Consider the following 72,089-nt stretch of genomic DNA (forward strand, 5'->3'; position numbering starts at 1 on the left):
AAAAAATGAGTATTACATATACATATCTGTGAATTCTGAACACAAACTGCACTGAGTAAAAGTCAATAGTAAAATACTGAATAACTTAGTGAATAGAAAATTATTTTATTCAATACAAGTGTAATCATAAGGATGATATAACTAATAAAAGTAGTATGATACATAGAAAAAGTTTGCATTATTAGAACAGAACATTTTATAAATCATTTTTAATGTCAACAATTTGCAACATTTTACTATAATTCAAAGTGCTTGTACACTTAGTTATTTGCAGTAAATTTGTATTTTCAAAATCTTTAATTCTCTAAGAAGCAATCTTGACCACATATTGTTACAGGTCTTTTAATTAGTCTTTGATCGAATGAAGAATAAAACAGACTAGTTATGCTGTACACAATATAGAAAATATTCCCAACCTTTGCATAACAAATAGAAAATATAAGACAGAAAACCCTCTAACTCAATTTATTTGGCAAGTTAATACGCAGATTAAAACTCCAATGTGAATTAAATCAAAATTCAGTATCAATTTTCATTTATTTAGAATCAGATTGTACAATGAATTTTATTTGTTTTGTTCTGTTTTAGGGTCACAAACGGAATGCTCAAAGCTTATTCTTGGCTGTTATTTCATGTAAATCTCCTGACAGTGCTGGAGGAGCAATTTGCTGTGTTAGAGCTCTAAGTGGGGTCAGCATGGTAAGTGCCCCATTCCCTTATTTTGAACATTAAACATTCTAATCCAGTTTTCAAAAATTAGTCAATAATAATTCAAGGACAATTTACTTATGAAAAACGTTTTGATAAAAAAAAAAGCCAGAATGATAGCAAAGTAGATAGCGCTTATATTTGGTGAAACTTGGTTCCATCTCTGGCTTCCCATAGGGTTTTCCAAACAACATTAGTTCTAATCCCTGAGCACAGAGACGGGGTGACCATGGAGCATCGTCATATATGACCCAATCCACCCCTCCAAAAAACGTAAACTGTTATTAGGGGCATGCTTTATTCACATTTCAATATCAAATTGATATAAATTTAACTGGGACTACTACAATTTAATGTGAATAAGCTAAATATTAAATATTATAATGTAAAGCATATTAATAGAGAGAGTGTGCATATACTTTGATAGCTTTCCCTTGGTTGCTGTTGAGGATGGCTCTTATGACATCAATGGGTACGTTTGATAGAATTTCAGGAAAACTAGAGTCAGGGTGATAGAGAGGAGTCTGTGAGGTCGTTTACTTGACTAGAAGACTGTGTAAGGTTTTGTGATGGTTGTTTTTGTGGTTTTTCGGGTTCGTCCGGTAGGAATTAGGTTGTGTTCTGGGCTTACAAAGGCCGATATGCAAATTTCCTCATTAACGCATACCCTTATGTTTTTAACATTTTGTATGTTATTCTTCTTACAAGTGACATTGGTAAAACAGGTGCAATCAAATTTGTCAGAAAACTGCTTTAGGTCTTCAAATGAGGGCTCCCCATATATTGTGAACTTGTTACAATACGCAAACTCAATAAAAAAGTTCCTTGGGTTCAGGTGAAGATAGTCATTCGAATTCCAGTTTTTCCGGGTACAGAGTCCTTGATCTTGGCAGAGTGCTTGGTGACACATTTTAGCTGCTAGAGTGACATTGATGATGTAACGACTCAGTGTCTGCGTCTGAAAAGCTTTTAGATTCTTACAAGCAATCTGTAAATTTTTTAAAAAATCAGGATATTGATAGCAAGTTAGTTTATATGTAAATCAATTTATCATTATAAGCAGTGTAAAAAAGCAAAAATGAGAAAATAATATTTAATAAAGATAGTAAATTATTCTTCCCCTTGACATATTTGATATGCCAAAAACAGTAAAATGTCTCACAAGGTAGACGTTACTGGTGCCCGCTTGAGAAAATCGATGAAAAACAGGAGGACAGTGCTACAATGCTACTGAAGAAGAAATAGTACTTTAAATATAGTATTTTAATTTTTTAAAACATTTCTAAGTGAGTTTCACATGCTATTTTAGGCCATGCAATAATTTGTTGAAGCTTAACTTACCATACCATGGTCTTCCTTAATATTTGATAAATTTATGGGCATTCTTGAAGATTAGTGTGCCAGTTTGAGCAAGGGTTCTGTTGAGATGTAGCTCTTATTCCACTGACTATCAAATTCAAGTTAGGAATCTTTCATACTTTTTCTGAGAGAAAATATTCTTGGGTTGTGCTCAGGTGTGTTCCAAGGACTGCTCATAATTTTTTGCTAACCAGGCTACTAGTTCAGTGAAAGCGCTGTTCACATGCCTCAAACTTCAGCCACTGCCAGGGGCTCACTGGGCAGTGCTCTGTGAGAACTGTATGTAAAGCCATTTGCCTTAATCCTTCTACCATCTCCTCATTCTATTCACATTTTTAAGTCTTCAGTTATTAGCCAGATGACTTTGGCTAAATAAATTGAAAAGATTATGCTTGTGTTGTACTATACCTGAAGGATAAATATAGTACTGCCTCATACAATGAAAATGTACTAGGTGCATAAAAGTATTAAGACCAGGCTTGCATATCATGCATTGGCCATTAAGAAATAATAAAATAACTATAAGCATCAAATTTTACTCAAGTTCAAACAGTCTTAAAACATATGACTTGGAGTGATAGCACAGCAGTAGGGCGTTTGCCTTGCACGCAGCCAACATGAACAACCCGAGTTCGATTCCTCCTCCCCCCTTGGAGATCCGGGCAAGCTACCGAGAGTATCTTGCCCGCACGGCAGAGTTTGGCAAACTCCCCCATGAAGTATTCGATATGCCAAACACGGTAACAACAAAGTCTCCAATGGAGACGTTACTGGGCCCGCTCGAGCAAATTGATGGTCAACGGGAGGGCCTTTATTTTTTACTTACTAAAATTACAATATGAAACAATTGGTTAAAGTGAAAATACTTAATATTAAAAACAATATATAATTAAAGTTATTTATAAAGTTTATACCTAATTTAGAACTATTCTTTGTGCAGAATGTGAGTTATGAACAACTAAAATTTTTCAAACTGAAAACAGGACATTATAGATATGGAACAAAAACTTAGAATTTAACTTTTATTTTCTTTTTTATTCAGGGGCAGCTTTTGAACACAGCTGGAAGTGGTCAGGTCTTTCTCCTGGATCTCCACCCAATGATCACCGCTGGCAGTATTCAGGGAACCTTAGGGGATACCAGTATGAAACCCAGATGAGGTACGTACAAGGCAAGTGCTCTATTCATTGTACTAGAGTTGTGACCCAAGATTGTTACTTTTATTTTGGATGATTAATGAACAGCCTCATGAAGCAAGCTAACAAGTTTCATCCATCAGACAACTAAAGTATGTGGTAGAGGGCAGCCCATAGATAAGTCAGGTTACGTCTTATCTGATTCTTTACAACCTATTCTTCTTGCACTCACTGATACGATTTCACAAATGATAATCAAATAATAGCTTTATGAAACTATTCCTAACATGTTTCTTTGGAACCCGTGATTATGGTAGCTTATCTATATGAATAATAGTAAAGACAGTGAGGTCATATCATGTGGCTTCAGATTAATCACGAGTGAAAAAGATGTAGAAACATTTTGACCTCGAAAATATAAATGAGATGCATTAGGGATAAATAAATTCTGAGTTCAAAGGTATTGACTCAAAAATTGCTGGCTTTGAGAACAGAGGAAGTCTCATTTTGAAAAATGTAGGATTGTGTAAGTTACAGAAGCCAGTGAAATATCCGAGTCTTTATTTTTATTACCAGAATAAAGTAATTGAGTGAGTTGGATTCTCTGTAGAAAAAATAAAACCTTGATGATTTTTTGAGTTTCAGACCTTGAAATTAATCTTTAACTTCTTGCCTACAGAACTATAAGATATAATGATTTTTGGTTGCCTAAATCACTAAATTTGTTTAAAAAATTTATGGACAGATGAGAAAACGCCTTACTAATCCTTTAATAGCTTTGAATTATGGTTTGAGTAATATTGAACATCTCATCTCTAGTATACAACCCAATGTAGTTTATATGTTCTCTTATATAACTGTGTCTCATCATTATACATACTAATCGTTTCTTAGCACGGCATTGCCATTACTAGAAGCACTTACTGTTCCCTCAGAATAGAATACTTTGTCCTCTAAAAAACTAGACACTACATTGTCATTCATAGTCAACCTTCATAAGAAAAACTTTCTTAGATATACTATTGTTATATCTCACGTATCTCCTAATGCTCTGCATAGAACTTACAAATTGAGCATTTTCTTACATTAATATTCTTTCTACTACATTAACATAAGTATAAATTTTATGAGTATAATATTATTTTACACTGAATTCCCCATACATATGATATATGAGAATTAATATCCAGCAGAGGTGGCATTATAATTTTTCATAGAGATTAGGAAAATAGAGAAAAAAGTGAGAATTGTTTGAGAAACAATTAACCTACACAGGATGGAGTGTTTGGAAAGATCTAAATTTGGATCTTGAGGGCTAGAGAGATAGTACAGTTCATCAAGTGCATGTTTTGTGTGTAGCTGATCCAGTTTTGAATGCCAGCATCCAATATGGTCATGAGCTCCCTTGAGAAAATTTCTGAGCATGGATTTGGAAGAACCCCTGATATTCTTGGAGAATGAGTATAATTCCATTACATGCGATAATAGAATGGTTGTGGAGTGGTACATATATTTTCACTTATATAGACAAAATACTTGCAAATACCCTCAAGAATATGAATCACAATAAACTGAAGTAAATAAGTTATGCAATTTTGATTTCAATTATTATTATTATTATTAGTCTTCATAATTTAAGAGTTAATGATGCAGAGTTTAAAACCAGGTCACAAAATTTCTGAATATTTAATAATCAAGTTTCTTGAGCCTGAAAAAAAATAGAAAGTCAATGACTGGATGTTCTAATAGATCTGCCCATTATTTGACCTATTAAAATTAAAGGAAGTGGCTATAGAGAAACAGAGATTAAAGAATATTCTTTGCATATGACCAATTTGGTTAGATCCTATGTACCGCATGATCCCTTAAACATCACTGGGTGCAAACCTCGAGACCCCCAGCATCACTCAGTGTAAAATCTTAGCACGCTGCAGGTTGTGTGTACACAGGCTCTCTGGATGGCTCAGTCTCACCGCCCGTGTTCGGTGCCCTTGAGCCGCTGTGTGTGTCCTGGATCAGGACGACTGTTCTCTCTCTCAAGCTCGAGCCCCTCTCGCTCTGACTCTGGATCTCCGGAGCCCGAGCTCTCTCACTTCTGACTCTGCTCTCCAAGCTTACAGTCCTACTTTATATAGCAATCATGTAAGGCGGTGACATAAAGGTGGGTTGAATATTTACAAATCAACAATGAGAGGAAAGACCACTCCTCCGGGAGATTAACTCAAGGATAAAATCTCATCTAAAGAGATTATTCCAGATTACTAGATCTGCTCAAGGGTAGGATCCCAACAAGGGTGTGTTTTTTTCCTCAGCTAGTAATCTACTTAAATAGTTGTAGTAAATCTACTTTTAATATTTCTAGCAATGTCATTCTGTATGAGCACAGTAAGAGATATAAATTTACAGTTTGGTTCTTTCTGAGGACGTCTCACTATATGTTCTGCAATACTCAGGCCAGGTGGCCAGGTTAGTCTTCCTAGTCCTAGCAGGGTCCTAGCCTCGTTGTTACTTTTGGATCATGACAGTATTTGTCCATAATCATGTCCTCAACTTATAGTTGAGTATTGTGGCACTTTGGCCTGGCCCATTTTGATGTCAGGGTATCTCACAGCTTGCCCTGGGTCCATTTAGTTCCTCACCGGGATCCTGCTTTCGGGGTGCTAGGAACTAAAGGCAACCAAGTCAAGAAAGCAGATGACAGGAATAAATATTTGGAGTCAATCAACTCCCATGTTACAAAGCATACAAAATATTAACTGTCTCCCTGTGCCCTACAGAAAGGGCATTGCTTTAAGGTAAACTATTCTAAAGACGTAAGGAGAGGAGAAAGGCAATATTAACTTATAATATGAGTTCAGCGCCCTGGGATGGGTGTGACCCAATAAACGTAAGCTACCTAAGGAAGGACAAAACAATGTTATCCTACAACTCAGCGTGGTGGGTAATGATCCTAAACTCTGCTGCAGTCACCCAGGGCTCTAAGGCACCTCTATAATCTCTGTCACCATAAAGCATGGCAGCATTGCCTCCTCTGGCCTAGCACTGAACCGCTGTTCTGGTTGATTAGAATCACTGGGAGAGGCCCCTACGCCTTCTGAGGCCCACTTGGTAGGTCCAGAAATCTAACAGAACAAAATAAAATGGAAATAGGAGATTTACTTATGTTTTATAACCATTACTTAAAGTCATTTCCAGTTATTGCAATTATTTGCTTTCTTCAAATGAATCAGAGGAGACATGACAAAGTAAGTCTCAATTAAAGACAAAGGGCAAAAGAGGTAATTTTTCAATGATACAATTAGCATTCAAGTGAAAATAAATTTGTAAATGTAGGTTGAATACATATAATGGAACACAAAGGTGACACTACTGAGACAGTGTCATTGGTAGAAAACAGTCATGTTAATATAGAAGAATGGGCAAAACACTCAAAGCCTCTTTTGCAGACCACAACACCCAAAAGGAGAGAGAGAACACAAGGGATTGCCCTGCCACAGAAGCAGGGTGGGATGGGAGGGATGGGGGTGGGAGGTATATTATCCATGGTGGTGGAAAATGGGGCACTGGTGGAGGGATGGGTATTTGATGATTGTATAATCGAAACTCAAGCACAAAAAATTATAAATCTAAAAAAAAGAAGAAAAATAAAAGAATTAAAGGAGAAAAAAAATAAATAAAAATTAACTTAAAAAAAAGAAGAATGGACAAAGAAAGAGTACAGTGAATAGGGCACTTGCCTTACATGTAGTCCACCTGAATTTTATCTTTGACATCTTACATAATGCCTCAAACCCCACCAGGAGTAATATCTGAGCACAAGGTTAGGAGTATTTCCTGAACACAAGTGAGTGTGGCCCAAAACAAACAAAAAATTGGAGGACTATTTTCCTTGAATAATCCTGAGATTATCTGACTATTATGATAGAATAATAGGAAGTTAGGGTTGAGTAACATTTTTAAAGGTGAAAAATTAAATTCTTTATCACATGATACTATTTGTTATTTGATGGACAAACCGGAGAGATTAGAAGAATTCCAAATAGAAACTATGAGTAATTATTATAAATGAATTTTAAAAGCTACTGTTATTTAAGTATTTTTTAAAATAAAGTAAAACCATGACTATTCTATTTGATGGACAATAGAACAAAGTTCTATGTATAGGTCTTAGAGAACAGTCTTTTCTCTACAGTTGCTATAGAAAGACCACTGGTCATGTCATCATTTGATATTTTCCATAGTGCATGGTATACTATTGTTTTCACAATCTTCTGGGGAGAAAAATTTTAGCTCCAAATCAACAGTTAACCAGGTGAAAGCTTTATTTTTTATTTGAATCACTATTTTCATAAGGTGGAACCTACAGAACTGATTTAGAATATTACACACAAATGAAAAGGTAAAGGTAAAAAAGGTAAAGGCCCTCCCAATGATCATCGATTTACTCAAGCGGGCCCAGTAACGTCTCCATTGGAGACTTTGTTGTTACTGTGTCTGGCTTATCGAATACGTCAGGGGTAGCTTGCCAGGCTCTGCCGTGCGGGCGAGATACTCTCGGTAGCTTGCCGGGCTCTCCGAGAGGGGCAGAGGAATCGAACTCCGGTCGGCCATGTTGGCCGCCTATAAGGCCGAACGCCCTACCGCTGTGCTATCGCTATTTGCTGAGTTGAAGAAAGTACATTAGGGAAAATGAATAAAATCAGTATTATATAAAACAAGTCAGACATATATCAGTGGAACAAGGTGCATTAAAATTCTATTGAAAATGATTACTATTCAATCTTTGATATGCTACAAAAATCCAGAAATTGAGCTTTCATATGACCCAGTAATTCTACACCTTGGAATATAACCCAAGGTTCTAAAAGCAATCACTGTATCACTGTCATCCTGTTCAACGATTGCCTTGAGCAGGCCCCAGTAACTTCTTCATCGTCCTAGCCCTGAGATTTTAAAAAGTGCCACATTCGAGGCTCTTTTAGGGTTAGGAGAATGAGACCCATCTTTGTTACTGGTTTTTGGCATATTGAAGATGCCACGGGCAGTTTGCCAGACTCTGCCGTGTTGGCAGGATACTTTTGGTAGCCTGACAGGTTCTCCAGAGTAAGAACTAGATAATAATAATAATAATAACAATGTATTATTATTATTATTATCTAAAAGCAAATGAAAAAATGATCACTACAAAATGTAACCTTCAAAAATAAAAGAAGAGCATCACCATCTTTTTTCTGAGGGATGTTCGAAAATACTTGATATTGTTTTCAAAAACTAACTTCTGATTGCCTACATAGCACCTCTCCTCAAATCCATTTGCATGCCTTTATTTCCCTGACCAACCTGTTTCTCCTGAATACACAACTTTCTTTTTCTTTTTTAAAAAAAATTTATTAGTGAGACACCATGAGGTACAGTTGTAGACTTACAATTTTTTGTGCATGGGTTTCAATTATACAATGATCAAATACCCATCCCTCCACCAGTGCCCATTTCCCACCACCACGGATCTCAGTATCCCTCCCAGTCCCCATCCCCCTATCCCACTCTGCCTCTGTAGCAGGGCATTCCCTTTTGTTCTCTCTATCCCATTGGGTGTTGTGGTTTGCAAAAGAGGCATTGAATGGCAATCATGTTTGGTCTATAGTCTACTTTCAGCATGCTTCTCCCATCCTGGGAGGATCCTCCCAACACCCTTTATTTGGTGCTCCCGACTCTATCTCAGCTCCCTTTTCCCCTAGCATGTGTGCTGGCCTCCAAGCCATGGAGCAAAATTCCTGGTATTAATCTCGGCCATTCTTGGGTGTCAGTCTTCTATTTTCTTACTTTATGTTTCCCAGACGAATCCAATCTCTCTGTCTATCCCTCTCTTTCTGACTAATTTTGCTTAACATGATACTTTCCATGTAGTACCACTTGTATATAAATTTCATGACTTCGTCTTTTCTAACAGCTACATAGTACTCCATTGTGTAAATGTACCAAACTTTCTTTGACCAGTCATCTGTTCTTGGGCACACAGGTTTTTTTTCCAGATTCTGTCTATTGTAAAGAGTGCTGCAATGAACAGACAAGTGCAGATGTCACTTCAACTATACTTTTTTGCCTCTCTGGGATATATTCCCAGGAGTGGTATTGCTGGGTCAAATGGGAGTTTGATTTCTAATTTTTTGAGAATCATCCATACTGATTTCCAAAAGAGCAGAATATACATCTTTTAATTTCAGAAGCATCACTTTTCATTGAAAGGCATGAGAACAATGTTTACCACATTATTGTTCAACCCAATAATTCAATACACTAAGTTCTACTGTGGGGTTAATTTAATATCCAAACAGCTACTAGCAACAACTAACTCATCATTAGTGTCCCTTCCATACTTCCACTTTTACACCTCCAATGTTTGGTCTCAATTATATTGAGCAATTCTTCTTAATGTCCACCAGAACTCAGCCTATGTGCTAAATGAATCGTGGTCCATAAAGTTCTCCATTTGGTCTTCTGTTTTCTCAGTGACCACATTCTTTACCATTTTGTTCCTTGCACCTGTACTCCAATTACACTGACACTTTTCCCTCTTTCCGGAAAGCCACATTTTAAATTCAAATGCCACCTCTGGTATCCTGAGACTTGGTCACTAATTTCCATTAAGTTTCTGTTCCCATTTCACCTCATCAAATTGACCTGCTATGATCACCTCACCTAGGAATATCTAACCCATACCTTTTCATACTACCTGTCCTATTTCATTGCTTTGTGACATGTACCATTCTTGAACAGAATATGCATGTACAGCATGAAAATCAGGTATCTGGTAAGGGATTTTGCTCTGTTCACAGGTATATTTCCAGCCTCTAATGCAATTTTCTGTCATCTAATCTTAATTGCTCTTTAATAAATCAAGTGTTCTCATTCTTTATCTATTAAAGACCTGAGGCTAAATACTTTAGGTTTATAATTATATAGTTCTTGGCACCAAACTACTTAGCAATGAAATATAAATGCATATAAACGTAGAGATCTAAACAAACAAGCGTGGCTATGTTTTCCTCCCAAAAAACTTTAAAACTAGAATAACAGACATAGAAATTTTAATGTACATTGTAAAATATTTTATGAAATATATTTTTGATCTTTTAATATTAAAAAGACCTAAGACATGATTAGATTTAAATAAAATCTGTACAAAGAAAAAAGGTCAGCCAGATTTGACCCAGGGTCAATGTTTCTTTATCTCTAAAATATGTTATTGTTATTCAGTAATAAAATAACTGGTTTCCAAATAATATTACTGAATAAAAAATAAGCAAATGCATAATAAATAATAATAGTTCTTTAAAGAGTAATATACAATGTCGCAGAAAAATAATCCTATATGCTGTCAATTAATTGAGAGGGTAATTTTACTTCTGCTTCTTCAAAACTAGAAAATTTCAATTTCATTTTTCTATTTCTATTTAGTGTCATTAATTTATCTAATCACTGATTTTTTGCTGATTTAAACAAATAGAATATTTGTCTCTTGTTAAATAAATTCACAAAAAAGGATGCTTGATTCATTAAACATATATACTATGTGCCAAAGCATAACACTTATTTCATTATTCAATATCACAATCTCAATGCATTATATAAGAAAAAGTTCTCATCTGTTTACTGTCAATTCAACTTACCATAGAGTGGGATATCTTGAAGCTTCCCCATATTACAATTCCAGAGGCTCCAAGAGCATAAGTTTCACCTATTGTATTCACAAGGTCAATCTGGCAAATGAGATAGAAAGAGTTGACAGAAGTCATATGAGAATGTCGTTCGTAGGAAAGTAACACCATAACTAAGCATGCTGAGCAAACAGTAATGTAACTACCTTCCCATCACTTATTATCCTTCGACACAGTTAACTGCTTCTAGTGTCAAGAAGGCAGCACTTAATAGTAAAATAAACTGTTATTACATCTTCTATATAACTTTATACCCCAGATCTCAGACATAGCACTGCACTGTCCTCCCATTGTTCATCAATTTGCTCCAGTGGGCCCAGTAACAGTGGGCCCATTGTGAGACTTGTTGTCACTGTGTTTGGCATATTGAATACGTCACGAGGAGCTTGCCAGACTTTGCAGTGAGGGTGAAATACTCTTGGTAGCTTGCTGGGCTCTCCAAGAGGGGCGGAGGAATCGAACCCTGCTCTGCCAGGCAGGCGACTTGCAAGGCAAACACCCTATAGCTGTGCTGTCACTCCAGCCCTGTGCTATCGTTCCAGCCCTCCAGATCTCAGACAGATCTCAGACGTGAGTAAATTAAAAAAAAAAACAGAGTGTTATTTTGTACATGTGTACAGATACAAAATTATGTAAGCTTGTTCCCCAAAGCTATCAAAGGTGACATATATGATCCAAAACATTGTATATTGTGTAAGGCTCTTGCCTTGCAGCAGTCCTACCCAGGTTCAGTCCTTGATTCCCATATATTCCCCAAAATTGCCTAGACTGAAACTTCAGTGTGGAGCCAGAATAATCTCTGAGCACTGGCAGATATGGCACAAAGAACAATAACAATAACATAAGTTTTAAGTCTGGAAAGATAGTACACAGAGTAGGCTCTGGGGATGTGACCAAATAAAAAAAAGAGAACGAATAACTTAAAAAATAAAGATCAATTTTGCTCCCTGAAAAATGCAGTCAAAATCCACTAAATAGCATTGTGAAAAGTTTTTGTAGTTATCTTTCTTGATTTACTTACCTCAGAAAGATATTCTGTGATTTTATCAATAAAAACAGGACGCACATATACAAAAACTGGAAGTGGATTGCTACTATTGGATACTTTAGAAATCCTTATGGCTTCATTAACACGATTACGGGAAAACAGTGCAGCCTTTGGATTTTCTTTTAAATCTGTAGTCAAGTAAAGGTCTGGATAAAGTGCAGTGCTTTCGTTCCACAACCAGATGAGATCATTATTTCTTTGCTTATCTATTTCAGGGCAACTTCCAGTGTAGTTTTTATTGTTATGATAATTATGATTGTAGCAATCAGGAAAATGGAAAAATCCCCAAAAATTATTTGGTCGAAGTCTCCGTCCTAATTGCAAAGTTCTTACCATGAATTCCCTTGCTGCCTGTTCAAATTCTTCTTTGGCAACAGCCTCAGCTTCTGTATCTCCAAGTTGTGGATTTTTTTGTTTAACCAATTGAATTGATTTGACCCTGTAAACATAATTGTTTAATATATTCCTTATCCAGAGAGGATTCCAGGTTTCCCATGAAATTATAGCCAGGCCTAACGCATCTCTCGGTAAGTAATGGACAATGTCTTTCTGAGCCTTTTCCAAATGCGTATTTATATTTCCCAATTGAGGAATTGCCCCAAATTTTTCGCGTTTCGAATCTGCTTCTACGTGAGGATAGCGGCCGAATTTGTCAATATTAAAAAAGGTGATCTTTTGACTTGTGGCACGAATTTCAGGGTTTCCTGTTAATGAATAGATGCTCACATCCACATAAATTTTATAGCGTCGTATACAATTCTCACTTGGGACATTCCATGCTGGGAAAACAGTTGAATTTGAGAGGATAGGAGGTGCTATGTATTCCGCAGTCAAGAAAATTGGAAACAGAAAGCAAATGAACATTGCTTTGGATACTCCACTGGACACAACAAAGCTCCTAGAGAAGACATAATTGACCAATAGCACTTCCATGGTATAAGTAATGACTATTTAATGTTACTTCTTCCTACGCAGTTTTTTTTCAAAAATTAATGCAAGAAATAAGCATTGGATGATAATTTATACTTAAAAATTATTCTTCATGTGTCTTGTTTCAGCTGTTCTGAAAGTTTCTCTTCTACACTGAAAACAAAAATATAAAATACATAGTTACACTGCATTTCTGTAACAGAGATAGTAAATTTTTCCATTCTCATTCTTACGCGCCTAGAGTTTGACATAATTTTTGAATAAAGAATACTTAATCCGGGGCTGGAGCAATAGCACAGCGGGTAGGGCGCTTGCTTGCACGTGGCCAACCAGGGTTCGATTCCCAGCATCCCATATGGGCCCCTGAGTACCGTCAGGGGTAATTCCTGAGCGCAGAGCCAGGAGTAACCCCTGTGCATTGCCGGGTGTGACCCAAAAAGAAAAAAAAAGGAATACTTAATCCTGGTACAAATACTCATGCATTTGAATCAAAAATTTATTTTCTAATACCAGTTCTATAGTAAAATTCATTTAGTCTCATCTCAAATAATTACTGAGCTTACAGAGATGTCTATATAGAAATTTGTATTTTAAACATCCAAGCTCTGAAGATTGGTTTACCAAGTAATTCCATAGAAAAATCCTTTTGAATTATAAAAAAAGTTGTTGATACACCTATTCTGATTGTCATTTATTGAAGACCACTTTAAAGCTATCTGTTATATCCTTAAATTGACTTCTCAGTATTGTGAAATTTTGAAGAATTGGGGGCACATAGAGGAGAACACAAAACCTTTCACAGATATAAAGTCAAAAGTTTACTCAATTTTTGAATCAATCAAAATTTCCCCTTGACAGAATCCTCTAAGTTCTCTTAAGAATATTGCTCCATCATATGAATGCTCTCATGTTTCAAGTTAGCAAAATATTTTACTTGTTTCTATCTTCTACTGAAAGAATGGATTCTGTCCTAGCTTCATTATATAATATATAATTTTGGTCTCATAATCTTTGTAAAGCAAGGTTCAGTGTCACTCTGATTATCAGCATGTAAAGTAATTATTGGAGATAATAGTCTAAGGATAAAATATTAAACGATCTATTATTTAATCTTTGGTGTCTGCAAAAACTACTTATAAGAAGACATATTAAAATGTTCTATGATTCTAGGAGAAACCAAAACCTATTAAGCTACTAGCATATAGCAATTTGAAGATATGATAATTTCACATTTCCCAAGGATCAAGTGTACTTACCTTGGAAACATCCACTCATTCCTAGTATTAAAAGATACTATTCAAGAGATGCCTCCAGAACCCATACAATGCTGAGTTTCATCTGGGGCATCTTGGAAAGGGAGTAGGGAAGCCGAACAGCACCCCAAACAGAGCCCAGCAGCTGAAAACCTCCAGAACCCAATCACCGCTATGCCTTTGGTCAATCTCCACAGTCTTGGGAGGATCTTATTCATGGGTGAATCTGTTGAATAACTCAGATATGTGGATTTTATGACTGACAATCCCAAGCTCTCATGGGTTGTTATAGGTGAGCTTTCCCCATCTGCCTGTTCTTCCAGAAGCCTGGCAGTCATGCCCACAAATTACATATGGCACCATATAAGCTCATTAACAGCCATGATCCAGAGACTCACAATACTATGCTTCACCGGTATACCAGGAATACCACAGCACATTTGATGGTGTGTAAAGTAGAAGGCAACTGATCTCAAACAAACATTATATATATATATATATATATATATATATATATACATATACAAATATATATATCTATATATATATATAGCAGGCAAGGCTCAGCATATTAGTAATTTCTTACACAGGGGCTTTATAACTCCAGAGTAAGATACAACAAACTTCATACTCTTTCTTTTAAGGAAACATTTTGATCACTTTGGACAGATTATTCCTAACGAGCAATACAAGATAAATTTTTTAGGGTCAGAACTCGAGGCTGCTTCTCCCAAAAGGGAGCATAAAGTGAGGTCATCATAATCATGCCACCAGACTCAGCACCAGGCTGTTTTCACTTGGGGCGCCCCAGAGGGGTGTGGGTGAGACCTCTCCCTACCCTAAGGGACCCAGTCCTGGAAGCTGACCTTAACAACCCAACCACCACCACACTCTAGGCCACTTTCCACATGCTTGGTTGAACCTCATGCATGAGCAAACATATTTCTGAACCGCACGGCTGCTCTGGTGTCCTTGGGACACAACAGAAGACATTCCCTACCCATTTTACATATTTACCACATCATCTTTGATGAGTTTCAGACAGTAGGCAACAAATCATTGAGGGAAATATATATATATATATGCATATATACATATTTTCAGATATATATATAACAAAGCTCATATCACTCAAACCATAATAACATGTTAGTGATATCTTATAGAATGTCTTAATGGCTCCTGCCAAAATAGAACAATCTTCACACTGTTTTCTGTATGACCATATATATATTTTTTGAAATAAAACAGATTTTATTTGGAGGATTTTTGAAGGGAAGGAGGAAAAGAAAGTGGGAGAGAACGGAGAGTAAGAGAGACAAAATAATGCACTCTAGGGAGAATGTGGGCTTCTCTAAGGGTGGAGAGAGCCCCTACACATATTCCAGTGTTAGATCGGAAAGCATGAAATACACATCTCAAGAGGGGAGATATGGGTGACACATGTGCTCAGGCACCACATGTGCTTAGCCACGTGGGCACAAGCAGCACATGGGCTCGGGCAGCATATGCACCTATATGAACACATTTTTATAAGTATTTTTAGAAGTTTTTATAACAGAAAATACAAAATATATTCTTTCTTTTTTGTTTTGGAACAGGGCTTGGGGCTTGGGATGAAAACATCTCAAATTTGGTGGTGGGAAGATGTAACAGTGGTTGGATTGGTGTCTGAATATTGAATGTATTCAAATATTGTGAAGTAACCTAAAAAATAAAAAAAAAAGATTAAAAAATGATTTAGGGTCTACCATTGGGGCAGTATTGTTTGGTGGTTGAGAAAATTTGAAACAATGATGGTGGGAAGGTGAAATGTTGATGGTATTAATGTTTAAATATGCAATCAATTATTGGAAACAACTTTATAAAAATAAATTGAATTTCAAAAAAATAAGATACTACTCAAAATAAGAACCATTGACAGAATGGAATGAGATCATCAGTTCTATTGTAGTCTCTTGTTTTAGATGATCATGGATTATTTTTCCTAATATTTTAGTTTTCTAAAACTATATTTTATTATAATACCTTGTGGTTTAGATATATAGTTTTCAGATTCAAAAGCAAAGTTACATGGACCATTCTCAGCACCTGGGTGCAATATTAGGATTTGCCTTCACAAACCACATACTTGCCTAAGGGCTCTTCATGATCTTAGATAATATTTTTCTGTTATCTGAGTCAGTTTTAACTTCAAGAAATGCATTGGTAAACTATATGTATGATAATGTCAGTCTTTTTTTTTTCAAAGTGAACTGAAACCATAAAACTAGAGTTAGACCAAGACATAGAAAATATGGAGAGATAATAAAGAGGGTAAGATGCATGTTTACACGTCTTATAGATGCTGGTTCAGCTTTAGACATCCATAGTTGCCTTATCACTGCTGGATGGAATCAAAAGGACCTTGCGTACTGCCAGATGTCACCGTGTATGTCCTCAAGCACTGCAGGGGCAGCCCAGGCATTCTGTGACACTTCAGGGCAAGAGCAGCACTGCGTTCTTGGACTTTGACCTTAAATCACTTAGGACCAAGGGACCCTGAGTACAACTTTTGCTCCCTCCTTCAAAAAATAAAACCTTGAGTAATCAAAGAGATACAGAAGGGATAAAGACACTTGTCTTGCACATGGATGACCACACTTTATTATCAGCACCACATATATTGCTGAGCCAGATCCCAGGTGTGCCCTAAGTTTATATAGGTATAATAATACAAAAATAAAAATTAAATACTAAAAATTAAGATCTTGATCACAATAAAATTTATCTTTAAAAAACAAGATTTAGAATCTTCACCTCCCCTGCTCACTTCATGAAATAAAAGCTATTTGAAATTTTCAGAGGGTTTGTTTGTGGTCTCTAAAATACCTTTGCTTGTTTTATCATTAATCAAAGTTTACTATGTACACTTCAATCAAGGGATCACAAATAAAAGTCTCCATCCACCCTCACCCTTCTATTTGTGTATGTGGTCTAATGTTCAAATCCAGGACCTTACAAATGAAAGTCAAAATTTTTATGGAAATTTTCTAAAGGTGGAAATATCAAAATCCAAATATGGGAGTATTTCTATGCATTTAAATGCAGCAATATTTAAACATTGTGAGAAGGGGAAAAATTACAAAAAGTGTCTGTCATAAGAGTTTATAAATTGGAAGGTGTCATATAAGTGACATGTATCAGAAAGATAAAGATTAATACTCGATGATCTCACTTGTGTGCAATAAATGAAACAAAGTGAGTGGTTATATAATTTCTAATTGAGTATGTCTGAGATAAGGTCAATAGAACTGTGACTGATTCAAGGGTCTGGGTAGAGTCCCAGGCTTGGGATTGTGGGAATGGAGAAAGTTAAGTCATTCCGTTGGTGGGCCTGGTATAGAATGACTGCACACATAAAACAAAAGTATTTATTCTACTGTTAAAAAAAATTCAAAAGTAATAAAAATGTGCAACAAATACCAATATTACTATTATTTGTACCAGTACTAGATATAGCACTGTAGCACTGTCCTCCCATTGTTCATCGATTTGCTCGAGGGGCACCAGTAACATCTACATTGTGAGATTTGTTGTTACTGTTTTTGGCACACCAAATACGCAAAGAAAATTATAATTACTTATAATTATAATTATAAGGGGGAGCTTGCCAGGCACTGCTGTGTGGGCAGTGGTACCTTGCCAGCTCTCCGAGAGGGATGGAAGAATCAAACGTAGACCGGCCGTGTACGAGGCAAAAATCCTACCACTGTGCTTTCGCTCTAGCCCATTATGTTATGATGTTTAGTAAAATGATATCTAAAAACACCTTCACACAAAGCCTGTGGAGGGGTTTTGAATTTGGTAGGAATCTCAGATCAGCCTCTTTAGTATATTGGTTGAGTTGAAGGTATTTGAACACCAACAAATGCAGAAAGAACTCTTTGTGCTTCCTTTCCTGTCTATGATGGGGGAGATTTCCCATATAAAAGGTGCACTCACCCTGCCAGGAAAGGAAGACCATATAATTACCAGAGATTAGGAAGTGATGGCAGAGTGGATCAGAACAAGGCAAATACCTACTTGCTGTACTATCATTCCAGCCCCTCCAATAGTTTTCTTACTGTTTCTGATCCATTTTGTTCGATATATTATCCCCAGAAGTTTCAGCTTTGCTTTGTAACACTACTATAGTAGTGTTTCTTTAAGATATATATATGTATATAAATATAAATTCATAATTTAGACTGATTCTTTGTGTCTTGTTTTTTTTGTTTCCTGAAGCTTCATTCATATGTGTGTGTAAAACATATTTATGCATATATGCACACATGTGTATATATGTATGTATATATATGTGGGGGGAGGGAATTTCATCTTCTATGAATTCCTTGTCCTCAGCATATCAAGGAGCGAGGGAAGATTCTTTTTTCTTATTCTTCAAACATGATAAGTACCAAGCATAAAAAAGGAAGGAAAACCTAAAATCATTTAAATAATATTTAGTATTTGATAGAAAATGTTTTTCATCTTTATGAACTATTAAATAATTATTTTAGTGGAAATTAAGTACTAGTCAATTCAAATCTCAGGTGAGTTGATTATGAAGCTGGAACTATGTTGTTGTGATACATTCATCCCTACACAGGTAACTCTGAGAGGAAATCTACCTAAGACAGTCTTCTTGAATCGTGACTGTATCTGCAGAACAGACAGACTCAAGCCTAAGTGGGCCCTCCATTCACTGAATTTCCCACTGATTTTTCTGAAGTAGTATACTAAGAAAAGAACTATTCAAGAGCTTTCTACAAACTGTCCTCTCGTAGCCTAGTTTAACCAAAATTGTGCTTACTCACCAAATTTACTTAGTTGAAATATGAATCATTTGATTCAGATAAATGGGATAAATGGACAGGATACAAAAATAGGGCTTTTCAAGAACAGATGGCACAAATGGAATACTATGCAGCTGTTAGAAAAGATGAAGTCATAAAATTTGCATTTAAGTAGATCAAATGTAAAGTATCATGTTAAGTGAAGTGAGTCAGAAAGAGAAGGACAGACAAAGATTGAACTCATTTTTGGAATATAAAGTAATAGAATGGGAGACTAACACCCAAGGGTAGTAGAGATAAGTACCAGGAAGTTTGTTCCACAGCTTGTAAGCTGGCCTCACATGCTGGGGGAAAAGACAGATCAGATAGAAGGGTCCACCAAGTAAAGGGTGATTAGAGAGCCTGCTCTGGATGGAAGATGCATGCCAAAAGTAGATTATAGACTGAACATGATGGTCATGTGATACTTGAAATGCAGAAAACAACACCCTAAAGGAGAGAGAGAGTAAAATGGGATGTTCCAGTCACAGAGACAGAGGGGCTAAGGGCAGGGGCAAACAGAGGATGGATGGGAGGGATACTGGGAGCAGTGGTAGTGGAGAACGGATACTGATGGAGGGATGGGCACTCGATCATTGTATAACTGAAATGGAAGCACAAAAATTTGTATGTCTGTAACTATATTCCACGGTAAACCATTAAAAAAATAAAATGAAAAAAAATGCATATTACCCAAAAATTTAAAAAAAGAGAAAAAATGGGTTGTTAATGGAAATAAATTAATATATAAGCCATATATATTATTTTTAAATTTTAAAGTAGCTTTAACCAATGAGTCTGTTTTGCTTTTATTTCACAGAAGCATAGTTTTCACTAAAAATCAAAAAACCTTTGATAGTTTTTCACAGAAGAAAAGTGCTTACTAAAAATCAAATTTATCAAGAGGATTTCTTGGTACCAAATTCAAACCAACTGACTTTCGCTACTACTAGTATGCTTGTTATACCTACAAGATAGGAGTAATAACTAATAGTCATTATAAGATTGTTATAAAAATAAACTGTAACACCGTACCACTGTAGCACTGTCCTCCAATTATTCATTGATTTCCTCGATCCGGCACCAGTAATGTCTCCATTGTGAGACTTTTTGTTACTATTTTTGACATATTGAATACCTCACGAGGACCTTTCCAGGCTCTGCCATGCGGGCAGGATACTGTCGGTAGCATGCTGGGCTCTACGAGAGATTTAACTACGCAGTGTCTATATAACATATGACAAAATATGTGACTGATGTCAACCTAAAGAAAAATTAATTCATAGCATGAACTTCTTAATAACATCAGAAAGAATTATTAGTAATTATAATTTTCTTTGCCCCTGTATACATTAATAAAGACCAGAACACATTTACCCTTGTAGATGAGAAGAGCAGACCGTTTCTTCATCCCCTCACAAAGAACAGAAGAAATCAATAGTGCCCTACAATGATTGCCTGAAAGAAGAGCAACAGGAAGTCAGTGTTTGGGTGAAAGCCAAAGAATCTGGTCAGGTGATGACAAAATAGAAATGTTTCTGAGACTCACCCACTGGGAAAACACACAACAAATCAAGGTACTCCCAGGAATATTTAAGATGAAAAGTTTGTTCTATCTCACCTAACTTTTAATGTACTTAGAGAATATTTATATGAGTTTCAGAATGAAGCAATATAAGTTTGGGAGATTTGGTGATCATCTGGTTGAAGTTTGCTCTTTTTAAAATCAAATTTTAAAGCTTTGAAATAAAATAATTTTAAGAAACATGCTCAGTGGTCAGCATAATTGTGTAACAATGCGTCTCAAATTTTGCATGGAGTTACCAAGCTCTTTAAGGAAAATTTTGGAATATACTACCCATATCCAAATAATGATGATATTCAATTCCTTATAATTTCTTTGCTCTTATATTTTAGAAGGCAAAACAAAAGTTTTATTTTTGAGAAGAAGAAAGAGATGCATTCTAAATAGGATTCTGCACTGAAGCTATAGTCAAAACTACTTTGTCCAGTGATGTTTAAACTCAAAGACTCACAAATATTTTCTCTTAATTGAGCCTCTTTCCTGGTCCAACAATAACAGTCTCAAACATCTTAGTTCCAGGCAACATATATTGATTGCTCAAAATTATTTAATCAAAGGTGAAACTTTTGTTTAATTTTAAATGATAATAAGTATGAGAAGTCTTATATTTTATTAACTATGTGTGTACAAGCATAAGAGCAGAGCAAAACTTTCCCTTAAACCAGTAGTTACTGCTCTAGATAGTTCTTCTCTGGATAATCAAACAATTTTATATCACACAGAACAGTAGGTGCCAAAGAATAAATTGTATTGCTTATACATGTAGAATATAAATGCCATAATTTATGGAGGAAATTACATGGATCAGGGAGGTGTATTATTGGATTAACAAATGGAGAAGTATGTGTAAAAAGTGAGAGAGGTGATTTAACTTACAAGGAGAAGGTAATTCATAAGGTTTTAATGCTCTGCAACTAGATTGATAACTTACCATAAAATATATATTTTTCACCTGGAATTTATTTCTATAGATAACAGGAAATTATATCACCAATCTTTACTCTTTGAGCTAGTTAAAAGGGTCTTTCAGAGTTTCTAACAGCAAATGATTTTATTTCAACATGCTACAATTGAACTTGCTAATAAAATGCTTGATATGGATATCTTGAAAATGCTAGTTAGAAGCCAATCACCTCAGAAAAATCAACTAAAAAGTAACTGTTCGGGACGTCATCTTAGTATGTTTTAGTATAATGAAAATCCAAATCATGACATTAAATTGGCATAGAAAAACTCTGGAGTAATGATTATTATCCTCACCTTCTAGTTGTGAAAATATACTTTAGAAAATCAAAAAGGACTTTCTACTGACCCTAAGCTTGAGTATTCTATTAGAGTTAATTCTGATGTATTCACTTTATAGAATGCGGTCTCGCAAAGGGTCCCTATAGTTCAGGTGAAAATAAGAATGGAATAGGGGACATTTTGTAAGAAGAAAAAATGGAAGCTTTACTTTTATTATAAAATATAGGCATTGGATTTATTTTTATTTGTATTAGTAATTTCATGCAATTTATTTAGGATCAAGATCCCTGAGGTGGAACGCAAGATCAGTCTAAATATCATAGAAAGTCTGATGGTTTCAAAATTTCTGGAAAAATAATTTTTTAAATGATTATTCAACATATTTCAACAAGTTTTCAACCAAGTAGTAACCCCAAATGAACATTTTGGAAGACTTATCAAACGAGGTAATGAGCTGAAAAGAGGACATTTTGTTTTGGTCAAGGAGCATAAAATTCAGTCTTGTGCTATTACTAATATAGAATACTTAATGCTATATTTCTGTAGCACTGCACTGTCCTCCCTTTGTTCATCGATTTGCTCAAGTGGGCACCAGTAACATCTCACAACAAATTGTGAGACTTGTGGTTACTGTTTTTGGCATATTGAATATGTCACGGGTAGCTTGCCAGGCTTTGCGTGCGGGTTAGATATTCTCGGTAGCTTGCTGTGTTCTCTGAGAGTGGCGGAGAAATCAAACCCGGATGTCAATTTCATTAGCAATTCAGGCTATTTCTGTAGACAACTAAGCTTAACTAGGGAAATGGACTTAATCCACTTGTGAAGTAAGATGTACCAGATATATAAAGCACTTCTCATACTATTAATCAAGGATTTCTTTAGTTTTTTTCTAGTTATCCTAACACCTTAAGTGAAAAAATAAATGAATTCTTACCTATCTTAAAGAAAACTCATGAGGGAAAGGGGAAATGATGGAACAATAGTGGAAGGTCATAAACTCTAGGCATAGGATAAAAATGAAGCATGCAGGTACCAAACAATAATATGTGAGCTATTGTGAAATATTTTATCCCAATACAAATAGGAAAATAAAGATTTCTACCACTAGAATTTATATTCTGAAATGAGTACATCTACTCAATAGAACACTATCCTCTGTTAGGAGAGATGAAGTCATAAAATTTGCTTTTGAATGGATAGACACGGAGAGTATCATGCTAAGGAAAATGAGTCAGAAAGAGAGGGACAGACATAGAAGGACTGAAGTAATTTGTGAAGTATAAAAATCATAGCATGAGGCTAACATGTAAGGATAGTACGTACGTGGTACAGGAAGACTGCTCCAGAACTGGAAGCCTGCCTAATTAGCAAAGGGAAGAAGGCAGCTGAAGTAAAGAAGGGATCACTAAGAAAATGATGGCTTGAGGAACCAGTCGGGATAGGAGATGTGTGCTGAAGGTAGATAAAGGACCAAACATGATAATTTTTCAGTGTCTGTACTGCAAACCATAAAGCCCAAAAGTAGAGAGAGATTATGGGGAATATTGTCTGCCATAGAGACAGGAGGAGGGTGGGAATGGGGGAGGGTATACCGGGGATATTGGTGGTGGGGAACGTTTTCTGGTGGAGGGATGGGCGTTTGATCATTGTGTGATTGTAACCCAAACATGAAAGCTTGTAACTCTCTCATGGTAATTTAATAAAATTTAAAAAAAACTAAAAAGATATAAGTGATATATGAACTGAAAATGGAATTGCTACTTATCAAACCAACTGATAACAGCAAAAGCAGCGGAAAGAGGATATTTGTAGCAACACACTCTCTCTTAGGAAATCAGAAGAATCACACATAAAAGTTACAACTAAATTATGTAGAGTCAGTTTGAAGCATTAATCAATAGAAGAAAATTTAAATAACAGCAAAATTAATTAGATATGGGCGAGTCTCTGTGGTGTGAAATGATATCTCATTGTTGTTTTGATCTGCATCTCTCTGATGATTCGTGATGTAGAGCATTTTCTCATGTGCCTTTTTGCCATTCGGATTTCTTCTTTGTGAAAGTTTCTGTTCATTTCCTCGCCCCATTTTTTGATGGGGTTGGGTGATTTCTTCTTGTGGAGTTCAACCAGTACCTTGTATATCCTTGATATCAACCCCTTGTCAGATGTGTATTTGGTAAATATCCTTTCCCATTCTGTAGACTGTCTTTGTATTTTGGTCACTGTTTCTTTTGAGGTGCAGAAGCTTCTTAGTTTAATATAGTCCCATTTGTCTATCTCTGTTTTCACTTGCTTGGCCAGTGGCGTGACATCTTTGAAGATACCATTAGCTTCAATATCATGGAGAGTTTTGCTAACTTTTTCTTCAATAAACATTATGGATTCCGGTCTGATGTTGAGGTCATAAATCCATTTCGATCTTACTTTTGTGCATGGCGTTAGGCAGAGATCTGAGCCCCCTTTTTTGCATGTAGCCATCCAGTTTTGCCAGCACAATTTATTAAAGAGGCTTTAAATTTGTTAAAGAGACTGGCCCACATACACAAGAACAAAAGCAACCGGTGCTGGCAAGGATGTGGCGAGAAAGGGACCCTCTTTCACTGCTGGTGGGAATGCCGGCTGGTCCAACCCTTTTGGAAAACAGTATGGACGATTCTCAAAAAATTAGAATTTGATCTCCCATTTGACCCTGCTATAGCACTCCTGGGAATATATCCCAGAGAGGCAAAAAGGTATAGTTGAAGTGACATCTGCAATTGTTCGTTCATTGCAGCACTCTTTACAATAGCCAGAATCTGGAAAAAACCTGAGTGCCCGAGAACAGATGAGTGGTTAAAGAAACTTTGGTACATTTACACATTGGAGTACTATGTAGCTGTTAGAAAATATGAAGTTATGAAATTTACATACAAGTGGTATTACATGGAAAGTATCATGTTAAGTGAAATGAGTCAGAAAGAGCAGGATAGACACAGAAATATTGCATTCATCTGGGGAACATAAAGTAAAAAATAGGAGACTAACACCCAGGAATGGCTGAGATTAAGTAAAGTAAAAGTAAAGTAAAGGGCCTCCCGTTGATCGTCGATTTGCTCGAGCGGGCCCAGTAACGTCTCCATTGGAGACTTTGTTGTTACTGTGTCTGGCATATCGAATACTATCGGTAGCTTGCCGGGCTCTCCAAGAGGGGCGGAGGAATCGAACTCACTCGGCCATGTTGGCTGCGTGCAACGCAGACGCCCTACCCGCTGTGCTATTGCTCCAGCTGAGATTAGTACCAGGAATTTTGCTCCATGACTTGAAGGTCAGCCACATGTGCTAGGTGAAAAAGAAGCTCAGATAAAGAAGAGAGCACCAAATAAAGGTTGTTGTGAGGACCCTCCCAGGGCGGGAGAAGCGTGCTGAAAGTAGACTATAGACCAAACATGATTGCCACTCAATGCCTCTCTTGCAAAACACAGTACCCAAAAGAAGAGAGAGAGAACAAGGGGGAATGCCCTGCCACAGAGGCAGGTTGGGAAGGGGGGACGGGGGTTGGGAGGGATGCTGGGACCCGTGGTGGTGGAGGATGGGCACTGGTGGAGGGATGGGTAATTGATCATCGTATAACTGAAACCCAAGCACAAAATTTGTAAGTCTAAAACTGTATTTCATGGTGTTTCACTAATAAAATGTTTTTTAAAATGTGTGTTTGATATCTAATTAATTTTTTTTCAGTTGTACTCGGTTTAGCTTATTTATTTATTAATTTTTAATTTTATTTTTTTTAAATTTTTTTATTAGTGAAACACCATGAGATAGAGTTGTAGACTTACAAATTTTTGTGCTTGGGTTTCAGTTATACAATGATCCAGTACCCATCCATCCACCACTGCCCATTCTCCATGGATGGGAGGTGGGAGGGATACTGCGACCCGTGGTAGTGCAAAAACACAGTTTTGCAAAATTTAACCATATTAAGAATTGGTTCTTTGCAAAGATTGTAAGTTTGAGAAATTTTATACCAAACTTGCAAAGAAGAAAGAAAATACAAAAACAAAATTAAAGTAAATCAGATTAAAATAAATCATATTATAATGAATAAAAGAAGTTATAAAAGATATGATATAACACATATATAATAATAAAGTGTTACAAAAATTATATGCCAACAAATTGGAGAGTCAATGAGAAATAAATCTTAGAGACATACATTCTACGACTAAATGGGAGAAATATAAAATCTGAGCAGTCTCTACTGAGTAATGAAAATAATACAATAATGAAAAAGGTAAGCCTTCACACAAATATAAGGAAAAGAACACATAATGGGTCCACCAGTGATGTCTATACAACTTTCAATAAAGAAGTTAACCATATCATTATCAAACTGTTTTTAAAATTGTATCACATGTATCACTTGTATCACTTGTCATCTCGTTGATCATCGAGCAAGCACCAGTAATGCTTGAGCAAGCACCAGTAATGTCTCCATTCATCCCTGTTGAGTGCTAGTGTAGCCCAGTGGTGTCTGCTCATTCTAGGAACTTGAAAAGCCTCAAACTATTTGTTCAGGGTCATGATGAAGAAGTCTGAACATCTTGTAGGAGGGCAGCCACACGATCTTTTGATGTTCTGTGGAATCCAGTCAGTAACAGCTCTAGTCCAGCAGTCAACTCTAAATCTCATTACATGTCCAGTCCATCGGATTTTTAATCCTTGGCAAATGAGACAGCATTCCTGATTCTTGATCATCGACGGAGGTTGGAACTCAGGATTCCTTCTCTCACTTGAGTGAAACGTCATATTCACTATTATTGTTAACTGGGATTCTGCAATAAAAATTCATTACAAAAGAAAAGAATAAAACCATACAAATAACTTCATATAGGAAAAGTAGATCAAAACAGTTTAAAAAAATTTTAACATTTTATGTAAACCAGAAACTGTATGACACATAGAATAAGTGCAGGTTATATGCAGGTGAGACACCCTCTTATAATAGATACTCTAATAAGTAGAGGATGCTCAGCCCTGATCTGAGCAGGTTTGGAGATCTCAGCCTGGGACCCGCATGCCTTTGTTCCTCTGCCAGTACCTTCATGCGTGTGGAGAGTAGTCTCAGCATGGTTGTGGCTGGTTCTGGAGTCCTTCGGCTGCCTGGGCTCTGCTCGGGGCAGGGAGGGAAACTCAACCCGCCCCCATCCAAGGGGCCCTGGCGAGGACAGGAAGGCGCGGGGGCAGGAGAATCTGCCAGATCCTCCATCTTTCAGTAGGCAGGGGTCACACTCACCAACTGCCACCCGGCGCTGTGTAATCCCATCAACGGCCAAGACCCAGAGACGATAAAACCCAGCTCCCGGAAGAGAATAGCGCAGTCTCCTGCCCCTGTGCCTGCCTGTCCTGGCGGGCCCCTTGGAGGGGGGCGGGTTGAGTTTCCCTCCCCACCCTGAGCAGAGCCCTGGCAGCCGAAGACCTCCAGAACCAGCCACAACCATGCTGAGACTACTCTTCACATACATGAAGGTACCGGCAGAGGAACAAAGGCATGCGGGTCCCAGAGCTGAGATCCCCAAGCCTGCTCTGATCGGGGCTGAGCACCCCCCCACCCAGATTCTCCATCTTCCAGTAGGCAGGGATCATACTCAACCACTTCTCCCCAGCGCCGTGTAATCCCATCAACGGCCAAGACCCAGAGACTATAAAATCCAGCTCCCGGAAGTGCGCAGCCACATTTGTGGCTGAGCAACATCTTATCATCTTATTCTTACTTTGAACAACCTGGCAGGCTACTGAATGTAACCTGCCCACACGGCAGAGTGTGTCAAACTGCCCATGGTGTACCAGTATGCCAAATACCAGTAATAATGATGGTTCTCATTCTCCTAACCCTGAAAGAGCCTTGAATATAGCACTTTTTAAAATCTCAGGGCTAGGCCGAAGGAGAAGTTACTGGTGCCTGCTCCAGGCAATTGATGAAGAACAGGATGATTGTGATCATGTTCACGAATAACTAGAGAAGTTTTTTTCTTGCTTTGGTCCCTGAGTTCTTGAAAGAATTCATGTTACGGGATGTTTCTACATTCAGTGAGCATAGAGACAATCAAAAACCCGGAAAAGGGATTCTACAGCTCTAACCCCCTGTCTCCAGCAACTCAGCAGTCACACAGTCATTGGTCACCATCCAGATAATGTGTTCTTCTCTCGGAAAGGGAGTATAAATATAATGACACTCGCCATAACCATGCCACCGGACCCCACGCCAGGCTGTTTCACTTGGTGTGCCCTGGAAGGGAGTGGGTGAGAGCCCTTCCTGCCATAAGACCCATTCCCTGCAGTTAAAGACCCTCAGAATTCAACTACCACCATTCTTAAAGCCACCCTCTACACACTCTGACTGAGACTCATCCATGAGTAAACCTATTCCTGGACTGGGCGAACGCAATACTTTATACCCCACATCACCCATGCTCCAAGAGTACTGCACCACATGTGATGAAGTTCAAAGTAGGAAGCAATAAATCTTAGAGGGAAATATTTCTTTTTTACAGATATATAAAGTAAATTTACAGATATATAAAGTAATTTTTTTAGGATTTTTGGTGAAGATTTAAAAAATCCTTAATAAAAAACGTAATGAAGGGACCACATAGTTAGATCAAGTAGTAGAGTATCGAAGTAGAATATCGGAGATCCTGAACTGGACACACAGTACCATATGCCCCCTCCAGATCTAAAAATGATGAGTATAGCCTGGAAATTCCTGGGCACCCCTAACCTAAGAACAAACCTGGGAATGGTATATATGGCCTTGATACAGAAGAAAATATTTTCTTGAAACACAAAAGAAGATGAAAATTCATTCTGATTTTTAACTGATTTCCTAAAATTGGAAACACATGAAATAGATTTCATTACAAGATTTTCTGTGTATTGTTCCTTAAGAAAACAGGATTTTATTTTTGTCAAGCATCAGGATCAGGCTACTTTCAGAGAATAAGCTCCTACCCCCCTTTATACAGTTGAAGTAAACATCACCTAGAACTTTATTACTCTATTCTGGTACATGGATATTATAAATTAATTTTGAGGTTGCCATAGCAGGGGACACACTGAGGCAATAGTACAGAACATAGGATACTTGGCTTCCTGTGACAGATAGGGTTTTGATCTCTGGTAACACATACGGTCACCTGAATACTATCAGGAGTAATTCCCCAGCATCACTAGGAGTGGTCCCCAAAAGAAAACAAAACTAGTTTGGGTTCACATATTTTTGTGTGTGATAATGGACAATTATTAGGGGAAGGTAGCTATGCTCACCATTATAACACCAACACCTCTGTTGGATGATTAATAGGGGTTAATGACTTTGTAGATATTTAATGGGAACACAGGTGATCAATTTAAAAGCACTCTGTCTTATTATGCACGATAACGTTCAATCTGTGATATCAGTGCATTATTTATTACAAATGGAAAATATTTTTAGAATAATATGAACTTATCTGATAAACAATGATGTTGATGTATTCAAACTACTGATGCAAATTACAAGGTTCTGATAATTGAAAATTGAAATATAAAAGATTTGTGGGCATAGTTTTCTGAGAGGCTGCCACCAGTTAATCTAATGACAAGCAACATATATAAACAGAGATGTTGTCCAAGAGTGTAATTTACTGGCATAATTGACCCCTCCCTCACCAACACTGTAATTATGTATGGGAAATCACCAAGAGTTAGAGAGGAGTCTTGCCGAAATTCCCCAGCAAAGTATTCTGTACATAGAATTCACTCCCTATTACAAATTAATTGCTTGAGATTGAGTTAAACCTTAGTGTTTGATATTCTATGGTTGAACAACTTACATATATTGACATTGAGGTTATCATTCCCAGACAGCCACCTCACATGCTTGATTCACTTCAATCACGTTCTGTTTATATTTTAAAATTTAAGTAATTTAAATGGGGCCATTATTATGTTGACATGAAAGTTCTAGGACAGAGATAATTTTAAAAATACCATAAGAGCAAGAGGTGACATATGTCCTCTGCAAAGTGCAGGTTAACCTTGTCTTTTCTTCACCATGAAGTGCAAGAAATGCATAAGACTTTTACAGCAATCTGGAACCTTGAGAAACATGCTATGTAGAATAAATGTGGTAGTTTGAAACTTATAATTTTTTAACTACTTGGTTAGCAATTTGGGTAACATTGAGTGTTAAAGTTTCCTCATAAACAAAAAATAGCATTCAAATAGCTCTTATCACAGTAAATGATGTAATTTTAAGTAACACTGCATTATAGTGGGCTGAAACCTAATAGGTATTTGATATCTTAAATCACAATAATACTATTGGAGACAATATGAATTGCTATTTCTTCTGGGTCACAGATATTGATATTTTATACCTTATTGGCATTTCTTAACAAAAATGTTAAATTTCTTTTGATATCTTTAATATGATGAACATGAAAAGTAATTACACTAACTGAAGAATTACAGGTGGCACACATGAGTTATTTCTTGGAATAATTTGTCCAGACATGCCCAAGTTCATAATGTGAGACCAGTTCTCTATATACCTTTGATATCACCTTCCTATTACAGAGTGTTCCATAAGTTGTGTAACTATTAATATACGCTTCACCAATACAGAACAGATGTTCAAATAAATATCTTATGATCCGGAAAAAGTTTCAAAGGAATGTACGCTTTGTGTTCAGTCACTCAAAAATCATTCAAGGAAATAAAAGTCCACTAAAATAAGTCAGAGGTAGTACAGCAGGTAAGGTACTTTTCTTGAATGTGACTGAGCCAGGTCTGATTCCCGGCACTCCAAATGGTCAGTGGAGCCTGCCTGGAGTGAATACTGAACATGGAGAGAAGCCTAGAGTATTGCTGTGTGTGGCCAAAATCAAACAAAAACTCCCCTAAACTGTATTAGTCTGAGTGACTTGTTATTTCTTTCTTTGATATAACACAGTTCAAATTTTAAGACAGAAGATGATTTCTTTCACTGACTGGATAGACTGTGAAAAGATCAGCAGCCTAAAATTAGATCAGAAGATAGTGAAAACCAGAAACTGAAGACACAGTATGTTAGACAGAATAAATTATTAAAACACACTGAAAGAAAAGAATTTTCTATTTATCCAGCAATGTGGAATCAAATCCTAGATTTTTGTGATACTTCTATGAATCTGGAATATTTATATGTTCTAATAAATGAAGCTTTGAGCTACATTTAAGCTTCAAAATTAATTTTACCAAATACACCCCAAAACTGTGTGGCCATTTGTGTAATTGAGAAAGATTAAATGCAGAGAAAAAAGTGAAAATCAGAATATTTGTTGATTTTGTTTGTTGGTTCTTTGCTTTTTGGGTCACACCCAGTGGTGCTCAGGTGTTAGTCCTGGTTTTGCACTGAGGAATTACTCCTGGCAGTGCTCAGGAAACAATATGGGATGCTGGGATTCGAACCTGGGTCAGCCACTTGCAAAATCCTACCCACTGTGCTATCACTCCAGCCCCAAGAACATTTGATTCATAAATACCTCTCTTGCTCTTGCCATAAAGCCTCAAAACATTTTAAGACTATGTGCATATACATAAAGAAATCATTATACATTTCCAAGTAATCACTTAATCACTTAACTTCCCCTTAGTCCTCGATTTGCTCGAGCGGGCGCCAGTAACGTCTCCATTTGTCCCTGTCGCGTGCTAGTGTAGCCCAATGGCATCTGTTCGCTCCGGGATCATGAAGGGCCTCAAACCGTTCGTTCATGATCTTGACGAAGAAGTCTGACCATCTGGAAGGTGGGCGGCCACGCGGTCTTTTGACATCCCGTGGAATCCAGTCGGTAACAGCTCTAGTCCAGCGCTCATCTTTAAATCCCATTACGTGACCAGCCCATCTGATTTTCAACACCTTGGCAAATGAGACAGCGTCCCTGATTCTTGATCGTCGACGGATGTCAGAACTCCGGATTCTTTCTCTCATTTGAGTGAAACGTGATATTCCAAGCATAGCTCTTTCTATTCTTCTTTGGGAGACCTGAATAGCGTTCTCATCTTGTTTGCGTAGGGCCCAGGTCTCTGAGGCATATGTTAATGCAGGAAGAACAGTGGAATCAAAGAGATGTGCCCAGAGCCAGAGGTTATTCATCCTCTTAGCTATTTCTTCGACGTTCCAAGCCGCTCTCTTCCTCCTGCGCAGCTCGGGTGCCAGGTCAATTGTCATGTTGACCTCTCGACCTAGGTACACATAGCTGATGCATTCGAAGATGGTCATTCCATTGAGAGCGAATGGGGCATCAGGAACAAGACTGTTTCTCATAAACATTGTCTTCGTAAGATTCAGCTGTAGTCCTACCTTTCTCCACTCACGGTCAAAGTCGGCCAGCAGTTGTGCCGCTTGGCTGATGTTTGGTGTTATTAAAACAATGTCATCAGCAAAGTGGAGGTGGTGTAGTTGCCGACCATCTATTTTCACTCCCATTCCTTCCCATTCCAGTCGTCGCATGATGTTCTCGAGGGTGGCACTGAAGTGTTTCGGTGAAATGGTATCACCCTGCCGAACCTCTCTCTTGATATCAAGGATCACTTCTTTGTAGAATGGTGAGATCTTGGTAGTGAATCCGCAATACAGCTCACGGAGGATCTTGATATATTGGGCTTGAATGCCCTGATTGACTAGGGCTTCAATGACCGCTTCCATCTCAACAGAATCAAAGGCCTTCTTTAAATCAATGAACGTTAAACAGAGCGGCATCTTGAACTCCCGAGAAACCTCAATGAGCTTGGTTATTGTGTGGATATGGTCGATGGTGCTGAATCCTTTGCGGAACCCGGCTTGCTCACATGGTTGTCCTTCATCCAGTGTTCTGCCATTCCTATTTAGGATGACTCGAGTGAACAACTTGTAGATGACAGACAATAGGCAGATAGGACGATAGTTGCCAATGTCATGGATGTCTCCCTTCTTGAACAGTAGTACGGTCCTGCTGGTTTTCCATTGGGACGGTACCTTGCATTCAGACAGGTAACGAGTGAAGAGCCGAGCCAGTGTATTGATGAATACTGACGGCAGGTTCTTCAGGTGTTCAGGTCTGACCTTGTCTGGGCCGGGTGCTCTATGTTTCTTTACTGACGAAATGGCGTGTCAGATTTCGGAAGGGAGAACATTGGGAACGACATATCCATCCTGTGGAATTTGGTATGTCGGCAAGTGGACATGGCTATCGAACAGATTTGAGTAGAAGTCATGGATAATCTTCTCCATTGCCGTTCTGGAGGATGTGATGTATCCATCAGCACGTCGGAGGGCAGTCATCTTGGTCTTATAGTTGGCGAAGGACAGGTGTGTATTACGAATACTTTTCCCGGCTTCTGCCGCATCTACCAGTACTTCTGCTCTTCTCTCTTTGAGGTCTTCCTTGATCGCATCTCTGCACTGCTTTGTAAGCTTGGACGTTAGCTTGTGGTTGCCTGAGGCAAGCGCCAAACCACGCTGGCGAATTAGCTCAAGAGTTTTCGAAGATAGGCGATGTTTTGTGGCTATCTCTCTCTTGGCATTCCTCGCACATTCATGGAGGTGCTGAACCAGTCGATCGTATTCCTCGTCAATGTTGTCAACAATGGCATCTTCCCATGTTGCCGCAATAGTACCAAAGAGTTCCCAGTTGGTGGTCATTCTGGGAGTTCTCTTTTTGAACTTTGCAGCCCGTTCTCCCCGCTCTGTGAAGTAGAATTTTGCACGAAGGAGATGGTGGTCCGATCCCGTTCGAAATTTTGGGACAACAGCGACATCAGTCAGGCAAAACCGTCGATTGAATATGATGTGGTGTATTTCATTGTGGAATCTTCCACCAGGAGACTCCCATGTCCATCGTTTAGATTCTGCCTTCTGGAACTGTGAGTTACCATGAATGGTCTTGGTCGACATGATGAACTCAGACAGTCTCTCACCCTGTTCGTTCCATTCTAGGCCATGGGTCCCGATGTGAAGTTCTTCAGCTGATCTTTTCGGTCCTATCTTCGCATTAAAATCACCCATAATGATCTTGTAGAAGGTGTGGTCTTTTTTATAGAACTTCTCTATCTCCATGCAGATCTTCTCGATTTCTCTTTCATCATAATGAGATGTTGGTGCGTAGACAACGAAGATAGAAAATGCAGGCAGTGAGCCACATCTATTCAAATGTAAACATCCAATTCGGGTTGTTAGGCATTCGAATGAATCAATGCTCTTGGCCAAGTTTGTGTTGACAAGGACACCGACGCCTCCAACACCTCTTTTATCACATGTTCCGAGGAATAATTCTTCTCCAGTGTTGAAAACGGCATGGAGAGGTTCATGCCTTCTTGTCTCGGTCAGACCAATGATGTCGTACTTGATCATTCACGCTTGTACCATCAGGTCCTCGATGGATGCATCTGATGCTAGCATACATGCATTGAAAGTACAGACGATCATTTTTGTCTTCCTTCGTTGTGGCAGCCTAGGTCGGCCTAGAGATTTTGTCGGCCTCTCCTTTCTCATTCTTCTCAGTGCTGCCATGTCGTTGAAGCCTTCAGGGTCAGGTGAATGAGACCAGTTGTAGTTATTGGTTTTGGCTTATCGAATACACAGCGGATAGCTTGCCAGGCTCTTCCGTGCGGGCGGAATACTCTCAGTAGCTTGCCAGTCTTTCCGAGAGGGATAGAGGCTTTTGGGGCGACCTCTAATCACCCTTGTAGGTGTTACCATATTTGAACCCTATCAAATATGGTACGACAGTTCCGGAAGATGGGTATTTAGTGTCTTATGATGTGTCGTGCAGCCGCTTGCAGCCGCGGGGGTCCAGAAAGCGTCCTGGAGTGTGGCGACGGCTGGGTAGTGGAAGTAGTGTCCAAGTAGTTATACCAAAAAGGTATGATTATCTCTGGAGATGTTGAATTTGTTAATTATTATAATTCACTAAAAAAACTTCCAGTGTTTTGCATGGTTTTTATTTGTTCTCATTAAAGTTTTGATATCATATCTGGAACTTTCTTGACCTCAGAGTAGAGGTGATGTTACCACCATTTTGTACGCCCTGTTACTAACCATGAATTTATTCATGTGTAATATCAGAGAAGACAGAGAGATACTTGAGAAACTTGCATGAGTTTTGATCATTCAGCCTGAAAACTAGATACATTTCACTGATCAGTGCAGGTGCTTTAGGCCCATGAAATTAAAAATGTCCAGGAAGGCAAACCTAATGTTTGATGTGTCTCAGTGAATATGACTCACAATATCTACACAGGCCATGCTCATTTGAGCTCTTTAATTTTAGCATTTTTTTGTTTCTAGATTTTTTTTTTATTTTAGGGATTACTTTTCATATGTTAACCAGTTGAATATAAAAAACTTTTTAAATCTTTATTAAAAATTAAGCTACAGTTCTGTGATTCTTTTAGTCTCTCTCTATATCACCACGTTTTATGGTCTCTCATTTTAGCCAAGCAATGGTTATGACATAACCCACCAAATTTTACACTTTTCAGAAAAAAAGGTTTCAAATAGGCAATATGGCGATGGCTCTTGTTGGAAAATGCATGAGTTATTATTGTGTGCATCCATGATATAACAATTTCCGATTACAGAATGTACTCGGAGCTTTGCAACAATCACAGAATGCCCCCACCCCCGAAAAAACAAAACTAGAAAGTTGTTGTAGTTCTTTGCATGGACTAAGGATATATGTAAAGGAAAACTCAAGTGAGGTCTAAGTATTATGTTTCTTCAGCTACAGAACTGGTTGGGGGAGAAATAAGCCAGGAAGGTGGACTTTTGGAAAGAGGAAATTCTGAGATAATATCAATGGACATATCTGAGTAGAAAGTGTGCATAAGGAAATGAAGGAATAGTAGGTGTGGTAGTAGGAAACTGAAGTTGAGCTTATTTGAATTTCCTTCTTGACTGAAGCATCAGTTTGCTATGGAAGGAAAAGGTTGGAATGCAAGTGGCAAATTTGTTTCCAGGCACCTAAATCTTAGATAACTCAATGTACGATATTTGAAAGGAGGATTCTCTTTCTTTTAAAAAGGGAGTGGAGCATGAAGACATCAGCCTAGGGATAAGAACAGAGTGAATGAGATCAAAAGGATCATAGAACTATATCACATATGGTTCACTAGACACAGTAAATCACTAGGAGGGTTTTTGGTTTGCCAACAAAGGTGACAAAGCTCTACTCATGAAAAAGTTGTGAGGCCATAGTTTTAAGATGTTCTATTGTATTATATATCACATACTTCTTACATCATATCACATCTAATCATGTTATAATGTAATTATAATTCCATTGTATGTAATACATCATTACATCCTGTATAATATCCTCAATTTTAACCACAATTATATTATAAATGAGAGATAATGGATCTTCCATAGGCTAAATACTGAATCCATAGTATTGTATTCTCTTAACCTTCAAAATTAATTTTTGTGTACTTAAATTCACAGAGATAAAAGTCAGAGACAAGAAACAAAAGTTACCTACATTAAAAGGAAATTTATGTGCATTCTTGACATCTTTCCTATATATGAAAAATTCAGTCGGGCACAGTATATGATATAATATTGTCCAAAATAAAAAGTAAGGTATTTTGAGAAATTATAGACATGAAGTGATGGTATTCAATGGAGTGACTAACTAAGAAACTGATCAGTTTTAAAATTTTTATTGCACTCTTCCTCAGTTGAAGTATTTTATCAATAATCTATTTTTATTGTCTACATTTCCCTTATCCTCAAAGTGAGAGTTAATAGGAGACATTTCAAAGCCCTGAGCAAGTCAGCTGAACTCATCTAAATGATCTGAAGTTTTGGAAGAGTTACCGCACTCTAAAATTTGTTATACAATTAAATATATAATACTGTCATGAAGTGTATGTACTCAACACTCTGAAAATGTCCTTGTATGAGAACATATTTTTAGATATATGTGATCCCGATCACACGATCACGAACACTCTGTTGTTCGTCGATTGCCTCGAGCAGGTGCCAGTAACGTCTTCTTCGTCCTAGCCCTGAGATTTTTTTTTTTAAAGTGCCATATTCAAGGCTTTTTCAGGGTTAGGAGAATGAGACCCATCATTGTTACTGGTATTTGGCATATTGGGTATACCACGGGGAGTTTGCCAGACTCTGCCGTATGGGCAGGTTACATTTGGTAACCTGCCAGTTTGTCCAAAGTAGGAATGAGATGGTAAGATGATAAAATGATAAGCTTCCGGGAGCTGAGTGTGATAATCTCTGGATCCTGGCCGTTGTTGGAGTTACACGGCAGTTGGTGGGTGTAACTGTCTAGTTACTGGCAGGTCCAGTCCCAAACCGTGCAGGCTTGGAGATCTCAGCCCCGGGTCCCACACACCTGGGTTCCTCTGCCAGTTCTTTTATGAGTGAGGCTCATCCAAGTGTGTGGAGAGTGGTCCCAGCATGGCCTTGGCTGGGCCCTGGAGGTCTTCAGCTGTTGGGTCCTGGTGGAGACAGTCAGGCACAGGGTAGGAGACTCTGCCTTTTTCTCTCCCGGAAGATGAGTGTGATAATCTCTGGATCCTGGCCGTTGTTGGGGTTGCACGGCACTTGGTGGGTGTAACTTTCTTGCTACTGGCAGGTCCAGTCCCAAACCGTGCAGGCTTGGAGATCTCAGCCCCAGGTCCCACACACCTGTGATATATGTGATAGATATATGTGATACTGTAATTAAATACTCTTTTTTTACATTTTTTTATTATTAGCGAAACACCATGAGGTACAGCTGTAGATTTACAATTTTTTGTGCTTGGGTTTCGATTATACAATGCTCAAATACCCATCCCTCCACCAGTGCCCGTTTTTAACCACCATGGATAATATCCCTCCAAACCCCATCCCCCCATCCCACCCTGCCACTATGGCAGGGAAATCCCTTGTGTTCTCTCTCTCCTTTTGGGTGTTGTGGTCTGCAAAAGAGGCATTGAGTGGCAATCATGTTCAGTCCATAGTCAACTTTGGACATGCATCTCCCCTCCTGGGAGGATCCTCCAAAAACCCTTTATTTGGTGCTCCCTTCTCTATCTGAGCTGCCCTTTCCCCATAGAATGCCCGGCTGGCCTCTAAGCTATGGAGTAATCCTCCTGGTGATGATCTCATCTATTCTTGGGTATTAATCTCATATTTTGATACTTTATATCCCCCAGATGAATGCAATCTTTCTATGTCTATCCCTCTCTTTCTGACTCATTTCGCTTAGCATGATACTTTCCATGTTGTACCACTTGTATGTAATTTTCTTGACTTCATTTTTTCTATTAGCTACATAGTACTCCATTGTGTAGATGTACCAAAGTTTCTTTAACCAGTCATCTGTTCTCAGGCACTAAGTTTTTTTCCAAATTCTGCTATTGTAAAGAGTGCTGCAATAAACAGGCAATTGCAGACGTCACTTCGACTATACTTTTTTGCCTCTCCGGAATATATTCCCAGAAGTGGTATTGCTGGATCAAATGGGAGCTCAATTTCTAATATTTTGGGAATCGTACATACTGTTTTCCAGAAGGGCTGAACCAGTCGACATTCCCACCAACAGTGAAGGAGTGTCCCTTTCTCGCCATAACCACGCCAGCATCGGTTGCTTTTGTTCTTTTGAATGTGGGCCAGTCTCTGAGGTGTGAGATGGTATCTCATTGTGGTTTTGATCTGCATCTCCCTGACTATTAATGATGTAGAGCATTTTCTCATGTGCTTTTTTGCCATTTGGATTTCTTCTTTGAGAAAGTTTCTGTTCATTGCATTGCCCCATTTTTTGATGGGGTTGGATGTTTTCTTCTTGCGGAGTTCAACCAGTATTTTGTATATCCTGGATATCAACCCCTTGTCAGATGTGTATTTGGCGAATATACTTTCCCATTCTGTAGACTGTCTGTGTATTTTGGTCACTGTTTCTTTTGAGGTGCAGAAGTTTTTTAGTTTAAGATAGTCCCATTTATCTATCTCTGTTTTCACTTGCTCGGCCAGTGGTGCGGCATCTTTGAAGATACCATTAGCTTCAATGTCATGGAGGCTTTTGCCAACTTTGTCTTCAATGTACCTTATGGTTTCTGGTCTGATGTTGAGGTCTTTAATCCATTTTGATCTTACTTTTGTACATGGTGTTAGGCAGAGTTCTGAGCCCATTTTTTTGCATGTAGCTGTCCAGTGATGCCAGCACAATTTGTTAAAGAGGCTTTTCTTACTCCACTTCACATTTCTTGCACCTTTATCAAAGATTAGATGATCATATGATTGAGGGGAGATATCAGAGTACTAAATCCTGTTCCATTGGTCTGCAACTCTGCCTTTGTTCCAGTACATGCCGTTTTAATTATTACTGCTTTGTAGTACAATTTGAAGTTCGGGACGTTGATTCCTCCCATTTACTTTTTCCCAAGAATTGCTTTAGCTATTCATGGGCGCTTATTGTTCCATATAAATTTCAGGAGTGTTTGCTCGATTTCTTTGAAGAATGTCATGGGTATCCTTATAGGGATTGCATTGAATTTATACAATGCTTCCGGTAGTATTGCCATTTTGACAATAATCAGTTTCCCGACTCATGAGCAGGGGATATATTTCCATTTCCTCATGTCTTCTTTTATTTCCTGAAGTAGCTTTTTGTAGTTTTCTCTGTACAGGTCCTTTACTTCCTTAGTTAAGCTGATTCCTAGATACTTGATTTTCTGGAGTACAATTGTGAACGGGATTGTTTTTTTCATGTAGCTTTCTTCTCTCTCACTGTTTGCATATAGAAAATCCATGGACTTTTGGGTATTGATTTTATAGCCAGCAACTTTACTATACAAGTCTATTGTTTCTAGGAGATTTTTGGTGGAGGTTATTGGGTTCTCTAAGTATAGTATCATATCATCTGCGAATAGTGAGAGCTTGATTTCTTCCTTTCCTACCTGAATGCCTATAATATCTTTTTTCTTGTCTAATCACTATTGCAAGTACTTCCAGTACTACATGGAACATCATTGTAGAGAGTGGGCATCCTTGTCTCGTCCCTGATCTTAGTGGGAAGGCTCTCAGTTTTTCCCCATTGAGGATGATGCTTGTTGTAGGCTTGTGGTGGATGGCATTAGCTAGGTTGAGGAAAGTCACCTCTACACCCATTTTGTCTAGGGTTTTCATCATAAAGGGGTGCTGGATCTTGTCAAATGCTTTCTCAGCATCTATTGATATGATCATATGCTTTTTATCTTTTCTTTTGTTGATATTATGGATTATGTTGGTTGATTTCCGAATGTTAAACCATCCTTGCATCCCTGGGATGAATCCTACTTGGTCATGGTGTATGATCTTTTTGATGAATACTTGGATTCTATTTCCTAGTAGTTTGTTGAGGATCTTTGCATCTGTGTTCATCAGGGATATCAGCCTGTAGTTCTCTTTCTTTGTGGTATCTCTGTCTTCTTTTGGTATCAGTGTGATATTTGCTTCATAGAAACTCTTTGGAATTGTTTTGGATATTTTAATTTTGTGGAAAATCTTAAAGAGGATTGGGAGTAAGTCCTCTTTAAAAAGTTGGAAGAATTCACTAGTGAATCCATCCGGGCCAGGACTTTTGTGCTTGGGGAGACTTTTTATTACCATTTCAATGTCCTTGATGGTGACAGGTCTGTTCAGATATTCCAGGTCTTCTTGGTTCTTCCTTGGGAGTCTGGAGGAATCCAGAAATTTACCCATTTCCTCGAGGTTTTGATGTTCCGTGGCCTAAAGCTTCTTAAAGTACCCCCTGAGGATCCTTTGAATTTCTGTAGTTTTTTTTTTGTAATGACCCCCTGTTCATTTCTGATTCAGTTTATTAGGGTTTTCTCTCTCCCTTTCTTTGTGAGTTTTGCTAGAGGCTTATCGATCTTGTTAATTTTCTCGAAGAACCAGCTCTTGGTTTCATTGATCTTTCGGATTTTTTTTTTGGGTTGCCATATTGTTATTCTCTGCCCTGAGTTTTATTATTTCCTTTCTCCTGTTCAGGCTGTGCTCCTTTTGTTGGTCCTTCTCCAAGCTCTTAAGCTGTGAGGTTAGGTTATTTATGTGTGTTCACTCCCCCTTCCTGAGGAATGCTTGTAGAGCTATAAATTTTCCTCTTAACACAGCTTTTGCTGTGTCCCATAAGTTTTGGTAACTCATTTTCTCATTTTCATATGTTTTTAGGAATCTTTTGATTTCCTCTTTGATTTCTTTTCTAAGCCACTCGTTGTTCAATAGCGACCTGTTTAATTTCCAGGTGTTTGATTTAGTTTTCTGTTTTTGTGTGTGATTTACTTCTAATTTCAGTGCATTATGGTCTGAGAAGATTGTTCATACAATCTTTATCTTCTTAATTTTATGGAGGCATGTTTTGTGTCTCAGCATGTGGTCTATCTTGGAGAATGTTTCATGTACGCTTGAGAAGAATGTGTATTCAGCTTTTTGAGGATGAAGTGTCCTGTATATATCTACTAAGTCCCGTTCTTCCATTGTTTCCCTCAGATGAAGTATGTCCTTACTACGCTTGAGTCTGGTTGATCTATCAAGAGGTGACAAATCGGTGTTGAAGTCTCCCACTAGTATTGTGTTGCTATTGATATCTTTTTCCAAATCTATGAGTAGTTGTTTTAAGTACTTTTCTGGTCTCTCATTAGGTGCATATACATTTATTATTGTAAGTTCTTCCTGTTGTACAGAGCCTTTGATCAATAAGAAATGGCCTTCACTGTCTCTTATGATCTTCCTAACTCTGAAATCGATGTGGTCTGATATTAGGAGGGCTACCCCAGCTTTTTTATGGGAGCTGTTTGCCTGTAGGATTGTTTTCCAGCCTTTGACTCTGAGTCTGTGTTTGCTTTGACTATTGAGATGTGTCTCTTGCAGGCAGCAGAATGTTGGGTTCAATTTTCTAATCCATCCTGCCACTCAATGTCTTTTAATTGGCGCGTTTATCCCAGTCACATTGAGAGAGATTATTGTTATGGGATTTTTGTCCCATTGTTCTGTTGAAATTTGGTGTATTTGAGGGGCCTGTCTTGCTTTAAAGTAGCCCATTTAGTTGATCTTGTAACCATGCTTTTGAGTCTATGAAGTTCCTGAGCTGTTGTTTGTCTGTGAAACTGTGTGTTGTTCCTTCTATTATGAATGAGAGTCTCGCTGGGTAAAGTAATTTTGGAGAGGCATTTATTTCATTGAGTTTTTTCACTATGTCCCACCACTCATATATTTGGTCCATGAGGGTTTCATCAGAAAAATCAGCTGTGAATTTTAAGGATGCTCCTTTGTAAGAGATTTCTTTCTTCAATTTTGCTGCTTTCAGAATTTTGTCTCTGTCTAAGATTTTGGTCATTTTGATCAGGATGTGTTTTGGGGTATTTTTATTCGGATTTCTTCTCGCTGTTACCCTTCAGTTGTCCTGAATGTGGTCACAAGTTTTCTTCAGCTCTGGAAATGTTGTAGCAATGATGTCTTTGACAGTTTCTTCTTCATCAAGGTTTTCTTCCTGTCCCTCTGGGACTCCAATAATTCTTATATTACCCCTCTTGGCTTCATCACGATCTTCTCTTGCCATCTGTTCCCGAATTGTGAGTCTCTTTTCCATTTTCTGCTCTTTTCTGGAGCGTCTCTGAACTTCATTTTCGAGCTCACTGATTCTGTTCTCAGCAGCTGTTACTCTGCTGCTGTGGCCTTCCACTGAGTTTTTCAATTCTCCTACCAGATTTTTCACATCTGACATTTCTGATTGCTTTTTCCTCATTTCTGCCTTCAAATCCTCTTGTCTTCTATTGGCATTGCTTTCCATTGTTTCTTTTAGTTTCCTAAGCATCCTAAGTAGCTCCCTTCTGAATTTCATGTCAGAGAATTTGTCTAACACTACAGTACTGTTGGTGTCGTCTGGGCTAGACTCTTCAATATAAAGTTTGGTGCGCTTTTGTGTTGCTTTATCATTGTGACAAGTGTGGTTTAGTCCTTCACGTTCACTTTTACTATTCTGCTTGATATGCAGTGTGAGTTAAGATAGGTTTATGAGTTATTGGCTAATGTGTTTTTAGTGGCTGAGTTAAAATATAGAAGATTCCATCTAAGAGGGTAGCTTATGGATCCTATGGCATATGTACTGGGAGAATATTTTGCAGCCACATTAGCGGCCACGGCTCCGGAAAGGGTCCCTGGCACTGGGCGCCAGGCTCTACCTGGTTGGAATGAGGAGACGTTCAGCTTTGTTGCCGAGAGGTGGGCCTCAGTTCCCGGCCCGTGCAGTACCGGGGAGAAAATTGACTTTCTAGGAGATCGAGCTAGCTGCGCATGCCCAGAGAGAGTCCCAGGTCCTGGGGGCAGGCTGTACTTGGTTGGAATGAGGAAATGTTCAGCTTTGTTGCCGAGAGGTGGGCCTCAGTTCCCATCCCGCACAGATCAGGGGAGAAAACCGGCTTTCTAGGAGAGTTAAATACTCTTTTTGTGTATCTTTAGTAGTTGTTTGCCTTTAAGAAGAGATTAATTGTGTGTGTAGATGTGTATCTTTTTCAGTCACCTAAGGACACCAAATTCAATGTAATTCTAAGAGGCAGTACTCACCCTTTGTTGAACATATGTAAAACTTGATTGCAATGGCAGTAATGCTGTGTAATTATTGTCCCTGTATATGACATCTGGGCTGAAGTGATAGCACAGCGGTAGGGCTTTTGTCTTGCACGCAGCCAACATGACCGACCTAAATTCGATTACTCCACCCCTCTTGGAGAGCCCGGAAAGCTACCACGAGGGTCTCACCTGCATGGCAGAACCTGGCAAGCTACCCATGATGTATTTGATATGCCAAACACAGTAACAACAAAGTCTCTAATGGAGACGAAAATTGGGCCCGCTCGAGCAAATCGATGAACAATGGGAGGACAGTGACAGTGACAGTATATGACATCTAAATGGAAGTAAGTGGAAAAGTGACCAATCTTATGGGAAACATGTGGTTTCACAATTAAACTAAGTGAGGCTGTTTGTTCTATGAATTCTCCAATGCTAGTATGTTTGGTTATATTTATCTTATTATGAAGTATGCTTGATTTCTGATACCTTTTTGCCATGAGTTTCCTTATACAAGATGCCCAGATAATCATTACTTAAATAGTGATACTCTTGAAAACAAAAGAAAAGGATGTTAACACTTGTGTCTGAGAATCGGTGCAACTGGATTATGACATAAAAACCTGGCTGTACAGTGATATATATTTCATAGGTTAATTTATTTATGGAATCCTTGTTAGGAATAAACCTTAACTTATATTGCAAACTGATTAAAATTTTATAATATTGTATATATGTCACACGCATACATTGCTCCACTGGCACTGCACAGGCTGGAGCGATAGCACAGCAGGTAGGGCGTTTGCTTTTTTAAAAATTTTTATTAGTGAAACATCATCAGGTAGAGTTGTAGACTTACAGATTTGTGTGCTTGTTTTTCAGTTACACAATGATAGAGTACCCATCCTGCCACCAGTGCCCATTCTCCAAGACCATTAATCCCAGTATCCCTCATAACCCCCAACTCCCCATCCCACTCTGCCTCTGTGGCAGGGCAATACCTTTTGTTCTCTCTCTCCTTATGGGTGCTGTGGTCTGCAAAAGAGGCACTGAGTGGCAATCATGTTCGGTCTATAGTCTACTTTCAGCATGCTCTTCCATCCTGGGAGGATACTGCAAATACCCTTTATTTGGTGCTCCCTTCTCTATCTGAGCTGCCTTTACCACTAGAGTGTGCAGCTGACCTCCAAGCCCATTTGTTTATCTCTGTTTTCTCTTGCTTGGCCCGTGGCATGACATCTTTGAAGATAACATTAGCTTCAATGTCATGGAGGGTTTTGCCAACTTTGTCTTCAATGTACCTTATGGATTACGGTCTGATGTAGAGGTCTTTAATCCATTTTGACCTTACTTTTGTACATGGTGTTAGGCAGAGATCTGAGCCCATATTTTTGCATTGGGCATCCAGTTTTGCAAGCACAATTTGTTAAAGAGGTTTTCTTTGCTCCACTTCAGATTTCTTCCCCCTTATCAAAGATTAGGTGATCATATGCTTGGGAGGAAATATCATTATATTCAACCCTGTCCCAATGGATTGCAGCTCTGCCTTTTCTCCAGTACAATGCTGCTTTAATTATTACTGCTTTGTAGTAGAGTTTGAAGTTAGGGAAGTTGATTCCTGCCATTTTCTTTTTCCCAGAGTTGTTTGAGCTGTTCGTGGGGGTTTACTGTTCCATATAAATTTAGAAGTGTTTGCTCCATTTCATCGAAAAATGTCATGGGTATTGTAATAGGGATCACATTGAATTTTTACAGTGCTTTGGGAAGTATTGCCATTTTGACAATGTTAATCCACTTGATCCATGAACAGGGAATACTTTTTCATTTCCTCCTGTCCTCTTTTATTTCCTGAAGTAGCATTTTGTAGTTTTCTTTGTACAGGTCCTTTAATTCCTTAGTTAAACTAATTCCTTGGTAGTTGATTTTCTGGGGCACAATTGTGAATGGGATTGTAATCTTCATATCACTTTCTTCTGTCTCACTATTTGCATATAGGAAAGCCATGGATTTTTGGGTCTAGATTTTATAGCCTGCAACATTACTATACATGTATATTTTTTCTAGGAGTTTCCTGGTGGAGGTTTTAGGGTTCTTTGAGTATAGTATTATATTATCTGTGATTAGTAAGAGCTTGGTTTCTTCCTTTCCTTCCCGGATGCCCTTAATATCTTTTTCTTGCCTAATCGCTATTCCAGGTACATCCAGTACTATATTGAACAGTAGTGGAGAGAGTGGGCATCCTTTTCTCGTCCCTGATCTTAGCGGGAAGGCTCTCTGTTTTTCGCCATTGAGGATGATGCTTGCAGTATGCTTGTTGTAGATGGCTTTAACTATATTGAGGAAAGTCCCCTCTATCCATATTTTGGTGAGGGTTTTCATCACAAACGGGTGCTAAATCTTGTCAAATGCTTTCTTGCATCTATTGACATGATCATATTATTTTTATCTTTTCTTTTGTTGATACAATGGATAGTGTTGACTGTTTTCCGAATGTTAAACCATCCTTGCATCCCCAGATAGAATCCCACTTGGTCATGGTGTATGATATTTTTGATGAGATGTTGAATTCTATTTGTTAGTATTTTGTTGAGAATCTTTGCACCTGTGTTCATCAAGGATATCTGCCTGCAGTTTTCCTTTCTATTGGTTTCTTTGTTTCCTTTCGATATTACAGAGATATGGGATTCATAAAACTGTTTGGGAGAGTTTCTGTTTTTTCAATTTCCTGGAAAAGCTTGAGAAGGAGTGTCAGTAAGTCTTCTTTAAATGTTTGGAAAAATTCGCTAGTGAATCCATCTGGACCACTTCTTTTGTTTTGGGGAAGTCTTTTGATTACAGTTTCCATTTCCTTGATGTTAATTGGTCTATTCGGTACTACAGAACTTCTTGATTCAGCTTTGGGAGATTATAGTTATCCAGGAATTTATACATTTCTCCTAAGTTCTCTCGTTTTGTGGCATACAGATTTTCAAAGTAGTATCTGTTGATCTTTTGAATTTCTTTGGTTTCTGTTGTGATATCCCCGTTCTCATTTCTGATTCAATTTATTAGGGTTATCTCTCTGTGTATCTTTGTGAGTGTTGCTAGTGGTTTATCTATCTTGTTTATTTTCTCGAAGAACCAGCTCTTGGTTTCATTGATCTTTCGGACTGTTTCTTTGGTTTCCATGTCGTTGATTTCTGCTCTAAGTTTTATGATCTCTTTCCTTCTGCCTGATTTGGGCTCTTTCTGTTGATACTTTTCTAAGGTTTTGAGCTGTGAAATCAAGTTGTTTATGGGCATTTTTCTTCCGTCCTGAGATATGCTTGAGAGCTATAAATTTTCCCTTAATACGACTTTCGATGCATCCCATAAGTTCTGGTAGCTCGTGTCTTCATTCTCATTTGTTTCCATGTATCTTTTGATTTTGTCCTTGACTTCATTCCTGACCCACTCATTGTTTAGCACTGAGATGTTTAATTTCCAGGTGTTTGATTTGGTTCTCCTTGTCTTTGTGTGATTCACTTCTATTCTCAGCGTATTGTGGTCTGAAAAGATTGTTGATACAATTTCTATCTTCCTGATTCTTTTGAATTATGTTTTGTGGCCTAGTACATAGTCTATTTTGGAAAATGTTCCATGTGCACTGGAGAAGCATGTAATTTTTTTCTTTTTTTCAGGCATAAAGCCCTGTATAGGTCTATAAGCCATTTCTTTTCTATTTCTTCTTTCAAAGTCAATGTTTCCTTGCTGAGTTTTGTTCTTGTTGATCTATTCAGAGGTGATAAGCTGATGTTGAAATCTCCAGGTACCATGGTGTTGCTAGCAATGTCCTCCTTAAAATCAGTTAACAGTTCTTTTAAATATTTTTCTATTTCCTCATTACGTAGTATACATTTAGGAATGTGATTTCTTCCTGTTGTATGTATCCCTTGGCAAAGAGAAAATAGCCTTTGCTGTTTCTTCTAATCTTTTACAACCTGAAATTAATGTTGTCGGATAGTAGTGTGGCCACCCCAGCTTTTTTGAGGGAGCTGTTTGCTTGAAGGATTCTTTTTCATCCTTTAACTTGAGTCTGTGTTTGCTCTGACTCTTGAGATGAGTTTCTTGTAGGCAGCAGAAGGTTGGGTTCTGTCTCTGAATCCATTTTGCAACTCTGTGTCTCGTAATTGGTGAATTTAGACCATTGACGTTGATAGAGATTATTGTTATGGGGTTTTGTGTCATCTTTTTGTAAGGGTGTGTTGTGCTTGTAGGGTTTGTCTTATCTTAAAGTAGCCACTTTAGCCCTTCTTTTAGTTTTGGTTTTGAGTCTATGAAGTTCATGAGCTGCGGTTTATCTAGAAAAGAGTGTACCATTCCTTTGATTTTGAGTGAGAGTTTAGCCAGATAGAATATTCTTGGTGAAGCATTCATTTCTGTGAGTTTTTTTCACTATATCCCACTATTGCCTTTGGGCTTGCAGGGTTTCCTCTCATAGGTCTGCTATAAATCTAAGGGGTGCTCCTTTGTATATGATTTCCTTCTTTGACCTTGCTACTTGCAGTATTGTGTCTCTATCGGCAGCATTGATCATTGCAACTATGATATTTCTTGGAGTGTTTTTGTTAAGGTCTCTATTAGCTGACACCCTTCAGGCTCCTTGAACCTGAAAGGCTGCATTGTTGAGCTCTGGGATTTTTTCAGAAATGATTTGTTTTGTTATTACTGTGTTTGGCATATCGAAAACTCTCGGTAGCTTGCCTGGCTTTCCGAGAGGGGCGGAGGAATCGAACTTGGGTCGGCCATGTTGGTCGCTTGTAAGGCGAATGCCCTACCGCTGTGCTAACTGTGGCTTTTTCATTGGGATTGTTTCCCTGAGCTTCTGGTACTCCAATGATTCTAATGTTGTTCCTCTTGGAATCATCTCCTAGGACTTTGATTTGCTCTATAGCTATTTTGAGGTCCTTTGCCATTATTTGTTGTTGCCTTTTGGCTTGGTGCAACTGATCTTCCAGCTCAATGATTTTGTCTTCAGCTGTGGTCATTCTACTGCTGAGGACACAAACTGAGTTTTTTTATTTCATCTATGGAATCTTTAATTCGTGACATTTCTGTGCATAGCTTTCCAATTTCTGCTTGATTTTCTTTCATTTCTTCCTTGATTTTTCTCGATTATCTTATTCATTGTTTCTTTCATGTCCTCCTTCAATTTACTGGATATCTGTCTGACTGTTTCACTGAGTTCGTTGAACATCTTCATGACTTCATATCTGAATTCTTTGTTAGAGAGGTCCCTTAGGTGAGTAGCATCTACAGAGGCTTCTGGACTCTTTTTATCATCCTCCCCACGTGGTGGGGATTTGCGTTGTTCTTCATGTTGGTGTGTACTTATGGGGACTGTGATGTTACACTAGATTTCTTGGTATGGTTAAATTACCTGTGGTCACGTGAGTGGCCACCCACCTAAAATCAGGCCACACCCGCTTCTCCCAAAGTCACGCCCACTTCTGAAGAGGCCACGCCCCCACAGGAACCTGGTGTGTGTGTGTGGGGGGGGAGCTAGGTTGGGAAGAAGACCAGCACAGCTTTGTGGACGAAGAGGAAGAGGCAGAGATGTACGGCTGCTTTTGTCCCAGGCTCTGAGAGGATGCCTGGGGCTCTTCAAGGAGGAAGCCAAGTCCTGGGTTCGAATACCAGCGGATAAACTGACTTGGGTGGGGAAGAAGACGAGCGCAGCTTTGTATGACACAGAGGAAGAGGCAGAGGCTCAGGGCTGCTTTTTTCCCAGGCTCCGAGAGGAACAGTGTTTGCTTTTTATACAGCCAAGTTGTAAACTACTCGTGATGTATTTGATATGCCAAAAACGGTAACAAAAAGTCCCACAATTTGTTGTGAGATGTTACTGTTGCCTGCTTGAGCAAATTGATGAAAAACAGGAGGACAGTGCTACAGTATTTATGTATTCAAAATAGTATTTGTGCTGGAATAATAGTTGCAACAAGCTCCTGGGAATATTGAACATAATACTATATTATAATTTCTCTAACAAAGATTTTCGCTATCTTTTGCATCTTTTCCTAAAACTGTAAATATTGAGTGACAATGTTGGAGATAATCTTCAGCTGTTGGAAAAGAATGGAATTCCTCACTTATCACTTGAGTGATGATTGAAATGCTAGTTTCTGGCCACAAGAACAACCGATAACAAATATTTGCATACTAGAGTATATCAAACACCTCTTTGTTTCAATCTCTGTATATTTTTCAATTACCCTGTGAAGGTTCTTCATCCTCTTAAAGAGGAATTGAAAGAGCTATGCTTGGAGTATCACGTTTCAGTCAAATAAGAGAAAAAATCCTGAGTTCCGACCTCCATCGACGATCAAGAATCAGGGATGCTGTCTTGTTTGCCAAGCCATCAAAAATCAGATGGTCTGGACACTTAATGAGATTTAGAGATGACCACTGGACTAGAGCCGTTACCAACTGGATTCCATGGGACATCAAAAGACCACGTGACCACCCACCTACCAGATGGTCAGACTTCTTCATCAAGATTATGAATGATCGAATTGAGGCTCTTTGTGTTCCTATAATGAACAGATGCCACTGGGCTACACTAGCACGTGACAGGGAAAAATGGAGACATTACTGGTGCCGCTTGAGCAAATCAATGATTAACGGGAAGTCAAGTGATCAAGTGAGCACTGTGGAATGGTATCAGTATCTAAGACTTAGTTGAAAGAAAGAAGAGGATCCAAAAGGATCTCATGGTTTGTGAGATTATCCTGTTCTAGACTACTTTCATTTTCCATTAGTATAATTGTAGAAACTACACAGTAACTTACCTATTTAATATAATAACTAATTGAAAGTGAACATTCCCTTCCCAAATTTACTCATAGAAATACAGTAAGATTCATTATATCATTTGACATACACCAATATGTACTGTACATTTTTTTAATAATATGTAAAAGTAACTTTATATTGTTTTAATTTAGGACTGGTGAGATACGATAGCTTGTAGAGAGCACTTGCCTTGCACTGGTAAAATCCTGGTTTCATATGCAGTATCCCATATGGTGCTTCAGCATCACTAAGACTAATTCCTCAGAGCACAACCCATCACTGGTTGTGGCTCTAGAACCAAATATAAATACAAAAAACAAAGCGATTATATTTATACACACATACATGAATATGCATGCATGTATACATGCATATACATACATACACACAGGAATGTATACTTATATATACATCAGTTTTAATGTAATACATAAAATATTTATTTCAATGTATAATCAATGTAAGAATATTAGTGAAGTATTTTAGTGTATTTAAATCCACATTTTTTAGCCTTATATATAACTTACACTTGTATTCCATATTCCTGTCTGCTTGTGATAAGGAGGCATCACAGTTGGCAATAGCACTGAAGTAATTATATAATGCTTCAGTATTGTAACCACTTTTCCATTAATCCTACTGCATTGGGCCTTCTCAATTCTTGGTGCTGGTGATTATATCTCAGGATGGGTGTCTTTGAGGGATTTTCTAGTGTATATCTCTGTTCTTTCTATAATTCAATTGAGCAAACTAATCCGGTAATTGTCTTTTTCTCTCTGACTCAAATCACTTAGTAAGACTCCTTTCATTTCCATCCAACTTGTTGCAAGCTCTATGGCAATCTACTTTTATACCTGAGTAATTACAATTCAGTTGTGTCTGAATATATATACACCACACGTATATACCACAGTTTCTTTATCCACTCATCTGTTGTTGGGAGCAACAGATTGCTCTTGCTCTATCCCCTGTTCTTCCTGATTCCTTACCTTTTAAGAGTTAAGTGGATAGCATTTTGACAGAGATAATTTATTCAGTACATTTCTAATTATATAAACTTCAATATTTGTTGTTACATTAGTATTTTTGGCATTTGTCTGGCACGCTGCTGAGCTGGGTTTGATTCCTCCATCCTTCTCGGTGAACTGACCTGGGTTCAATACTTCCACCCCTCGGCGAGAGCCCAGCAAGCTACTAAGAGAATCCCACCTGCACGGAAGAGCCCGGCAAGCTCCCCATGGCATATTCGATATATCAAGAACATTAACAAGTCTCACAATGGAGACATTACTGGTGCCTGCTCGAGAAAATCAATAAACAATGGGGGGTGGGCAGTGCTACAGTGCTACCGTATATATCTATTATTTGGATTTTTGATGGCACCTTTAGGATTTCCAAATAATACTATTAAGTCATTTGCAAACAGTGAGAGTTTGACATTATGTCAGTTTCTTTTTCTTTTTTCACTACAATAGCCAAAATTTTCAATCCTATCTTGAACAATAGTAATTAAAGTGGACAACAGTGCTTGTGTCTGATCTTAATGAAAATAATCTTAGTTTTCCCAGCTTAATGATAAAGATTGCTGTAGTCTTGCTGTTTATGGTCTTTGAACTATTAGGATAAATTCTTTTGACCCCAAATTTATTGAGAGTTTTCATTGTAGAATAGGTATGGAACCTTTACAAATGCTTTCTGCACATATACACCAATAATGATATGCTTTATTTCTTTCCTTTTAAAAATGTGTTGTAGTGATTTTCAAACATTGAAACATGCATCCATAGGATTAATTCCACTTTATCATAATATAGAATGAATTTAATGTTTTGTATTCAATTCACAAGGATTTTACTGAGAATATTTTCAGCTACATTCATTATTATTGGTCTGATGTTTTCTTTGCTGGTAATGTCTCTGTTGGCGATTGCTGTAAGATGATCTGGGTTTCATAGAAATTTCACAGGTTTCCTGATTCTAATGCTTTTCAGAAGAGCTTAAGAAGGATGACTATTGAAAGAACTTTCCTCAATAGACTCAAAACCATCTACCACAAGCCCATGGCTAGTTTCATTCTCAATGGGAAGAAACTGAAAGCCTTCCCTCTAAGAACAGGGACAAGACAAGGTTGTCCACACTTGCCACTCCTATTTAATATAGTACTGAAAGTTCTTGCCATAGCAATTAGGTAAGAAAAAGATATCAAGAGCATACATTTAGCAAAGAAAGAGGTCAAGCAATCTCTTTTTGTGGACAATATGATAATATACTGATAAAATTCTAAAGATTACAAAAAAGCTTCTAGAAACAGTAAGTCTGTATGTTAAATTGGCAAGCTACAAAATAAACACCCAAAAGTTCACGGCTTTTCTATTACAAACAATGAAAGAGAAGAAATAGATATTCAACAAACAATCAGGTTCACAATAGTGCCTCAAAAATCAAGTATCTTAGAATCAGCTAAACTAAAGAGGCCCTATACAAAGAAGATTGTAAAATACTAATTCAAGAAATAAGAAAGAACACTAGGATGTAGAGACACCTCCCCTGCTCGTGGATAGGGAGGATTAATATTAAATCATTATACAGATTTAATGTGGTTCCTATAATGATATTTTTGACATTCTTCAAAGAAATACAAAACATTCCTGAAATGCAAATGGAATAATAAATTCTCAGGAATAGCTAATGCACTCTTTGGGAAAAAGAAGATGGGGACCATCACCTTCCCGAACTTCAAACTGTACTACAAAGCACTAGTAATTAAAACAGCATGTACTGGGATAGAAACAGACTTGCAGAGCATTTGAACAGAGTGGAATATTCTCTCACACATTCTCAAATATATGATCACTTAATCTTTGATAAGAAGCAACAAATGTGAAGTGGAACTAAGAAAGTCTCTTCAACAAGTGTTTCAAGGAAAACTGGACAGCTATCTGTGAAAAAATGAACTATGACCTCTTTCTAAAACCAGGCACAAAGTCAGATTAAAATGGATTAACCACCTCAATGTCAGACCTGAATCTATTAGGTACAGAGAGAAAAATGTAGGCAGACGCCCCATGACATTAATGCTTAATAAGCATCTTTAAGGATGAAACACCACTGACCAAGCAAGTGAAAACAATCATAAACAAATCGAACTACATTAAACTAAGAAGCTTCTTTATCTCAAAAGGAATAGTGGTCAAAATACAGAGAAAGTCCACTGAATGATAAAAAATTACTTGCTACGATAATTTCCATGTCCATTCACTTATAAGCAAATTTCATGACTTCATCATTCCTAACAACTGCATAGTATTCTATTGTGTGGATACACCAAATATAAACTGGATATTAACCCCTTATCTGATGTGGTTAAAATCAGATAAGCGGTTAATATACAGGATATACAAAACATTAGTGTAATTGTATAAGAAGAAACCTCCTACCATATCAAAAAATGGGGAGAAGAAATGAACAGAAATTTTCTCACAAAAGAAATACAAATGACCAAAAGGCACATGAAAAATGATCTACATCATTAATCATTAGGGAGATGTATATCAAAACATCATCTCACAGTGGTTCATAAAAAAATTAAAAAAATAGGTATCACTTGATAACTTGATCACTTGATATCCTGTTACTCATCAATTTGCTTCAGCGGGTGCCAGTAACATCTCCATTCATCCCTGTTGCATGCTAGCATAGCCCAATGGCATCTGCTCTTTCTAGGAACATAAAAGCCTCAAACTCAGGGTCTTGACAAAAAAGTCTGACCATCTCGTAGGTGGGTGGACATGCAATCTTATGACGTCCTGTGGAATCCAGTAATGGCTTTATTGACTCTAGTTCAGCGGTTGTCTCTAAATCTCATTACGTGTCCAGCCCATTCATATGTTTAAAAGTTTTCTACTACTTTCACAAAGAAGAAATCTGAATGGCTAAAAGGCACATGAGAAAATGTTCCACATCATTAATCATCAGGGAGATGCAGATCAAAACCACAATGAGATATCACTTCACACCACAGAGACTGGCCCATATCCACAAGAACAAAAGCAACCCGTGCTGGCGAGGATGTGGTGAGAAAGGGACACTCCTTCACTGTTGGTGGGAATGCCGACTGGTTCAGCCCTTTTGAAAAACAGTATGGTTGTTTCTCAAAAATTTAGAAATTGATCTCCCATTTGATCCAGCAATACCACTCCTGGGAATATATCCCAGAGAGGCAAAAATGTATAGTCGAAGTGACATCTGCAATTGTCTGTTTATTGCAGCACTCTTTACAATAGCAGAATCTGGAAAAAACCTGAGTGCCCGAGAACAGATGACTGGTTAAAGAAACTTTGGTACATTTACACAATGGAGTACTATGTAGCTGTTAGAAAAGACGAAGTCACGAAATTCACATACAAGTGGTACTACATGGAAAATATCATGTTAAGCGAAATGACTCAGAAAGAAAGGGATAGACATAGAAAGATTGCATTCTTCTGAGGAACATAAAGTAACAAAATAGGAAACTAACACCCAAGAATGGCCGAGATTAGTACCAGGAATTCTACTCCATGACTTGGAGGCCAACCACACATATTAGGGAAAAGGGAGCTCAGATACAGAGGGGAACACCAAATAAAGGTGTTGGGAGGACCCTCCCAGAATGGGAGAAGCATGCTGAAAGTAGACTATAGACCAAACATGATTGCCACTCAATGTTTCTTTTGCAAACCACAACACCCAAAAGGAGAGAGACAACAGAGGGGAATGCCCTGCCACAGAGCAAGGGTGGGATGGGGGGATGGGGGGTGGGAGGGATACTGGGATGCATGGTGGTGGGAAGTGGGCACTGGTGGAGGGATGGTATTTGATCATTATATAATTGAAACCCAAGCACAAAATTGTGTAAATCTGCAACTGTACCTCATGATGTCTCACTATTAAAAAAAAATTTTTAATAAAAAAAAAGATCAAATAAAGAGATCAAAATTGTCAGAGAAAAAAAAGTTTTCTATTGATGGAAATTTTAACAAAACATTTTAACAAAATATTTCATCATCAGTATGGTGTCAACCATATAATGTTTAGTAGATTTTTACTGCTCAGCTACTTTCAGATCTTTCTGACTATTTTTGGGAATAGAATTGTAGCAAAGCAAATGGGTGTTTTTATGAAAGCATTAATAAAGTGTCTGCTCTTATGAGGATGGGAAGTTTCTACTCTCTGTTGTAGTGATTCATAAAGGAGTTCATTATCCAGCTATTGTCTATTTTTTATTCTAAAAATTATCCTTTGAAAACTTCTGTTTGTGTCACCACATAAACTACATTCAACAAGACATTGTTTTTTTTTTGCTGACTTCCCTGGAATTTTACTCAGACATCCACAAATTCTTAATTGCATGCTAGAATATGCTGAGCATCTAACATAATGTTTTTCACACACTGTTGTCATTTTCCACTTTACATGTTGTCTGATAAAATGCAGCGTACTTATTAAACACAAAAAATATGCTACTTCATCTTGATTTATCTGTGACTATACTAAGGCCAGCAGAAAAGAAACCCTCGGATGTTTTTAGAAGGATGTGAATTAATGAGTAGAGAAAATAAGAAAATTTAGGTATACATGGTCTCAAATTTGACAACCAAGAGTCAAATAAAAGAATATTTATTAGATACATGAATTCTAAATAAATTCTACACCAACAGTAAAAGTCTGTAGTATAATGAATAATTTAGTAAATATAATACCTTTGATTCAATACACTAAAATACAAAAAAAGCTAATAAATTTAGTTAATATTATGCATAGAAAGAGTATTTATTATTAGAACAAAGCATTTTAAAATACATTGTTTCAACTTAACATTTTGTAAAATTTTGTAATGATTGTAAATTACTTGTACATTTATATGTGGTAAATTTGTATCATTGGAATTTTCATTTTGCTAAGACGTAAACTTGACCCCAAACTGTTACAGATCTTTTCATTAGTATTTGGTAGAATGAGGAGTGTAATAGGCAGCTCTATGCTATTCTATGAACAAAAAATAAAGTATTATTAATCTGTACATAATATTTGGAAAATATGATAAGATATTCTCTTACAAACTCAATTTTATGGTGTGTAAATAATCAGATAAAAATTAAATGCAGGCTCAATCAAAATCCAACATCAGTTTTCATTTACTTAGATTCAACTGTAGTATGATTAGTTGCTGTTGTTCTGTTTTAGGTCCGTACCCATATACTCAAGGAATATAGTTGGCTCTCTGCTCAGGGATATTACCAGCGAGTTCTCGAGGGATTATTTACTTACTGTGCTGGGACTCTAACTGGTTCTAGCCACAAGAAGGTAAATGGTTAAAACATTGTATTGTGTCTCTACCCCCTTATTTTCAAATGAAGGTCCTGGTCAATTTTTAATTTATAGATCAATGAAAAACTTTTTGCTAAAAGAGATAACTGCATGAATGGTAACAATGAGAGTAGGGCTTATATGTGGTCAAACTGTGCTCCAATCCTGGCTTCCTTAGGATCCTCTGAGCACTTTAGGAAGTAATTAATGAGAGCAGAAATAGGAGTAAAACTTGAGCATTGCCAAGTATGGCCCAAACCCCACACGAAAAGTAAACTGTAATTAGGGGCATTGACATTTGAAGAAAATAGGAAATTTAGGTACACGGATTTTCACATTTGACAATCAAAAGTAAAAAATTAGTATTATATATACATATACATGAGTTATGAATATAAACTACACTGAGCAAAAGTCAATAGTACAATAATGAATAATTTAGTGAATAGAGAAGTATTTTATTCAATACAAGTAAGTCATAAAGATGATATAACTAAAAAGAGTAGTATGATAAATAGAAACATTTTGTATTATTAGAACAAAGCATTGTATAAGACATTTTTTATCTCAACAATTTGCAGTATTTTATTATGATTGTAAAGTGCTTATACACTTATTTGCAGTAAATTTGTATTATTTAGATCTTTACTTTTCTAAGAATTAATCTTGACCTCAAATGGTCACAGGTCTTTTGATTAGTCTTTGATAGAATGAAGAATAAAACAGACTAATCTAACTAGATATGCTGTGCACAATATATAAATTATTCCCAAACTTTGCATAACAAATAGAAAATATAAGACAGAAAAACCTCTGACTCAATTTATTTGGCAAGTTAATAAGCAGATTAAAACTCCAATGTTTATTAAACCAAAACTCAGTATCAATTTTCATTTATTTAGAGTCAGATTTGGCCCAACCCCTCCCATTCGAAAAAGGTCAACTGTTATTAGGGGCATTTGTTAATCAATTTCAAATATCAAAATGATATACATTTAACTGGGACTACTAAAATTTAATCTGAATAGGCTAAATATTAAGTATTATAACATAAAAGGATATCAATAGAGAGAGTGTGCATATATTTTGACAGCTTTTCCTTGGTTGCTGTTGAGGATGGCTCTTCTGATCAATGGGTAAGATTGATGGGATTTTAAGAAAAACTAGAGTCTATGTGATAGAGAGGAGTCTGTGAGGTTGTTTACTTGACTAGACGATTGTTGGTTGACGTTCTGTGGTGGTTTTTTTCGTGGTGCTTCTGGTTCCTGCAGCAGGAATTGCGTTGTGTTCTGGGCTTACAACGGCTGATATGCAAACGTCCTCTTTAATACATACCCTTATGTTTTTAACATTTTCTATGTTGTCATTCTTCTTACAAGTGACATTGGTAAAACAGGTGCAATCAAATTTGTCAGAAAACTTCTTTAGGTCTTCAACTGAGGGCTCCCCGTATACTGTGAACTTGTCACAATATGCAAACTTAATAAGAAAATTCCTTGGGTTCAGGTGAAGATAGTCATTCGAATTCCAGTTTTTCCGGGTACAGAGTCCTTTATCTTGGCAGAGTACATGGTGACACATTTTAGCTGCTAGAGTGACATTGATTAAGTAAGGACTCAGTGTCTGCCTCTCAAAATTTTGTAGATTCTTGCAAGCAACCTGTAATTTTTTTAGAAAATCCAGAATATTGATAGTAAGATAGTCCATATGTAAATTAATTTATCATTATAAGCAGTGTAAAAAAGCAACAATGAAAAAATAAGATTTATTAAGTTAGTAATTTATTCTTATTTACTGAAGAAGAAATAGTATTTCAAATGTAGTATTTAATTTTTTTTAACATTTCTATGTGAGTTTCACATGCTATTTTAGGCCATGCAATAATTGGTTGAAACTTACCTTATGCATGGTCTTCCTTCATATTTGATACATTTATGGGTATTAAGGAAGATTTAGTATGCCAGTTTGAGAGGGTTCTGTTGAGGATGTAGCTTTCATTCCACTTACTATCAAAGTCAAGTTAGGAATCTTTCATTCTTTTTGGAGAGGAAAGGTTCCTGGGTAGTGCTCAGGAGGGTTCCATGGGCTGCTCATAAATTTTTGCTAACCAGGATACTATATTTCAGTGAAAGAGCTTGAGAATGCAGTGCTGCTCAGATCCCTCAAAGTTCAGGCACGGCCAGGGCCTCACCAGGCAGTGCTCTGTGGGGACTGCATGTAAAGCCATTTGACATAATCCTTCTACTATCTCTTCATTCTATTCACATTTTATAAGTCTTCAATTTTTAACCAGATGATTTAAGCTAAATCAATTGAACAGATTATGCTTCCACTATACTATACATGAAGGATAAATATAGTACTGCCCCATACAATAAAAAGGTACCAGGTGCATAAAAGTATTAAGACCAGGACTGCATATTGCCATTAGCAATTAAGAAATAATAAATATAAGCATCAAATTTTGAGTCAAGTTTAAACAGCCTTAAAGTATACGACTTCTAAAATTACAACATGAAGCAATGTACTAAACTGAAAATACTTAGTATTAAAAACTATATAATTAAAGTTATTTATAAAGTTTATATTTAATTTAGAACTATACTTTGGGCAGAATGTGAATTATGAACAACTAAAATTTTTCAAACTGAAAACAGGACATTATAGTTATGGAACAATAATCTTAGATTTTAACTTTTGTTTCATTTACTTCAGCGGTGGGCTTTGGACACAGCTGAAAGTGGTCAGGTCTTACTCCTGGATCTCTACCCAATGTTTACCCCTGGCTGTATTCAGGGAAGCTTAGGGGATACCAGTATGAAACCCAGATGAGGTGCGTACAAGGCAAGTGCTCTATTCACTGTACTAGAGTTGTGACCCAAGATTGTTACTTTTATTTTGGATGATTAATGAACAGCCTCATGAAGCAAGCTAACAAGGTTCATCCATCAGACAACTAAAGTATGTGGTAGAGGGCAGCCCATAGATAAGTCAGGATACATCTTATCCGAATCTTTACAACCTATTCTTCTTACATTCACTGATATGATTTCACAAATGATAATCAAATAATAGCTTTATGAAACTATCCCTAATATGTTTCTTTGGAACCTGTGATTATGGTAAATTATAGACATGAATAATAGTAAAGACAGTGAGGTCATATTGTGTGGCTTCAGACTAATCACATGAGTGAAAAAGATGTAGAAACTTTTTGACTTGGAAACTATAAGTGAGATGCGTCAGGGATAAATACATTCTAAAATCAAAGGAATTGACTCAAACATTGCTGACTTTGAGAATAGAGGAAGTCTCATTTTGAAAAATGTAGGATTGTCTAGGTTACAGAAGCCAGTCAAATATCCGAGTCTTTATTTTTGTTACCAGAAGAAAGTAATTGAGTGAGTTGGATTCTTTGTAGAAAAAATAAAACCCTGATGATTATTTGATTTTCAGACCTTGAAATTTATCTTAAACTTCTTGCTTACAGAACTATAAGATATAATGATTTTTGGTTGCCTAAATCATTAAATTTGTTTAAAAACATTATGGACAAATGAGAAAAAGCCTTACTAATCCTTTAATAAAAGTAAAAAGTAAAGGCCCTCCCGTTGATCATTGATTTGCTCGAGCGGGCCCAGTAACGTCTCCATTGGAGACTTTGTTGTTACTGTGTCTGGCATATCGAATACTCTCGGTAGCTTGCCGGGGTCTCCGAGAGGGGCGGAGGAATCGAACTCAGGTCGGCCATGTTGGCTGCGTGCAAGGCAGACGCCCTACCCGCTGTGCTTTCGCTCCAGCCCAAGCTTTGAATTATGGCTAGAATAATATTGAACATCACATCACTAGTAGACAACCCAATGTAGTTTATATGTTCTCTTATATGACTGTCACTCATCCTTATACATGCTAATTATTTCTTAGCACGGCATTAGCATTTCTAGAAGCACTTACTGTTCTCTCAGCATAGAACACTTTGTCCTATATTATAACAAACTAGACACTACATTGTCATTGAGAGTCAATCTTCATAAGAATAACTTTCTCAGATACCATTGTTATATCTCACATATCTCCTAATGCTCTGCATATAACTTACAAATTGAGCATTTTCTTACATTAATATTCTTTCTACTACATTAACATAAATATAAATTTTATGAGTTTAATATTATTTTACGTTGAATTCCCCATACATAGGATATATGAGAATTTATATCCAGCAGAGGTGGCATTATAAATTTTCATAGAGATTATTAGCAACTATTGCCTGATCTGACTATTGTCTGTCATCTACAAGCTGTTCACTGGAGTCATCCTGAATAGGATTGGCAGAACACTAGATGAAGGACAACGATGCGAGCAAGATGGGTTCCGCAAAGGATTCATCACGATTGACCATATCCACATGATCACCAAGCCCATTGAGGTTTCTCAGGAGTTCAAGATGTTGCTCTGTCTAATGTTCTTTGATTTAAAGAAGTCCTTTGAATCTGTTGAGACTGAAGTAGTCATTGGGGCTCTAGCCAAACAGGGCGTTCAAACTCAATACATCAGGATCCTCCGTGAGCTGTATTATGGATTCACTACCAGGATCTCACCATTCTACAAAGAAGTGATCATCCATGTCAAGAGACGGGTTTGGCAGGGTGATAATATTTCATGGAAATTCTTTAGTGCCACCCTCAAGAACACCATGTGATGACGAATGGGAAGGAATGGGAGTGAAGATAGATGGTCGACAACTACAGCACCTCTGTTTTGCTGATGACATTGTTCCAATAACACCAAACATTAGCCAAGCAGGACAAATGCCTGCCATCTAATCTTAATTTCTCTTTAATAAGTCAAGTGTTCTTATTTTTTATTAAGGTCCAGAGGATAAATACTTCAGTTTTATAATTATATAGTTCTCAACATCAAACAACTTAGCAATGAAATATAAATGCATATAGTCATAGAGATCTAAGCAAACAAGCATGCTATGTTTCCCCCCCCAAAAAACTTTAAAACTATAATAAAAGACATACAAATTTTAATGTACATTGTAAAACATTTTATGAGATATTATGCTTTTGATCTTTTAATATTAAAAATAACTAAGACATGATTAGATTTACATAAAAGCTGTACAAAGAAAAATGTCAGCCAGAATTCACCCATGGCTACTGTTTGTTTATGTCTACAATATGTTACTGTTAATCAGTAATTAAATAACTGGTTTCCAAATAATAGTGAATGAATAAAAAAATTAAGCAAGTGCATAATAAATAACAATCGTTCTTTAAAGAGAAATATACAATGTAGCAGAAAAATAATCCTATATGCTGTCAATTAATTGAGAGGGTAATTTTACTTCTACTTCTTCAAAACTAGAGAATTTAAATTTCTATTTCTATTTAATGTCATTAATTTATCTTATTACTGATTTTGACTGATTACAACTAAAATGTTTCTCTCTTTTAAATAAATTCACAAAACAAGAATGCTTGATTCATTAAACATCTACTACTATGCGTCAAAGTGTAACATTTATTTCATTATTCAATATCACAATCTCAATGCATTAAATAATGAAAAGCTTCCATCTGTTTACTATCAATTCAACTTACCCTAGAGTGGGTTATATTGAAGCCTCCCCATATTACAATTCCAGCGGCCCCAAGAGCATAAGTTTCACCAATTGTACTCACAAGGTCAGTCTGGAAAATGAGATAGAAAGAGTTGACAGAAGACAGATGAAAATGCCATTTTAGGAAAGTAATACAATAAATAAGTGTGCTGAGCCAACAATCATTTTACTACCTTCCCATCACTTATTATCCTTTAACACATTTATCTGCTTCTAGCGTCAAGAAGGGAGCACTTAATAGTAAAATAAACTGTTATTACATTTTCTATACAACCTTTTAACCCCGATCACAGATGTAAGTAAATTTAAAAAAAAATTAGAGCATTATTTTGTACATGTGTACAGATATAAAATTATGTAAGCTTGTTCCCAAAAGCTATCAAAGGTGACATTTAGGATCCAAGAGATTGTAGTGTGGGTAAGGCTCTTGCCTTGCAGCAGGTCTACCAAGGTTCAATTCTTGAATCCCATATATTCCCCCAAATTGTCCAGAGTGATCCTTCAGTGCAGAGCCAGAATAATCTCTGAGCACTGGCATATATGGCTCAAAAAACAATAATATAACTGATAAATTTTAGGGCTGGATAGATAGCACAATGTGTAGGCCCCTATCTTCCACAGGGCAGTCACAATTTGATTCCTGGCACACCAAATAGTCTGCAATGCCCACTAGGAGTGATCACTGATCACGGAGCCATGAGCAAGTGATCCACAAAAAAAAAAAAAAACACTCTCTGTCCTCCCGTTGTTCATCAATTTGCTCGAGCGGGCCCATTAATGTCTCCATTGTGAGACTTCTTGTTTCTGTATTTGGCACATTGAATACTCTCTGTAGCTTGCCAGTTCTCCAAGAGGGGCAGAGGAATCGAACCGGCTCAGCTGGGCTGGCTGCATGCAAGGCAAACACCCTACCACAGTGCTATCACTCCAGCCCCCCCGCCAAAAAAAATCCCCTAATAACTTAAAAAATAAAGATGGATTTTGCTCTCTTAAAATGCAGTCAAAATCCACTAAATAGCACTGTGAAAACTTTTTGTAGTTATTTTACTTGATTTACTTACCTCAGTAAGATATTCTGTGGATCTATCACGAAAAACAGGATGCACGTATACAAAAACTGGAAGTGGTTTTTTACTATTGGATACTTTAGCAACTCTAAAGGCTTCATTAATACGATTACGAGCAAACAGTGCAGCCTTTGGACTTTGTCTTAAATCTGTAGTCAAGTAAATGTATGGATAAAGTGCAGTGCTTTCACTCCACAACCAGTTGAGCTCATTATTTCTTTGCTTTTCTGCTTCAGGGCAACTTCCAGTGTAGTTTTTATTGTTACGATAATTATTATTGTAGCAATTAGGAAAATGGAAAAAACCCCAATAATTTTTTGGTCGAAGACGCTTTCCTAATTGCAAAGTTGTTACCATGAATTCCCTTGCTGCCTGTTCAAATTCTATTTTTGCAGCAATGTCAGCTTCTTTATCTGCAAGGCCTGGTTTGCTTCTCTTAACCTTTTGAATTGATTTGACTCTGTAAACATATTTGTCAATCAAGTTTCTTATCCAGAGAGGATTCCAGATATCCCATGCAATTACAGCCAAGCCTAACTGATCTCTCGGTAAGTAAGAGACAATGTCTTTCTCAGCCTTTTGCAAATGCATTTTTAAATCTCCCGACTGAGGAATTCCTCCATATCTGTCCTGTCTTGTGACAGGGTCTAAGTGAGGATAGCGGCCGAGCATATCAACAGAAAAGAAGGTGATATTTTGATCTGTTTTATGAAATTCAGGGATTCCTATTAATGAATAGATGCTCAAATCCATAAAAATTTGATAGAGTCTCATACATTTGTCACTTGGAGCATTCCATGCTATAACATAAGTTGTATTTGAGAGCATAGGAGGTACTCTGTATTCCGCAGTCAGAAAAATTGGAAACAGAAAGAAAATAAACATTTCCTTGGATACTCCATTGAACACAACAAAGCTCCTAGAGAAGATATAATTGACCGATAGCACTTCCATGGTATAAGTAATGACTATTTAAAGTCACTTCTTCCTACAGTTGTTTTTTTTTTTCAAAAATTAATGTAAGCAATAAGCATAGAATGATGGTTTATATTTAAAAATTATTCTTCATGCATAATGTTTCAACTGTTTTGAAAGTTGCTCTTCTACAACAAAAAGCAAAAAAAAATATATTAAATACATAATTACACAGCATTTCTGTACCAAGATAGTAAATTTTTTCCATTATTAAAACGTAATGTGCCTAGAGTTTAAATAATTTTTGAATAAAGAATACTTAATCCTGGGACAAATACTCATGCATTTGAATGAAAAATTCTTTTTTAATACCAGTTCTATAGTAGCAAGCATTAGTCTCATCTCAAATCATTACTGAGCTTACAGAGATGTGTATATAGAAATTTGTATTTTAAATACCCAAGCTGTGAAGATTTGTTTACCAAGGAATGCCATAAAAGAATCCTTTTGAATTATAAAAAATTGTTGATACACCTATTCTGATTGTTATTTATGAAAGACCACTATAAAGCTATTTGTTTTGTCCTTAAAATGACTGCAGAATTGTAAATTTTTGAAGAATTGGGGGCACATAGAGGAGCACACAAAACCTTTAAAAGATATAAAGTCAAAAGTTTACTCAATTTTTGAATCAACCAAAATTTCCCCTTGACAGCATCCTGTAAGTGCTCTTAAGAATATTGCTCCATCATATCTAAATATAACGTTTTCTCATGTTTCAAGTTAGAAAAACATTTTACTTCTTTCCATCTTCTACTGAAAGAATGGATTCTGTCATAGCTTCATTAAAGAATATATAATTTTGGTCTCATAATCTATGTAAAGTAAGATTCAGTGTCACTCTGATTATCAGCATGTAGAGTAATTTTTGGAGATAATAGTCTAAGGATAAAATGTTAAGTTACATATTATTTAATTTTTGGTGTTTGCATAAACTATTTATAAGAAGACATATTAAAATGTTCTATGATTCTAGGATAAACCAAAACCTTTCTTACTAAGCTACTAGCATAAAGCAATTTAAGATATGATAATTTCACATTTCCCCAGGATCAAGTGTACTTACCTTGGAAACATCCACTCATTCCTAGTATTAGAAGGTACTATTCAAGAAATGGCTCCAGAACCCATACAATGCTGAGTTTCACCTGGGGCAACTTGGAGAGGGAGTAAAGGAGCCCAACATTCACCCCAAACAGATCCCAGCAGCTGAAAACCTCCAGAACCCAATCACTGCTATGCTCAAGACCAGTCTCCGCAGGGCTGGGAGGATCTCATGCATGGGTGAATCTGTTGAATATCTCAGATATGTGGATTTTATGACTGACAATCCCAAGCTCTCATGGGTTGTTATAGGTGAGCTTTCCCCATCTGCCTGTTCTTCTGGAAGCCTGGTAGTCATGCCCACAAACTAACTTTGGCACCATATAAGCTCATTAACGGCCATGATCCAGAGACACACAAATAAATCTTGGAAGAGATCAAAAAGCTGCAGAGATGCTTCTGTACCTGGTTGATCAGAACAACAAAGTCAACATCCATTTAAAAAGTTAACTCCAGCTCTATCACCCTATTAAAAATTTTAGAATTCCTTTAGCACATGGCCATGACTTCCCATACTATGCTTTATTGGTGTACCAGGAGTCCCACAGGACATTTAATGGGGTGTAAAATAATAGACAACTTATTTCAAACAAACTATATATATATATATATATATATATATATATATATATATATATATTAGCATACAAGGCTTGGCATATTAGTAATCTCTTATACAGGGCTTAATGACTCCAGAGTAAGATAAAAAAAAAAATCTTCACACAATTTCTTTTAAGGAAACATTTTGATCATTTTGACAGATTATTCACAACAAGCAATAGAAGATAAATTATTTAGGGTCAGAACTCACGTTTGCTTCTCCCGAAAGTGAGCATAAAATGAGGCCCCAATAACAATGCCACCGTATTCACGTATTCAGCACCAAGATGTTTTCATTCGGGACGCCCCAGAGGGGTGCGGGTGAGAGATCTCACAGCCACGAGGGACCCAGCCTTGGCAGCCGACCTCCATAACCCAACTGCCACCACACTCCAGGCAGCTTTCCACATGCTCGTGTCAAACCTCATGCATGAGTGAACATATTTCTTGACTTCGAGGCTGCTCTTGTGTCCGTGGGACACAGTGTAAGACACTCCCTACCCATTTTCATAATTACCACATAATATATGATGGAGTTCAGACAATATGCAACAAATCATAGAGGGAAATGTATATATGCATATATACAGATTTTAGACATATAGACTAACGCTCATATCACCCAAACAATAATAAGATGTTAGTAATATCCTATAGAATATCTTAATTGTTCCTGCCAAAATAGAACAATGTTCACACTGTTCTATTTTGAACACAAAATATGAACACAGTTTTGTAAGCATTTTAAGCAGTTCTTTATAAGAGCCAATACAAAATATACAAAATATATTCTTTGCTTTGTGTTTTGGGACAGGGCTTGGGTCTTGGAATGGAAACATCCTAAATTTGGTGGTGGGAAACTGTAATGGTGGTTGTATTGGTGTTTGAATATTAAATGTAATCAAATATTGTGAAGTAACTTATAAAATAAAAATTATTTTTTAATTATTTAGGTTCTACCATTGGGGCAGGCTTGGTTGGTGGTTGAGAAAATTTGAAATAATGATGGTGGGAAGGTGGAATGTTGATAGTATTAATGTTTAAATATGGAATCAAATATTACAAACAACTTTATAAAACTAAATTGAATTTAAAGAATAATAAAATAAGATACTACTCAAAATAAGAACCATTGAGAGAATGGAACGAGATCATCAGTTCTATTATAGTCCCCTTTTTAAAAGATTATGGATTATTTTTTCCTATTATTTTAGTTTTATATAACTATATTTTATTAAAATGCCTTGTGATATAGATACATACTTTACTGATTCAAAAGCAGAGTTATATGGACCGTACTAGCACCTGTGTGCAATATTAGGATTTGCCTTCACAAACACATATCTTGCCTCAGGGCTCTTCATAATCTACTATTTTAATCTAAGATGATATTTTTCTGTTATCTGAGTCAGTTTTAACTTCAAGAAATGCAATGGTAAACTATATGTATGATAATGTCATTCTTTTTGTCCAAAGTGAACTGAAAACATAAAACTAGAGTTAGACCAAGATATAGAAGATGTGGAGAGAGAACAAAGAGGGTAAGATGCATGTTTTACATGTTTTATAGACACTGGTTCAGCTCCAGACAACCATAGTTCCCTTATCACTGCTGGATGGAACCAAAAGGAACTTGTGTACAGCCAGATGTCACCGTGTGTGTCCTCAAGCACTGCAGGGGCAGTCCAGGGATTCTGTGACACTTCAGAGCAAGAGCAACACTGCATTCTTGGATTTTGACCTTGAATCACTTAGGACTATGGGACCCTGAGTACAACTTCTGAGCCCCTCCTTGTTTATCTGTCTGTCCTCCCTTTGTTCATTGATTTGCTCAAGCGGGCCCAGTAACGTCTCCATTGTGAGTCTCCTTGTTTCTGTGTTTGGCATATTGAATACTCTCAGTAGCTTGCCAGGATCTCTGAGAGGGGCGGAGGAATCAAACCTGGCTCGGCCAGGCTGGCTGTGCGCCCTACCCGCTGAGCATTTGCCTTGTGCACAGCTAGCCTGTCAGAGCCAGGGAGCACCAAATAAAGGGTGTTGGGAGGATCCTCCCAGGATGGGAGATGCATGCTGAAAGCAGACTATAGACCAAACATGATTGCCACTCAATGCCTCTTTTGCAAACCACAGCACCAAATAGGAGAGAGAGAACAAAAGGGAATGCCCTGCCACAGAGGCAGGGTGGGCTAGGGGGCGATGGGGGGTGGGAGGGATATTGGGGTCTTTGGCGGTGGAGAATGGGCACTGGTGGAGGGATGGGTACTTGATCATTATATAACTGAAACCCAAGCACAAAAAAATTGTAAGTCTACAACTGTAACTCAAGGTGCTTCACCAATAAAAAAAAAATAATAAAAGAAGAAAAAAACAAGATTTAGAATCTTCACCTTCCATGCTCACTTCATGAAACAAAAATTATTTGAAATTTTCAGGAGTTTTGTTCCGTAATCTCTAAAATTCATTAGCTTGTTTTTTCATTAATCAAAATTTACTATGCACACTTCAATCAGGAATCAAAAATAAAGAGCACTCAAGTCTCCATCCACCCTCACCCTTCATTTGTGTGTGTGGTGCTGATGTTCAAATCCAGGACTTTACACATGAAAGTCAAAATTTTTATAGAAATTTTCTAAAGGTGGAAATATCAAGATCCAATATGGGAGTATATCTATGAATTTAAATGCTAGCAATATTTAATCATTGTTAGAAACGGAAAAATTACAAGAAATGTCTGTCATAAGAGTTTGGAAATTGAAAGGTGTTATATAAGTGAAGTATATCAGAAAGATAAAGATTAATAATTGATGATCTTACTCGTGTGCAATAAATAAAACAAAGTAAGAGGTTAGATAATTTCCAGAGTAAGTCTGAGATAAATTCAATAGAACTGTGATTGATTTAAGGGTCTGGGTGAAGTCCCAGGCTTGGGGTTGTGGGAGTGGAGAAAGTTAAATCATTCTGGTTGTGGGCCTGGTGTAGCATGACTGCACATGATCACGTTCACGATCACGACCATCCTGTTATTCGTCAATTGCCTCAAGCAGGCCCCAGCAATGTCACCTTCGTCCTAGCCCTGAGATTTTTTTAAAAGTGCCATATTCAAGGCTCTTTCAGAGTTAGGAGAATGAGACCCTTCATTGTTACTGGTTTTTGGCATATTGGGTACGCCACGGGAAGTTTGCCAGACTCTGCTGTGTGGGCAGGTTACATTCGGTAGCTTGCCAGTTTGTCCAAAGTAGGAATGAGATAAGATGTCGCGCAGCCGCAAATGCGGCTGTGCACTTTGGGAGCTGGGTTTTATAGTCTCTGAGTCTTGGCCATTGATGGGATTACACAGTGCCAGGGGGCCAGTTGGTGGGTGTGACCCCCGCCTACTTGGAGGATCTGGGTGGAGGATGCTCAGCCTCGATCCGAGTAGGTTTGGAGATCTCAGCCCCGGGACCCGAGTGACTGCACACATGAAACAAAAGTATTTATTCTATTGTTACAAAAATTTCAAGAGTAATAAAAATGTGCACCAAATACCAATATTACTATTATTTGTACCAGTACTAGATATAGCACTGTAGCACTGTCCTCCTTTGTCAATAGATATGCTCAAGCCGGCACCAGTAATGTCTCCATTGTGAGACTTTTTGTTACTTTATTTGGCATATTGAATACACCACAGAGAGCTTACCAGTCTCTGTCGTGCGGGTGGGATACTCTGATAGCTTTTCCGGCTCTCCAACAGGCACGAAGGAATCAAATTCAGGACGTCCGCATGCAAGACAAATGCCCTACCCGCTCTGCTATCACTCCAGTTGTCTCTACTCGATATAAATATATAAATTCCAGGATTGTATGGATAAATTATCGTATGATTCTACAAGCTTTTTGAGTTTTAAGGAGCCACGTATGTATATCTGCCATAGAGTTTTATGTCATATGGTTCATTGGGGATGGAGTGATAGCACAGTGCATAGGGCGTCTGTCTTGCATGCAGCCAATATGGCTGAACCGAGTTCGAGTGGTCCACCCCTCTCGGAGAGCCAGGCAAGCTACCGAGAGTATCTTGTCCTCGCGGGAAAGCCTGGCAAACTACCTGTGAGGTATTCGATGTGCCAAAGACAGTAACAAATCTCACAATGTTACTGAGCCCACTCGAGCAAATCGATGAACAATGGAAGGACAGTGACATTGACATGGTTCATTGATTTTTTTCCCAAACAATAAGAATAACAGCTGTGGCTTAGATTCCATCTTAATTACCCATATCCCCTTGCTTTTTTATTTCTAATAAAAAAAAGTTACTCCTCTTTCATTTAAGATTTTTTGGGGGGAAATTATACCTGGTAATGCACAGGAGTTACTCTGCACTCAAGAATCTCTCCTGGCAGGGTTCGGAGAACCATATGGGATGCTGGGAATCGAATCCAGGTTGGCAGAGGCAAGACAAATGCCCTATCCACTGTGGAATCGCTTCAGCCCCTTATTTAAGTTTTTTATTTTTAAGTTTTGAAAAATAGTTACATCGTAAGATTGAAAATAATTTAAGATCTTTGAATAATATAAAAAGAATAAATATTGACTCATTCTGAATTTAGGTAAAAAATAAGGAATAGAAACAGAAAATTGTTGAATATGAGGCTTCACTTATATCATGAAGTCCTATCATTTCAAAATTGATCACCAACAAAACCAGATAGCAGAAGACCTAAATTTATCTAGGAACATGGCAGGAATCTCAAATCAGCCTCTTTAGCATATTGGTTGAATTGAAGATATTTGAACAACAACAAATGCAGAAAGAACACTTTGTGCTTCTTTTCCTGTCTACGGTGGGAGAGACTTCCCATATAAAAAGGTGCACTCATCCTGCCAGGAAAGGAAGATCATCTAATTACCAGAGATTAGGAATTGATGGCAGGGTGGATCAGAACAAATTCAACTACTCAGATAGCCCTCCTCTTTTCATTTATTTCTGTGTGTTTGTGGGCTACATACTGCTATGTTCAGGGCTTACTTCTGACTCCGTGCTGAGGGATCCCTCTTGGTAGGTTCAGGTGAAAATATAGGGTGCTGGGAACTGAAACCAGAGCCTTCCTGTGCAAGGCAAATACCTACTTGCTGTACTCTCATTCCACCCTCTCCAATAGTATTCTTACTGTTTCTGGTCTATTTTGTTCGATGAATTATCCCCAGAAGTTTCAGCTTTGCTTTGTAACACTACTATAGTAGTGTTTCTTTAATATATATATATATATATATATATATATATATATATTCGTAATTCAAACTGATTCTTTGTGTCTTGTTTGTTTCCTGAAGCTTTATTCATATGTGTGTGTGTGTGTGTGTAAACATATATATCACTGTATCACTGTCATCCCATTGATCTTCAATTTACTCAAGTGGGCGCCAGTAATATCTCTATTCATCCCAGCCCTGAGATTTTAGCAGCCTCTTCTTACTCTTCTTTTCCCAATGGTTGAAGGCCCTTTCAGGGTCAGGGGAATTAGATCTATTGTCGATATTGTACTTGGCATATCAAATATACCACAGGGAGCTTGCCAGGCTCTGCCCGTGAAGGTGGAATACTCGCGTAGCTTGCCAGGCTCTCCGAGAGGCATAATGGGTAGGAAGTGTCTTATAATGTGTTGTGCGGTCCAGAAAGTGGACTGGAGCATGGCAGCGGTTGGGAAGTGGAGGTCAGCTGTTGGGGCTGTATCCCTAGGAGTGGGGAAGGCTCTCACCCACCCCAAAACCTGGCGTAAAATCTGGGGCCTAGCCGGAAAAGAAAACATATACCTATAAATATGTTTTTACACACACATACATATATATATTTGTGTATATATACATATATATTATTTAAGTTACTCTGTTTCTCTTTTATGAATTCCTAACCCTCAACATATACAGGCGCTAGGGAAGATTCTTTTGGCTTTTTCTTGAAATATGATTAATACCAAGCATAAAAAAGGAAGGAAAACATAAAATCATTTAAATATTCATAGACCTGCTAATATTTACTATTTGCTAGAAAATATTTTTAATCTATATGAACTATTAAATAATCATTTTGGTGGAAATTAAATACTAGTCAATTCAAATCTCAGATGAGTCAGGTATGAAGTTGGA

The 72,089-nt window shown here is 37.5% G+C and overlaps 2 protein-coding genes across 2 annotated transcripts; both read right to left on the bottom strand.

The window, feature by feature from the left end:
- Nucleotides 1–1,252: 1,252 nt before the first annotated feature.
- Nucleotides 1,253–12,902, bottom strand: LOC130027611 (hyaluronidase PH-20-like). Its single transcript, XM_056118455.1, has 3 exons — nucleotides 11,943–12,902; nucleotides 10,874–10,963; nucleotides 1,253–1,696 (listed from the first exon to the last, which is right to left on the bottom strand). The coding sequence occupies exons 1-3, from the start codon at nucleotides 12,900–12,902 to the stop codon at nucleotides 1,253–1,255; spliced, it is 1,494 nt and encodes a 497-aa protein (XP_055974430.1).
- A 44,895-nt stretch (nucleotides 12,903–57,797) lies between these two features.
- Nucleotides 57,798–64,241, bottom strand: LOC130027612 (hyaluronidase PH-20-like). Its single transcript, XM_056118456.1, has 3 exons — nucleotides 63,282–64,241; nucleotides 62,201–62,290; nucleotides 57,798–58,247 (listed from the first exon to the last, which is right to left on the bottom strand). Exons 1-3 carry the CDS (start codon nucleotides 64,239–64,241, stop codon nucleotides 57,798–57,800), a joined length of 1,500 nt encoding a protein of 499 aa, XP_055974431.1.
- Between the last annotated feature and the right edge of the window lie 7,848 nt (nucleotides 64,242–72,089).

This window comes from Sorex fumeus, unplaced genomic scaffold, assembly GCF_029834395.1.
Source record: "Sorex fumeus unplaced genomic scaffold, SorFum_2.1 ptg000037l, whole genome shotgun sequence".
Classification (NCBI taxonomy): Eukaryota; Metazoa; Chordata; class Mammalia; order Eulipotyphla; family Soricidae; genus Sorex; species Sorex fumeus.

Excerpts from the sequence above, each read along its gene's own strand:
- LOC130027611 (XM_056118455.1), bottom strand. The coding sequence starts at position 12,902 with ATGGAAGTGCTATTGGTCAATTATGTCTTCTCTAGGAGCTTTGTTGTG. Across the intron at positions 10,964-11,942 it reads TCACAGAATATCTTTCTGAG|ATTGACCTTGTGAATACAAT; the intron begins GTAAGTAAATCA and ends CTCATTTGCCAG. Across the intron at positions 1,697-10,873 it reads TCAAGATATCCCACTCTATG|ATTGCTTGTAAGAATCTAAA; the intron begins GTAAGTTGAATT and ends AAAAATTTACAG.
- LOC130027612 (XM_056118456.1), bottom strand. The coding sequence starts at position 64,241 with ATGGAAGTGCTATCGGTCAATTATATCTTCTCTAGGAGCTTTGTTGTG. Across the intron at positions 62,291-63,281 it reads CCACAGAATATCTTACTGAG|ACTGACCTTGTGAGTACAAT; the intron begins GTAAGTAAATCA and ends CTCATTTTCCAG. Across the intron at positions 58,248-62,200 it reads TCAATATAACCCACTCTAGG|GTTGCTTGCAAGAATCTACA; the intron begins GTAAGTTGAATT and ends AAAAAATTACAG.